We start from the raw sequence: 71,745 nt of genomic DNA on the forward strand, positions 1-71,745 counted from the left end.
TAGGCTGCACCTTGAGTACTGTGTCCAGTTCTGGGCCCCTCAGTTTAGGAAAGATGTTGAGTTGCTGGAAGATGTCCAGAGAAGGGCAACAAAGCTGGGGAGGGGTTTGGAGCACAAGCCCTATGAGGAGAGGCTGAGGGAGCTGGGGTTGCTTAGCCTGGAGAAGAGGAGGCTCAGGAAAGACCTTCTTCCTCTCTACAACTAACTGAAGGGAGGTTGTAGACAGGTGGGGGCTGGTCTCTTCTCCCAGGCAACCTGTGACAGAACAAGAGGACACAGTCTCAAGCTGTGCCAGGGGAGGTTTAGGCTGGATGTTAGGAAGAAATTCTTCATAGAGTGATTGCCTATTGGAACGTGCTTCCCAGGGAGGTGGTGGAGTCACCATCATTGGAGGTGTTTAGGAGGAGACTTGATAGGGTGCTTGGTTGCATGGTTTAGTTGATTAGATAGTGTTGGATAATGGGTTGGATGTGATGATCTTGAAGGTCTCTTCCAACTTGGTTTGGTCTATCCTAATCCTATCCTATCCTATCCTATCCTATCCTATCCTATCCTATCCTATCCTATCTTATCCTATCCTATCCTATTCCTTCTCTTCTCTTCTCTTCTCTTCTCTTCTCTTCTCTTCTCTTCTCTTCTCTTCTCTTCTCTTCTCTTCTCTTCTCTTCTCTTCTCTTCTCTTCTCTTCTCTTCTCTTCTCTTCTCTTCTCTTCTCTTCTCTTCTCTTCTCTTCTCTTCTCTTCTCTTCTCTTCTCTTCTCTTCTCTTCTCTTTTCTCTTCTCTTCTCTTCCTTCTCTTCTCATCATGCAACTGGGAAGATGAAAGGGTTTGCTGAGTTCAGGCTATAATTTTCATATGTGTGTGTAACACATATTTGGGGTCTGGAGATAGTAATAATCAATTATGTTTATGTACCCATTGAATGAATCTCCAGTTCCTCATAAAGCAAATCCTGTCATATTACAGACCTGCAGTGACTTCTGCATGAATCTGGTACTCTGTGCTGAAAACAATCTTTGCAGCCATTTGCTCCAGCTCTTCCTCGAGGCTCATGTTTAAGGACTTTTAAAAGAAAATAGTTTTGGATTGCCAGAAAATACACACACACACACAAAATGGAGCAGGATCCAATTGCATTTGGCATCCAAGTCCACGTGGCAACACTTCTGAAATGCGCTTACACAGTTATAGCCTGAGGACATGATGTTTGCTCAGGATGGAGGAAACGCTGGAGGAGGAAGAAGCCTCTCAAATGACAAGCTGCCACAGATAATGCAAACATATATACAGACACTGGAATTGTGGGGAGTGCTCTGTGTGCATATTTAGTTTGAAAGTGGTCGTATCAGAAAGATAAATCAATAGTTGGAGGATAGAAATTACTAAGTTACCTTCCCCCCTCTCCCCCTCCCTCCATCTTTTCATATTAATCTGAAGCAAGTCACAGTTTGAAAATAAGAAGCTGTTTGGATTTATGATGTTCTGGAGCCATTAATTACAGCGTGTCCCATCTGGTTTATTTGTCTTAGTTCTTCTCCGTGTTGAAAGACTGACCCTCGTGGACATAAAACAGATTATCTAGCTTCATCTGTCTCACCATGCTCTGCGGCTCCAGTCCTTGCGGTAGGGCACTTCCCCAGACTGCATGACACAGCCAGATGTGAAATGGATACTGGGCTATGAAACAGCACTGATTTCAGATGTCAGCCTTCACACTTCATAAAATAGGGAGCATATTACAGTGTGTGCTAAATTCTAGATCAAATAATACCAAAGGTCTGGGTGGATGCATTGCAGATTTGAATCCTCTGGCAGACTGCATTTGGAAATATCCTCTAAATTTTCTCTGTCCCTGCCCTGAGACTGTGGTAAGTAGCAGAGAGACCAGCTGTCCAGCCTTGTTTTTCTAAGCCATTGACTAAACAGTGAGTTCATGTTCAAGATAACTGTGGGGAACCAGTTCATGAACTTCTTGAACTCTGCTGTCCATAAGTGTGGTGATGGAACTGAAAACCTGCCATTTAATTAATACTGAGTTTTGTAACTAGAAATGAGCATTGGACCAACTGTTTTTTGGTTTGTTGTTGTTGTTTTTGTTTCATTAAAAGATGTCTGGAAAGCAAAACTAAAAAAACATTGCTAAACTGGCTAAGCTGTTGGGTTTTTTGCCAGGGAAAGACATTGGTTTGTAAAACAGGGAGCTAAAACCATCACCTACACAGGACAAGAACTTGCAGTGCATGCAGCTCCAGTGCCAGAGCGTTGGCATGGAGTGGAGTTCTCTCTGTTCTCCTTTCCAGATTCATTTCCCAATTTGCAAAATGATTAACTTGCAGGTCTTTCCACTAGTGGTGTCTGGTTTACTGCAAGAGTCTGAAACTTCCCATTTTCTTTGTGGGATTCAGTTCTGTGCCAGTTACAGGCAGAACAGAGATTAGTTGCTGAGGGAAGAAAGCTGCATAGAGCTTAAAGTTGCAATCTCATCGTTGCAGTTGCAGCCCCTAACCCTCTCCATCTGGGTTGAAAACAATGCCTGCATGTTGAGCCTTTGTCTAATACAAAGTCATAGAATCACAGAATCATAGAATCAATAAGGTTGGAAAAGACCTCAAAGATCATCAAGTCCAATCTGATCTAGTGTGGGGTGTCCCTGCCCATGGCAGGGGGGGTTGGAACTAGATGATCCTTGTGGTCCCTTCCAACCCTGAATGATACTATGATACTATGATACTATGATAATCTGTCACCCAACACCTCATGACTACTAGACGATGCACCAAGTGCCATGTCCAATCCCCTCTTAAACGCCTCCAGGGATGCAGACTCCACCACCTCCCTGGGCAGCACATTCCAATGGTTAACAACTCTCCCTGTGAAGAACTTTCTTCTCACCTCCAGCCTAAACTTCCCCTGGCACAACTTGAGACTGTGTCCTCTTGTTCTGGTGCTGGTTGCCTGGGAGAAGAGACCAACCCCCACCTGGCTACAACCTCCCTTCTGGTAGTTGTAGACAGCAATAAAGTCTCCCCTGAACCTCCTCGTTTCCAGGCTAAACAATCTCAACTCCCTCAGCCGCTCCTCATAGGGCTGTGCTCGAGGCCTCTCCCCAGCCTCGTTGCCCTTCACTGGACATGTTCAAGAGTCTCAATGTCCTTCTTAAATTGAGGGGCCCAGAACTGGACACAGTACTCAAAGTCTTTCTTATTACACTTTTAAAAATGGCATGACATAGTCTTACTGTATAGATCCATACACTCTGTTCCCCTAAACTAGAAATCACATAATCCCACTGTGCTTCAAGGTACATGCTCCTTGCACAAGCAGAGAAGCATCTTTCCCTTGGTATTAGAATGTATTTGACATCCATAATCAGAAGTCAACATAGAAGAAAGGCTGGAAAAGACCTTCTGAGATGGACCCTTGTTACTGCAGGACTTAGAAGACTTCTCCCCCTGTACACCACACTGGTTAGGCCACATCCAAGTGCTGGGTTCTGCACATTGGCCACAACAACCCCATGCAGTGCTACAGGCGGGAGTCAGAGTGACTGGAGAGCAGCCAGGCAAAGAGGGACCTGGGGGTACTGGTTGATGGTAGGATGCACATGACCCTGCAGTGTGCCCAGGTGGCCAGGAGGGCCAGTGGCATCTTGGCCTGCATTAAGAACAGTGTGGCCAGCAGGAGCAGGGAGGTCATTCTGCCCCTGTACACTGCACTGGTTAGGCCACACCTCGAGTACTGTGTCCAGTTCTGGGCCCCTCAGTTTAGGAAGGAGGTTGACTTGCTGGAACGAGTCCAGGGAAGGGCAACAAAGTTGGTGAGGGGGTTGGAACACAAGCCCTATGAAGAGAGACTGAGGGAGCTGGGGCTGCTTAGCCTGGAGAGGAGGAGACTCAGGGGTGTCCTTATTGCTCTCTACAACTACCTGAAGGGGGGTTGTAAACAGGCAGAGGTTGGTCTCTTCTCCCAGGCAGCCAGCACCAGAACAAGAGGACACAGTCTCAGGCTGCGCCAGGGGAAGTTCAGGCTGGAGGTGAGGAGGAAGTGTTACACAGAGAGAGTGATTGCCCATTGGAATGGACTGCCCGGGGAGGTGGTGGAGTTGCTGTCACTGGAGGTGTTCAGGAGGAGACTTGACAGGGTGCTTGGTTGCATGGTTTAGTTGATTAGGTGGTGTTGGGTGATAGGTTGGACACGATGATCTTAAAGGTCTCTTCCATCCTGGTCTATTCTATTCTATTCTATTCTATTCTATTCTATTCTATTCTATTCTATTCTATTCTATTCTATTCTATTCTATTCTATTCTATTCTATTCTATTCTATTCTACTGAAGGATAAAAGAAGAGCAATGAAGGTAGTGAAGTGTCATAGACAAAAAGTGTTATGAGGGACAGTTGAAGGAACTGGGCTTCTAAGGAGGCTAAGAGGAGACCTTATCACTCCCCACAACTACCTGAAAGGAGGCTGTAATGAGATGGGCATTGGTCTCTTTTCCCAAGTAACAATTGATAGGGAGACAAGGAATGGCCTGAAGTTGCACCACGGGAGGTTCAGGTTGGGTATGAGGAAAAATGTCTTTAACAAAATGGTTGTCAAACATTGGAACAGGCTTCCCAGGGAAGTGGTGAAGCCACCATCCTTGGAGGTATTTAAACTGTGGTGCCTAGGGACATGGTTTAGTGGTGGACTTGGCAGTGTTAGGTTAAAGGCTGGACTTGATGGTCTTAAGGGCCTTTTCAAACCTAAATGATGCTATGAAAGGCTTTGACTGATTTCCTGTTTAAATCTATTTCTTGGCAGTTTGTATCCATCTGCTTGTCTGTAGACCATTAGTTTAAATAAGCTCCTTTTCCTCTCTAACATACTTAATATATTTATGGCTAGCAATTATACTCCCTCAGCCTTGACTTTGAATGCTTTCCACTCTTTTGATATTCTGGTAGCATTCTCTGTTCTGTTTCTAGTTTGACATTATCTTTCTTAAGTGTGAGTACCAGACTGGGAGAGATTGTGAGATGTCACTGGTGCCTTAACATTGTCCCCTCATGGAAATGGAAGTGGAACAAAATCACTGTATCTGGACTCTCACCCTGCTTCACCAGATTGGTGATAATTGCCTTTGAGTAAATAAAGTAAGTGCATACATTTCAAACTATAGTTAGTAGGAAGTCCTCAACTAACACACACAACTAGCCTTTAGATGAGGCATCAAAGTACTCTATGATACATAATTCAGATCCAGATCTTCAGAAGCAAGGCAGAACAGCAGTGGTCCCTCTATCAGTTCATTCTTTCGCTGTGCTGTTGTAGGATGAAACAGAATAGGGTGTAATCATCTGGAAGTAGTTACTCATGAAGGAACTATCCTATTTCTTCAGGCCTCAAGATAAATGATGCTGAAGGAGTTGGTTTCTACTTCCACTGTCCCTGAAACCACTGCTGATACTGTGCACTCTTGCTGCACTTGTTGGAGGGGTTATACAAGTTTTAGCACTACTGACCTACCAATAACTGATTATTACAAGTAAAAGCTAACAAGTACAAGGGCTGTTCTTTTCTATTGATTTTGCTACAGTGTTAGGTGACCTCATTCTGTAAACTAGGCCTCTGCTTTGCAATGTTGCTGGACAGCTTTCACCATGAATTTCACTTGAACTATTAAGTGACACTGGCTGCAGGATGAAATGAGGTGATAAGGGAGGAAAAAATTAGTGGATGTGTGCTTCAACAGGTAACTCCAGCTATCATGTAGGCTTTGATCATCTACATTGAGGCTCCATTGTTGAGTGTTGTGACACCAAACTTCTTGTGATCCTTGCCAAAGCATTAGAATAGAATAGAATAGAATAGAATAGAATAGAATAGAATAGAATGGAATAGAATGGAATAGAATAGAATAGAATTAACCAGGTTAATTCTAGGTTAGAATTAACCTTTGAGATCGAGTCCAACCTACCATCCAACACTATCTAATCAACTAAACCATGGCACCAAGTGCCTCATCCAGTCTCTTCTTAAACACCTCCAGTGATGGTGACTCCACCACCTCCCTGGGCAGCACATTCCAATGGCCAATCACTCTTTCTGGGAAGAACATCTTCCTAACATCCAGCCTAAACCTCCCCTGGTGCATCTTGAGACTGTGTCCTCTTGTTCTGGTGCTGGTTGCTTGGGAGAAGAGACCAACCCCCATCTGCCTACAACCTCCTTGCAGGTAGTTTTAGAGAGCAATAAGGTCACCCCTGAGTATCCTCTTCTCCAGGCTAAACAACCCCAGCTCCCTCAGCCTCTCCTCAGTGGGCTTGTGCTCCAAACCCCTCACCAACTTTGTTGCCCTTCTCTGGACAGCAACTCAACATCTTTCCTAAACTGATTGGTGAACACTGTCCTGAACTGGGTCTGCAGCCTATGTTCTCAATAGCAGGTATTTGGAAGGAAACTCTTAGGGACCAGTGCAGAGCCCTGAGTTCCCTTGTGTTGCCAGTAAAAAGCAGAGACTGATATTTAGGGTAGGCGTCTGCGAAGAGAGACATCTCAGCCCTGCATCCCTGCTTTCAGGATATACACTCCACATGAGTTTACATTAAATCCCTCTCCAAATCATACTGTCTCCATTTTGCACCAAGCATCCTAGTAAGTTTGAAAAAAACCTAAAATATCAATTTGCCTTCCTTGTAATTATTCTGAGCAATGTGGAATGGCTCTGGCAGGTAGGTTTACGTAAATGCCTTTGCTCCCACGTCAGAAGAGAAGATGATTGTACTACTTTCCAGGGAAGTGGGACATGCTGCTGTGTCTTCCTCTATGGAGGCAGAATTGAATCCAGATGCTCTTGTCCCATGTTTTAACCACTGAAATATGTGGAGAAAAGGGGAAGTCAGAGATGAAGACAGATGTTCCAGATAGATATCATCTCTAAGGCAGACTTTGCTCTTTTATGGGAACACACCCTTACACAGACACACACAGACACAGACAAGTATTCTCCTTCTTCCTGTTCCCTTTCTCTTCCAAATCCCTAAAACTGCCATGCAGACTGGGAGAGCCCATTCTACAGCCACCACACAGATATGTGGTTAGGATTTCTTCTTGGGGATCCTGGAATATGTGTGGGTTTGAATCTCGCTGGCAAAAGAGGAATGCGAAGGCAAGTCTCCCACATCCTGTGGAGTGCTCTAATCCATGACCTAGCAGATGAAACTCTGTGCCTGTGGGAGAGCCCAGCATGTCCTTTCTGTGCCAAGTTCAATCCAGTGCTCTGAGAACACCTACTGACACGACTGGTGCCAGTGAGATGAATGGAAAAAATGTAGTTTATTAAATTTGATGGGATTAAACGAGACCACTGTCAAAACTTAGATGGGAAGAGAAGAGGCACTGCCTTTTCTCTTCCAGAAGGAGATTCTCTTTCCTCCTCCCAGATGCCCTGGGAATGTCATGTCACTTTTGTAAGATAGAGATTTGTCTGCATCAAGTGGATAGTTAATTTATCTCAATCTGTTTGCTTTCAGATATTGTTTTGTACTGAGTACTAACAATGGCAGTCATATTGAGGGATGCTAGTTTTTAAGAAGCTGCTTCTCTGTTGTGCTAAGCTCTGTTGTGTTTCAGTCTTGCTCTCTTTCTACAGGTCTCCATCCAGTACTTCGTGTTTCCAGGTCTTCCTTGTTCAGCATCCTCTCTAAGCAATCTTTGCTACATGGTCTGGTACTCTCTGTCCCCTCTTGTGAGCCACAAGCACTACTGGCTATGTCTGACAGCTTCTGACTCATTTGCTGTTGTAATTGCTGCTGTGTTCTATCTTTTCTTTTTGTGTCATAACTCCTTGTCCTTGCCCCATCCAACACTCAGTTCTCACTAAGGCTCCATCACATGTCCACACACCAGCAGAAGCTTCAGGCATCATCAGGCACAGTCTTAAAGAAAAAAAAAATACCACAGTTGGCTTAGGGCAGCACTGGGGAATCTAATTGCATGCTTGCCCTGTTCTTCTATTTTTTTTCCTGGGCATAGACTATTGGCCACTGCTACTTCTGAAATCAGAGCCTCATTCTCTTGTCTTAGTTGGGCTTACTCACTATTGATTTTGTGGCTATCAGTTTCTTCGGCAGCAAGAGAGCCTGGATATTGAATGAGCATGCAACTGTTTGCTCCCTGTCACTGAGGACAGTGAATTGCAGGTGCTAGGGCTTGATCCTGGCCTTGGGTACCTTATTTTGCCTGAACCACTTTTCCAGTCAGCTGAAGAGTCTCAGACCCAGAAATTCCAGCGTGGTGGCTGGAGCTCCAGACTCCACTTAATTAACAAAGCCATCCCTGTGAAGGACAGACCCCAGGGAACTGCAATCTGGTTTCCAAAGAGCAGGGCTTGGGCTAGCCACATTGCTTTCCACAGCTGGACATGGCTACTTCTATTCTGCAGCAGCTGCCACCCACACAGGCAAATGTGAGCTAAATGGATCTCTGTCTGACTCGGTACTGCTCTTCTTATTTTCCTGTGTGAGAAAACTCTCCTTCAGCACAAATGCTATCAACAAATAATTTGTTTTCAGCTGTATGTATGTTAAGTAAATCTGATTATTGAAACCAGCAACAGGTCCTTCCTTGGCAATCCCACCATTTCTAAGCAGTGTTGAAAGCAGCAGCTTGGAAGATGGCCAAGGTAAAGTTATACAACTACTAACTGCACTGTAAATGGGAGTCTTAAATTTTAGGCAGACAGTCTTAATAAAAGCTTAGGGCTGCATGCATTTCATCATAGAGTCATGAAAAAAGAAAGGCCACTTAGTCCCTTTGCAGAGGGACCTTGACAGGCTGGACAGATGAGCGCAGTCCAGGGGCATGAGATTTAATACATCTAAGTGCTGGGTTCTACACATCAGCCACAACAACCCCATGCAGTGCTACAGGCTGGGGTCAGAGTGGCTGGAGAGCGGCCAGGCAGAGAGGGACCTGGGAGTACTGGTTGATAGTAGGCTGAACATGAGCCAGCAGTGTGCCCAGGTGGCCAAGAAGGCCAATGGCATCCTGGCCGGCATCAGGAACAGTGTGGCCAGCAGGAGCAGGGAGGTCATTCTGCCCCTGTACACTGCACTTGTTAGGTCACACCTTGAGTCCTGTGTCCAGTTGTGGGCCCCTCAATTTAGGAAAGATGTTGAGTTGCTGGAATGTGTCCAGAGAAGGGCAACGAAGCTGGGGAGGGGTTTGGAGCACAAGCCCTATGAGGAGAGGCTGAGGGAAATGGGGTTGCTTAGCCTGGAGAAGAGGAGGCTCAGGGGAGACCTTCTTGCTGTCTCCAACTCCCTGAAGGAAGGGAGGTTGTAGCCAGGTGGGGGTTGGTCTCTTCTCCCAGGCAACCAGCACCAGAACAAGAGGACAAAGTCTCAAGCTGTGCCAGGGGAGGTTTGGGCTGGACGTTAGAAGTTTTTGACAGAAAGAGTGCTTGGCCATTGGAATGTGCTGCCCAGGGAGGTGGTGGAGTCACCATCACTGGAAGTGTTTAGGAAGAGATTGGATGAGACACTTGCTGCCATGGTTTAGTTGATTAGATGGTGTTGGGTGATAGGTTGGACTTGATGATCTCAAAGGTCTTTTCCAACTTGGTTAATTCAATTCAACTCCTATTCTATGCTATGCTATGCTATGCTATGCTATGCTATTCTAAACAGAAAACATTGAACTAATTTTGACAACACCATTTAGTGAAAAAAATGAATTTTTGTCACGCTTTAATAAATGTATTGCATTCCATCTTGGTTTTTTTCTCTCTTTGGAAAAAAAAATTGAAACACTTTGAATCTATATTTTGACCAGAGTGACTTTATCCACTATCAAACCCTTCTGACCAAAGTGCTACACGGCCTGTGCTCCTGGGATGGATTGTATTCACTGGGATGGACTCCCATCTGCCTTTGGACTCCCATCTGTCTTTAAACTCCATCTCATGAGGTATCACAGAAGTCTCACAGCCCTGCATGTCACCTGTAACTCAGTCTAGCTGAGGATACTTTGGCACTATAAAGAGAGGTGCTGTGACAGTCAAGTGATGCTAAAGGAATCTTTTCTATTCAGAAATGTCACAGCATATCTGGCTCAAAGAACTATCCAGAAAGTTTCTCTTCTGCAAAAGAGGCCTTGAGATGACAAATCCCAACATATAAATCCCGTATGTTGCAGAAATAAATCGTGCAGACATAGATAAGGTGACTTTGAGCCTCCCAAGAGGAAAAATCTGATCCCAAATCTGCTAAAGTCCTGGAAAACATATTCAACAATTTCTTAGAGCTTTATAAAAGGCTGTGTGCACCATAACCACTGACAAGCAGTGTGGGGTGTTTTTTGCTTTACGAAATGTGAACAGACATAGAATCATACTATCAGTCAGGGTTGGAAGGGACCACAAGAATCATCCAGTTTCAAACCCCCTGCCATGGGCAGGGACACCTCACACTAGATCAGGCTGGCCAGAGCCTCATTCAGCCTGGGCTTAAACACCACCAGGGATGGAGCCTCAACTACCTCCCTGGATGGGGCCTCAACCACCTCCCTGGACAACTCATTCCAGGGCTTCACCACTCCCACGGTGAAGAACTTCTTCCTCACGTCCAGCCTGAATCTCCCCACCTCCAGCTTCATTCCATTCCCCCTAGTCCTATCACTCCCTGAGATCCTGAGAAGTCCCTCCCCAGCCTTTTTGTAGACCCCCTTCAGATACTGGAAAGCCACAATGAGGTCGCCTGGGAGCCTTCTCTTCTGCAGACTGAACAGCCCAAACTCTTTCAGTCTGTCACCTCGGAGCCAACATGAACTGTTCTCCTGTCACCCAGCATTTTCCCCAGCACTTTGTGGCTGTTCTAAAATGCAAATCAAAATAAAATAAAATAATAATTTCAAGTATTTTTTTGCTGAACAGGGAAAAAAAAAATCTGTTTCCAGTACCTTAAGAGTCTTTAGGTAATAATAAAAGACTTAAATATACTAATTATTTCTGTCGAGCATTGAAAATTGGCCTCATTGTTTTGACCTTTGTCATACCCCCTAGACTACAGCAGTTCACTGGGAAATTTGAATGATATTTTAATACATTTTTCCACTGTTTTCAGATAGAGTAATGATTTCCTGGTACACCAACTGCTGTTTCAAAGCCTTTTCCAGAATACTCTTTTAAATAAGTTTTCAGTGAGGCATTCTTGGTTCTTTGCCTTATTTTGCCAGCCTTCCTTTTGCACTTACACATTTACTTATATTAATCACTGTGTAGCATGCAGAGAAGTGAAAAAAAAATAGACAAAAAAAAGGTTAAGTCCATTTCATGACTATTTTGGAGACTGTAGAATTTCATTTCCTCCTAAAATGCATGGAAAACACCTCTCTGCCTATTTTCACTACTTCCGGTACAGGATTCGCTTTCCATCCCCTACAGAGTAATTTCTGTTCTGTTCCTTAAAAGCCTTTCCCTCCAAAACATCCTCAAAACTGACACATAGAATCATTGAATCAACAAGGTAGGAAAAGACCTCAAGGATCTTCAAGTCCAAACTGCCACCCAACACCTCAAGACTAACTAAAGCATGACACCAAGTGCCCTTTTTGAACACATCCAGGGATGGTGACTCCACCACCTCCCTGGGCAGCACATTCCAATGGCTAGCAACTCTCTCTGTGAAGAACTTTCTCCTCACCTCCAGTCTAAGCTTCCCCTGGTGCAGTATGAGACTGTGTCCTCTTGTTCTGGTGCTGGCTGCCTGGGAGAAGAGACCAACGCCCTCCTGGCTACAACCTCCCTTCAGGTAGTTCTAGAGAGAAAGAAGGTCTCCCCTGTGCCTCCTCTTCTGCAGGCTAAACAATCCCAGCCCCCTCAGCCTCTCCTCATTGGGCTTGTGCTTGAGGCCTCTCCCCAGCTTTGTTGCCCTTCTCTGGACACATTCAAGTGTCTCAATGTCCTTCTTAAATTGAGGGAGCCAGAACTGGACACAGGACTCAAGGTGTGGCCTAACCAGTGCTGAGTCCAGGGACAGAATGACTTCCCTGCTCTTGCTGGCCACATTATTCTTGATGCATGCCAGGATGCCATTGGCCTTCTTGGCCACCTGGGCACACTGTTGGCTCACATTCAGCTGGCTGTCCATCAGTACTCCTACATCTCCGTTAAACCTTTGTGTTAAGTCCAAACCAACCTCTTACTGATGAAACAGTTTTGTCAACAATATTCCAACAAAAAGGAATTGCAGAGTGGTTAGTTATGAACACACCTCCACAGAATATAATCTTGTTGCTGCAAGAACATAGCACTTGTTTGACCATGCTTGTTATAAATAGCAATGCAGTTGGATGGATGCACTTAGTGCTTCACTGAAAACATTTCAGATGCACAATCTCTCTTGAGTTAATAAATGCTGCCTCATTATAGTGTAGGTCAGGAGAAGAACTTAACTGATTCTCCCTATTTTGGAGATCAAACTGAAATAATGATAATGAAAAAAGGATTTTTGACCTGCAGGCTTGCTTGCCTTTGACATTTTCACATTTGTCAAGACTTTCAACTTTGTAATGAGAACCTACTTTCGACACAGCCTTTTATGTAAACACCGTGTTTCCTGTTTTGCTTCAAAGCCAAATGATGAAAAAAATCTTAGACTCATGCAGCCTTGTCACAACAGGTAGTGCATTCTGGGCCCCTCAGTTTAGGGAAGATGTTGACTTGCTGGAATGTGTCCAGAGAAGGGCAAAAAAAGCTGGGGAGGGGTTTGGAGCACAAGCCCTATGAGGAGAGGCTGAGGGAGCTGGGGTTGCTTAGCCTGGAGAAGAGGAGGCTCAGGGGAGACCTTCTTGCTGTCTACAACTACCTGCAAGGAGGTTGTAGCCAGGTGGGGGTTGGTCTCTTCTCCCAGGCAACCAGCACCAGAACAAGAGGACACAGTCTCAAGCTGCACCAGGGGAGGTTTAGGCTGGATGTTAGAAAGATGTTCTTCATAGAAAGAGTCCCTGCCATCCCTGGAGGTGTATAAGACCAGGCTGGATGAGGCTCTGGCCAGCCTGATCTAGTGTGAGGTGTCCCTGCCCATGGCAGGGGGGTTGAAACTACATGATCCTTGTGGTCTCTTCCAACCCTGACTGATTTTATGATACTCTGATACTATAAGAGTGCTTGGCCATTGGAATGTGCTGCCCAGGGAGGTGGTGGAGTTGCCATCACTGGAGGTGTTTAGGAAGAGCCTGGATGAGGCACTTGGTGCCATGGTTTAGTTGATTAGATGGTGTTGAAAGACAGGTTGGACTTGATGATCTCAAAGGTATTTTCCAATCTGGTTAATTCTATTCTATTCTATTCTATTCTATTCTATTCTATTCTATTCTATTCTATTCTATTCTATTCTATTCTATTCTATTCTATTCTATTCTATTCTATTCTATTCTATTCTATTCTATTCCATTCCATTCCATTCCATTCCATTCCATTCCCTTCCCTTCTATTCATGATCATCACCTACCATGCAAGTATTTTGTAGACAATAGCAAAGAGCCATATTCTGCTTAGGGGCCAAGAGTTTGCCTTACAGAGCCAAGGCCTTGCTCATAGAAACTGTCACCTATGACATTAGTCCTCACAAAATCCAAAAAAGGCTGCATTTTTCAGGAAGAGAATATCTTTTTAGGCCAAAAGATAAAATTGTTTAAAGCAGAGATCATATAAAGAAGATTCATTTCCAGGTAGATGAAGTACTCCTTGGGGCCACATGTCAAAAGAATATGAAGGCAATTGTAGTTTGTTGCTGTGCATTGCACTTGACTGTTTTAATCAGCCAGGCATTTGAGAGAAAAGTGTTTGTTATTTTGGCAGCAGAGGATGATCCTCACAGAATCATCCAGGTTGGAAAAGACCTTTTAGATCATTGAGTCTAACCATAAAACTAGCATTGCTCATGACTACTAAACCATGGCTTCAAGTTGCCATGGCCAATCCTTTTTTAAACACCTCCAGTGACAGGGACACCACCACCTCCCTGGGCAGCACATTCTAGTGGCACATCACTTGTCCTGTGAAGAACTTTCTCCTCACCTCAAGCCTAAGCCTCCCCTGTCACAGCTTGAGACGGTGTCCTCTTGTTCTGGTGCTGGTTGCCTGGGAGAAGAGACCAACCCCCACCTGCCTACAACCTCCCTTCCTTCAGGGAGTTGTAGACAGCAAGAAGGTCTCCCCTGAGCCTCCTCCCCTCCAGGCTAAGCAACCCCAGCTCACTCAGCCTCTCCTCACAGGGCTGTGCTCCAAACCCCTCCCCAGCTTTGTTGCCCTTCTCTGGACACATTTCAGCAGCGCAACATCTTTCCTAAACTGAGGGGCTCAGAAGTGGACAGAGGACTCAAGGTGTGGTCTAACCAGTGCTGAGTAGAAGGGCACAATGACTTCCCTGCTCCTGCTGGCCACACTACTCCTGATGAAGTCCAGGATGCCATTGGCCTTCTTGGCCACCTGGGCACACTGCTGGCTACCTAAGTAGGTAGCACATGGTGGTTGCTTGGTTTCACAGACAGAGTTCCTTAAGAGCAGTGAATGCATCATGCAATGTCTATGATATTTCAGGATGGATGCAGGTGTAGGATATGTGGATTTTGATGGTTCTCATGTAGAGGGCACTGATCATGAGGATTGTAGGAAGAGTTGGATCTGATTTTCTCAAGGTATCTGGTCCTAGGTGCATGTTGGTATGCAGGAAATTTGCTTTCAGTGATGAAGAGGATGATGATGACTGTTGTTTGAAGGGAAGGAGGGGTATTTCTAGGAAAAATAATTTCAAGGTATGCTTTTCTTCCAACATAAGCTGCAATTCACTAACATTTTCCAGTGTACATTTCTTGCACATTGTGGTATGTGATACCCAGCAGGGTATTTTCCCTCTGTGTTGTAGTAAGTTTGGACAAGGTTTAGGTGGCTTCTTCAAATATGCAGTTCCAGGGGAGTGTCATTTTTTGGATGAATGTCATCTGTAGCTTTGTGAGGGTGTGCCACGAATGTTCTCCTCAGAGCAAATGAGGTGACGACTGTGGGCTGGTTGTATATCAGTTTTGCTAGTGTGTTTTGGACAGCTGATGGTTTGTGGAAGGAGGTGTGCTGGTCTGTGGATTTTCTGCATATGGTAGTTTGAAGGTTGCTATTTTTCATGTTGACCTTGGTGTCTAGAAAGTTGATGCTGATGTAAGTTTTCCAGAGATAGTTTGTTGGACAATTCTGGTTGCTGAATTTGTGGTAGAAATCAATGAGGGAATGTCATCTATGTATCCTAGTGTATCCTAGGAACCCATGCTGGTTTGGGTGGAAGATGAGTCATTTTCTTGTGGTGACCCCTGAAGAACCTGATATCCTGGTGTTTGGATACAAGTACCTGAGTGCATCTGTGATTTGATGAGCAGGAAATTGTGGTGGATGAAGATGAAGCAGATGGGCTTGAAATATATAGAAGATACAGATGACATAGGTATAGATGATATAGATATAGATGATAAAGATACAGATACATATATAGATACAGATATAGTAGATCTAGATATAATAATAATAATAATAATAATAATAATAATAATAATAATAATAATAATAATAATAATAATAGACAACCAGTTTGGAAGAGACCTTCAAGATCATCATGTACAATCCATCATCCAATCCAGCCCACCTAAACAACTAAACCATGGCACCAAGCACCCCATCAAGTCTCCTCCTGAACACCTCCAGTGATGGTGACTCCACCACCTCCCCGGGCAGCACATTCCAATGGGCAATCACTCTCTCTGTATAGAACTTCATCCTAACATCCAACCTAAACCTCCCCTGGTGCAGCCTGAGACTGTGTCCTCTTGCTCTGGTGCTGGCTGCCTGAGAGAAGAGACCATCATCTGCCTGTCTACAACCTCCCTTCAGGTAGTTGTAGAGAGCAATAACGTCACCCCTGAGTCTCCTCCTCTCCAGGCTAAGCAACCCCAGCTCCCTCAGTCTCCTCAGAGGGCTTGTGTTCCAAACCCCTCAACAACTTTGTTGCCCTTATCTGGACTTGTTCCAGCAAGTCAACCTCCTTCCTAAACTGAGGGGCCCAGAACTGGACACAGGACTTGAGGTGTGGCCTAACCAGTGCAGTGTACAGGGGCAGAATGACCTCCCTGCTCCTGCTGGCCACACTGTTCTTGATGCAGGCCAGGATGCCATTGGCCCTCTTGGCTGCCTGGGCACACTGCAGGCTCATGTTCAGCCTACCATCGACCAGCACATAGATAAACCTTTATTAGAATAAACCAAACCAGATTGGAAAAGACCTTCAAGATCATCGTGTCCAACCCATCAACCAATCCAACCCACCCAAACAGCTAACCCATGGCACCAAGCACCCCATCAAGTCTCCTTCTGAACACCTTCAATGACGGCGACTCCACCACCTCCCCGGGCAACCCATTCCATAGCGCAATCACTCTTTCTGTATAGATACAGATACAGATAAAGATGCACAGGTATAGATGATATAGATATAAATGATAGAGCTACAGATATATATAGATTGATACAGATAGATATACAGGTATAGATGATATAGATATGTTGGTTTGAAGGCTAGCATCATTTGTGCAGATCAGGCATAACGCTGCCCTGATGTGACACAGTGATGATAATATGAAATATGGTGCCAGTAAGAGAGTAGTTTATGAAGCATTGATCCTGAAGGTATCATGTTTATTCCTGGGAAAAGCTGCTTTTGTGTTCAAAGACAGTGCCTGCAGATTTTCCTAGCTCTTCAGTGAAAGTCTCCTTGAGTTTCCTTCAGAATCTAGCAGAGCACACTGAAGTTTCAAGGTGGCAAAAAAAGAGTTTAAACAATTTTTCCTTCTTCACTTGGAAGAGCTCCAAGGTGAAAAGAGCAGAGGTCTTCCTTGTCTTTTCCTATGTCTTTCTTGACATATGAAAACATAGGCTGGATGTTAGGATGTTCTTCATAGGATGAGTGATTGACCACTGGAATGTGCTGCCCAGGGAGGTGGTGGAGTCACCATCACTGGAGGTGTTTAGGAAAAGACTGGATGGGGTGCTTGGTGTCATGGATTAGTTGATTAGATAGTGTTGGGTGATAGGTTGAACTCGATGATCTCAAAGGTCTCTTCCAACCTGGTTAATTCTATTCTATTCTATTCTATTCTATTCTATTCTATTCTATTCTATTCTATTCTATTCTATTCTATTCTATTCTATTCTATTCTATTCTATTCCAATTCCATTCCATTCCATTCCATGCTATGCTATGCTATGCTATGCTATTCTAATTCTATTCTATCAAAAAACTTCTGCCAGCATCACTGATATTATCTTGGCTGATCCTTCACATTCATATAACTATTTAGATCCTTAAAAGAAACAGTTGTATCTTAAAAAATAAAATAAAATAAATAAAATTCACTGCTATTCCTCCTCTGAAAAAAAGTTGTTGCAGACCAATGTAAAATTAATTTAGATGTTGGGGCTGTTCAGTCTGGAGAAGGCTCCAAGGTGACCTAATTGTGGCCTTTCAGTATCTGAAGGGGGCCTACAGGAAGGCTGGGGAGGGACTTCTCAGGATCTCAGGGAGTGATAGGACTAGGGGGAATGGAATGAAGCTGGAGGTGGGGAGATTCAGACTGGATGTAAGGAGGAAGTTCTTCATCATGAGAGTGGTGAAGCCCTGGAATGGGTTGTCCAGAGAGGTGGCTGGGGCGCCGTCCCTGGAGGTGTTTAAGCCCAGGCTGGCTGAGGCTCTGGCCAGCCTGATCTAGTGTGGGGTGTCCCTGCCCATGGCAGGGGGGTTGGAACTAGATGATCCTTGTGGTCCCTTCCAACCCTGAATGATACTATGATACTATGTGTCCAGCTCATTATACTGCGAGGTTATTTTCACAGCTATTTCACAGGGGATGGTGGCTAATTTGCCTTCATTCTGTTTGCAGGAAAGGTGAGACATACTGGAAGAACCAATCCTTCCAATTCTCCCCAGACCACAATGCTACCAATGTTTCTGAGCATAAATGTGAGCATTTTGAAAGAAGAGATGTGGCAACCATTCAAGGTTAGGGTATTGCTCCACGACTTCCTGGTGTGGTGGGTGATGTTTGGGAAGTAGGTGCTCTCACCATGGTTTCTCAGACATCTCACATTGTTGGTTTATTGCACTATTTGGGTCCAGTAGGAAATGATACCATCTTATTTTGATAGTAAGTTGTTGCATGGTTGTTAGGTGTGTTCCAGATGCTTTCCTTTAATTTGTTGGAGCATGTAATCATGTTTGATTCAGTTAACCTCTTCGGGAGGTAGTTTTTCAGTGTCTTAGCTTAGGCAGACCTAAAAAAAGGATATTCTGTCATGTATCAAAAGTGAAAAATTAGAATGTTTGTCTACAGTCTAAATGACCTACACGGATCTTTGTCATCCTCCCATGTTCCTCAAAGCCGGAGCCAAACTCCAACTCACTTGGTTCGATATTTGGATCATTTCCCCACTGAATTTCACAGGACTGCAGACTTAACATACCTGCACTGTCTTTGCAACAAGCACTATCATAGGATTTAGGAGAATGCTTTCAACAAGTGGGCAGCTGGGCTTATAAGATGGATCTACTGAAGGACAATCCAAAAGTGTAGATAAACTGATGAGCAGAGGTAGGAAAGACTACATGGAGGCAGAATATACTATAAATAAGCAAACTCTATGTGACCAAGTGTATAAAGGGGAAATTTGACCTAAACAGGACTTCCAGAGGACCATGATAAAGAATGCTTACAAGCTCTGTAGCAGACCAGCTGTTTGAGGGGAGATAGACAGGCTGGAGAGTTGGACAGAGGTGAATCTCATGAAGATCAACAAGGACAGGTGTAGACTGGTTAGTAGCTGGAGAGCTGCCAAACAGAGAGGGACCTGGAGGTGCTGATTGACAGTCACCTAAACATGAGATGGCAGTGTGCCCAGGTGGCGAAGAAGGCCAATGGCATCCTGGCCGGCATTAGGAATAGTGTGGCCAGCAGGAGCAGGGAAGTCATTGTGTCCCTGGACTCAGCATTGGTTAGGCCACACCTTGAGTCCTGTGTCCAGTTCTGGGCCCCTCAGTTTAAGAAGGACTTCAAGACACTTGAATGTGTCCAGAGAAGGGCAACAAGGCTGGGGAGAGGCCTTGAGTACAAGCCCTATGAGGAGAGGCTGAGGGAGCTGGGATGGTTTAGCCTGAAGAAGAGGAGGCTCAGGGGTGACCTCATTGCCCTCTACAACTACCTGAAAGGTGATTGTAGCCAGGAAGGGGTTGGTCTCTTTCTAGCAACCAGCACCAGAACAAGGGGACACAGTCTGAAGCTGCACCAGGGGAAGTTTAGGCTGGAGGTGAGGAGAAAGTTCTTCACCGAGAGTCATTCGTCATTGGAATGTGCTGCCCAGGGAGGTGGTGGAGTCATCGTCCCTGGAGGTGTTCAAAAGGGGATTGGATGTGGCACTTGATGCCATGGTATAGTCATGAGGTCTGTGGTGATAGGTTGGACTCAATGATCTTTGAGGTCTCTTCCAACCTTGGTGATACTGTGATACTGTGACTCATGCACCTGGGGAGGAATAATTCCATACATCAGTACAGGTTAGGGGTTGATCTGCTGGAAAGCAGATTTGTGGAGAAGGACCAGGGAATGCTGGTGGACAACAAGTTGCCCATGAGCTAGCAATGTGCCCTGGAGGCCAAGAGCGTCCACGGTATTCTGGGATGCATTAAGAAGAGTGTGGCCAGCAGTTTGAAGGAGATTATCCTATCCCTCTCCTCTGCCCTGGCGAGACCTCACCTGGAGTATTGTGTCCAGTTCTGAGTTCCCCAGTTCAAGCAGAACAGGGAACTACTGGAGAGAGTCCAGGGGAGGGTCACAAGGATGATTAGGGAACTGGAGAATCTCTCTTAGGAAAGGCTGAACGACCTGGGTGTCTTTAGCCTAGAAAAGAGAAGACTGAGAGGGGGTCTTATCAATGCATATAAATACCTAAAGGGTAGCGGTCATAAGGATGGGGCTGGGGTCTTCCCAGTGGTGGCCAGTGATAGGACAAGGGGCAATGGGTACAAGCTGGAACACAGGAGGTTTCACTTGAACTTAAGGAGAAACTTCTTTACTCTAAGAGTGACAGAGCACTGGAACAGGCTGCCCAGAAAGGATGTGTAGTTTCCTCTGGCAACTTTCAAAACCCAGCCAGACGTGTTTCTGTGCAACCTGATCTAGGCATACCTGTGCTGGCAGTGGGGATGGACTAGATGATTTCCAGAGGTCCCTGACAACCCCTACCCCATTCTACAGGGAAGTTCTGATCTGGTTTCAGTGGCAGCCAGCTGCCAGCACAGCTTTCTGCCATTTGTTTACCCAAGTCCTTTAAAAAGACTCTGAACTGTGTTGCCCGCTTTTGACAGATCAGGTCAACACCGTTTGTACTCATTTCAGCCTGGTCCGAGTGAGGAGTTAAAGACAGGGAGTGGTTGACTTGCCTTTGGTCCTCCGAGGACCTGGACCAACCAAAGCAGCCAGGGAAGGCCCACCTGGGTGCACACTGCTTCCAGGTACCCCGGGATTTGGGGGAAAAGGACCCTCCAGATGCGACCACACCTGCTAGGGCCGTCCGATGTGTTACCAGCCTGAGAAGGGGCAAAGATGAGGAGGGGACACGGGCAGGGCGGCCGGCAGGAGCCAGGGCTCCCTGTACTTTGCTCACTCATGGTGGAGGGGAGGCGAGAAGGTTCCCTCTGCGAGGAGCAGCAGCGCTAACCGCGATCGCTGGGCAACCGGCCCGGTAGCGGAGGTCGGCGCTCCGGGGGCAGGAGCGGGGGCAGGAGCAAGGGCATGGACAGGGGCAGGGGCGGGCCCGAGACGACCCTCCCGTCGCGGTCCAGCGGGGGCCGGTCTCTGCTCGGGGAGGGCAGGCGAAGAGGGGGCGGTGGTGATGTGCGTGTGGTGGCGGGGACGGGGCGGCAGAGGCACGCCGCCTGGGGCTGATTGGCCGCCCAGTTTATAAGAGGTGCCCGGCCGGGGCAGCGGGGTTGTTTGCCGAGGTTGGTGAGCTCCGCGGAGCCGCGGGCCGCCTGTGGAGCCGTCTGAGCGGAGCGGTGCGGAGCTGCCCGCGGCGCGATGCGGCGCGCCAGCCGAGACTACACCAAGTACTTGCGCGGCTCGGAGGAGCTGGGCAGCGGCGCCGCCCACGAGAGCGCCCCGCCGCCGCCGCCACCGCCGCCGCTGCCGGTACACCCGCACCCGCCGCCCGCCTCCCGCTCCCTCCTCGTCGCCCTCGTCCTCCTGGGATTGGGGCAGGTGGTCTGCAGCGTCGCCCTCTTCCTCTACTTCCGAGCTCAGGTAAGCGGCTCCTCTGCTGACCGCCCGGAGGCGACGGCGAGGTGAGCAGGTAGCCGCTGTGCCCTCACGCTTTGCGACCGCTCTGTAAGGGAGCGGCTGGGCAGGGCAGCAGCGGCTGCCTCGCACCTTTCTGATGGGAAGAAGGGCCTCCCGTCGCTGGGACTGGGTCGATTAAACAAACACCACCCAAAAAACCCCAACCAACCAAACCCCAAACAAGTCAGAGAACACCGTTCTGTGGCTCTGAAGTTGGCCCAACTTTGAGAGGGATTGGGCTGAATGACTCCTAGTACGCTGCCTGACCTGTGCTGTCCCTTGGTCGCTGGAGCTGCTAAGCCTGACGTGGGCTGAGTAATACTTCGGTCTGGGGGTGTATTTTGGGGTTTGTCAGCGAGGTCGGACATGCGAAGTCCCTGACTCAAAAAGCATCTTTTGTGATCCTTCACCTGACGTCTTGCAGGGCTTTGGTTTTTAATGGCCAGCTTTCAGTTATTCACTAGAGAAGGAGTAGACATAGGTGAGGTCTTTGGCTGCCCTAGGTACTTCATCGGTGGGAGAAATGTCTCTAAGGAAAAACGGCCACCACAGAACACCACTTGGAATCGTTTGTCCTTCAGACTGCATAAGGGCACGGTGCAGCAGCATCTGTGTGCGAGCAGGCATCGGACAGAGGTGTCTGCTCTGGCTCAGAAGCTCATTTCAGAGAGCCTGTGCCCTTTGCCAGCCAGGCCTCAAGCCTGCCAGAGGATGCTTCAGAAGAGGCAGCAGTGCACACAGAAAGGAGCACAGAGAGGTACTGCTGTGGGGGAGATAAGGTGGCTAGCGGTTAGGCTTTCAGAGAGAAGAGGAGCCTGCTTCTTGGAAACGACTTGCCTTGCTGGCTGGATCCACTTACTGCTGCGTCTCTTACCCTGCATGGCTTCTCAGAGGAAGTGGGGGGCTGCTGGCTGGTTGTTTCTCGAGGCTAGGTGTTAACTTTCTGCTTGCTTTTTTTCACTGGATGCCAATTCTGCTAATGCTTGTCTCCCTGCCTTCATGGAAGTGGTACTTCTGTTGCATGTACTTTTCGTTTGAAGTTGCTGGCGAGTGGAAACCGGTTGCTTTCGCTTTACTTTCTGGGTAGATGCCCTTGATTTTGATGTAGCAGCCTGGATTTCTTAACAAAGTGCACTCTGAAAACAGGTGTTGCACAAATGTACACCCCCTTAGACAGATGAATGACTACCAAGTACACAGGATGATTTATTATGCAGACCACTTTGTATTCTCTTACCGACGATGGTTTTGTGCTTGCCATTTTTACAACAATAAAATGGAAGAGCAGTACAGCACTTAGTTCATCATATCCCATGTGCTTCAGAAGAGTGACACTTCATTTCTGGGACTCACTGTAAAGTAGCTTAAAGCTTGTTGTTTGCTTGACAGTGAAATAAATTAATGCCTACTTTGGCATGTGGCAGAAAACAAATGCTTTTCGCTCCAGATCTGCATGAACGTGAAATGACATCTTTGTCACAACATGGCTCATATAAATGCACAACTATACTACAGACCCACTGCATGAAAAACAACTAATCAAAGTATGCTTTTGGAAAACTATTCTGCCATTCTCTTTATCTTCCACTTCCCCCTATTAGGGACCCTTTCCGATAGATTAATGTCAGTGCTTCACACAGGGCTAAAAAGGGCTAAAATAGGCTAAAAAGAGCATTCATGCCATAATGGCTATTTTTCTTCTGCTTCCTTCATTTAAAAAAGTGCTTAGTCTGTGTGTAATTCTGTATTTGGCAGCTGAATTCTCTTGCCAGTGTCTTGCTCCTGTAGTAATGCTGTTGGATGGAGTCCTTTGCAAACTTGAGCTTCTGAAACATGAAAGAGATGATGTAGCTAGGTGTGGACTTGACTGAAGTCATTGCCTGAAAGGTTGCTAGTGGAGAAAGCATCACATTTGCCATCACTGAACAGAACAGTTCACACAATAATAAGTATACTGCTGAAGAAAGTACATAATTCAAAATAACAATAAGATATGGTAATCCCTGTTTATTCACCAATTTCTTCTTGGTGAATAAGATAGGTGGAAAAATATAGTGAGTCCTGTGGAAGTCCTGTGGAAGAACAAGAGGACACAGTCTCATGCTGTGCCGGGGAGGTTTAGGTTGGATGTTAGGAAGAAGTTCTATACAGAGAGAGTGATTGCCCATTGGAATGGGCTGCCTGGGGAGGTGGTGGAGTCACCATCATTGGAGGTGTTCAGGAGGAGACTTGATAGGGTGCTTGGTGCCATGGGTTAGTTGTTTAGGTGATGTTGGATTGGTTGATGGGTTGGACATGATGATCTTGAAGGTCTCTTCCAACCTGGTTTATTCTATTTCTTTTCTATTTCTAATGTCTTGCACTTTATTTATATGGAACATGATCTGACCTTGCTTTTGAAGAGATATGTTTGTATTAAGCTATCCCAGTTTGTACTTTCCAGTAAAAAATTCCATCTGTCCAAATTGGATCAAAAGAATTGAAATGTTTGCTTGGAGAATTGTGAATTAGCAAGATTTGACTGTATAGGCTGGTCCTCAGAAAATGTAAAAGCTCTTTAAAACTCTGCCTAAGAGGCTGAGTAAACTCTGACTCAGTTTTACCATACACATTTTATGTGTATTTGCATAAAATCATTTGGGTTGGATCATGACACAGTATGAGCTGAGACAATAGTTGAGGTTTTGGTTTTCCCTTAGCTTTGTTTATGTTGTGGCTTGAGCATTTGGAATTTCACAAGACATAACTGACACTAGATTTTCATGGGTAAACACACGCTCGCGGCCAAGAGCTAACGGAGTGCAACGCAAGTGGGACAATGAGCTGGAGCATCTAAAAAGAAAGAGAATTGAATTATACCAACATTCTCATGTTCTAAAATATACAGACATTAAGATGCTCTGGCTTTTCTTTTTTGAGCCTTGTGAAATGTGCTGAACTCAAGAAATTAAACACTAACAAAACGCCTTTCAGGCTTCGTTTAAAGTTTCCTGAGCGTTTCAGCGCGGTGGCTAACGGAAAACAGCTTGAAAGGGGCCAGTAGCACTTTCCTGAAAGCCTGGAAGAAACCCTTGGTGGTTAAGGAAAGTCATGGAATCCAGAGTGATATTTGATAATGTGAAAATTGGTTGGAGTTTGAAAATGAGTCTGAGCGTAAACATGAAACATTTATTGTAAGGAGTTAAGTACAGAATGTGATACCGCAACATTGCATAACTGAGGCAGTGTTTAATATGCAAAGGTGGATGGAATGGATTGTCTCTTTTAAAACCAAACTGAATATTCTTAACATCAGAAAACTGTCTCTTCATTCTGTACATTTATTTGGTCTCAGCCACAGTGCTGGAGTTCATTTTGGCTGCCCTGAGTTGGGTAAGCAGAGTCTCAGGCACAGATGGAGCTAGAGTGATGACTGATGCAGAAAATCAAGGGGCACTGAAAGGTTTTATCGGATTCCAGGGTCTGACACAATGGATGTACACACAGCAGTAACACAGGAAATATAATCCAGAGACTCCTCTGTTCAAATAGGTTAATTTCTCTACAGTATTTAGCTTGCTTGTTATAAAACTTTCTCCAATATTTTTAGTTGCATCTAGCTGTTTCTTCCTGGTATTAAATCTTTATGACTTCATTCTGAAGGGCTCTGCGCCTTGCAAGTTAGCAAGCTGCTTCCTGTTGACCATTCTGGTATTTTATCTGACTCTTCAGAGGTTCTTCTCGAAAAATATCCTTGAAAGTTTTTCTGTGCATCACTTTCTGGCCACGGTTTTGGTCTCGGTGTTTGGTAATAGCAGTTCAGCACAGGATGTTTATAAAGATACAAGATGCAGGGTTTCTGAGAATGGCTTTTCAGACAAGAGAGCTGATTTCCATGGTTCAATGTGGTGAAGATTGGGTATTCTTTGAAAAAGGTAGGGGCAGTCAGGTAGGTTAGTGAGTCCCAGCATCAGAGCTTTACCTTATCAAACAATCTCTAGAGACTTGCAGTTTTTCAGAATGGGCTGCAGAGCTTTAAGTTGCTGAAGTTATCAGCTGCAGTTTCCATTAAGCCTTTGATCTTTTAACTGTAGGTGCAGAGATGCTGGGTTTCTGTCTTAAGCCTTCAGCAGATAAACTCTAATCCAAATAAGTGCTTCTCTACAATCTGTGGTTACTGCTCTGGCTCAGGGTTGTGTGACAGCTTTGACTGATTGCTGATGGGTGATAGCTGCAAGTTTATGCTATGTGTGATTTGTCATGCTGGATGCTTTACAAATTTCATGAGCTTTGTGTTGTGAAACCTGGTTTTCTTTTCTAGTTTTCAGATGATGTGGCTCTGAGCAACCTGATCCAGTGTGAGGTGTCCCTGCCCATGGCAGGGGTTTTGGAGCTAGGTGATCTTGAGGTCCCTTCCAAACCTAACAATTCTATGATCCTATGAGTTTAAATAAATCCAAAATGGGGATAACAGTCTCTCACTCTAGCAGAGTTAATGATAAAAATGAGTTTCTATTAGCAGTTATTTGCTGTAGCTTTCTGTCTTCTCTAGTGTGTGTGGAAGGGAGAAGATGTAGATATCCACATCCTTTTGAAGGCCCTCATTTACTCAGGTCTCTAATAATCCCAACATGAGAGACTACATCTGGAATAATGGGCCCTATTTTGGGTCCTTCAGTACCACATGCATATCAGCAAACTGGAGAGAGTCCATCAGAAGACAGCTGTGATGGCTAGGGTCCCTTGTGTATTGGAAATGGAGAACTGGATTCATTGGATCAGACTAAGGTGAGGGAAGGTAATCACTGGTTTTAGTTAACAAAAGATGTAGCCAGGCTTTCCAGAAACACACAGCAAAAAGAGGTGCAGTAATAAACTGCAACAAGGAGAACTGTAGCTGGACATTAAACCTACTGTTTTTACACAGTAAAAGTGGTTAAATCATAGAATAGCTTGCCTGGAGAGGTTGAAAGTCTCCATCAGTGCAGATTCCACAAAGTTTATCTAGACAAGGCCATGACCAACTTGCCCTAAGTTACAAGCTGTTCTTCAAGCATGGGGGAGGACCAGAGACCTTTATGTATACCTTCTAACCTTGGTCATTCTGTATTAGCTGTCTTCTAGCAGCTGTTGGTAAATGTTTTGTGCTTCACTTTTTTTCCTTTCAGTTTACAGTTGATTTTCTGAGTTCCAGATACTAGTGGAACATGCTGGAAGAGATGCTATTCAGGTGCAGTTGTACAGCTGGTTCTGCCTTGATGATCTTTTATTTCTGTGCCTTACCCTGTACTGCCTCTGATGCTCATCTGATACCTGGAGTTGGTTTCAGGGTGCTAACCTTTCAGAAAGTAAGACCAGAAAAAATTTGTCTCAGGCTATTGAGGAGACTGAGAGCCAGGAATGGAATTGTGTGGTGAAGATGAGTGAACTGGGGTGCTGGTTTAGATCAGCTTAAACAGCTAATAGATCTGCACTGCACTAGGTGACTTGAGAAGTCTTTAGTGCTTTATTCTTAGAGCTGCTATACAGTTTTTCTTTTGGATTCATCTGTGTCAGGCCACCCCAGGAAGATGTTAACTGCCTCCAATTCTGTCCCTCTACTCAGAGCTGTGGCATCTTCTGATCTTCAGGTGAATCTTTTCTCACCTGTTTTGTTCCAAACCTGCAGGGAGAACTGAGAGAGTTAAAACAGTTCACATGAACTGACACTGGTATGAATGAATTGGGGAAACAGCTCTCATTTGGAGACTTCAGCAGAAGTATGGTGATGGAAGAGGCAGCATTTGGTGTCGCCATCTGTGCAAGGAATGTTTCTCTACAGTATGTGCCTATTGGATGGCTGCCTGGCTGGTGTAGGCTTAGATTCACCTCTATAATCCTAACCTTATGCTTTTTAAAGTTAATTTGGTTCTCTTATGCTGTTAGGTAATCAGACTTATGTTTTGTGTGAACAAATGAGGTAATGTGTTTGTTCACTCTGGCTGCTTTCTATTCTGCAAAACTTCCTTTGGATGTTCTGTTTTGTTCAGTGGTGTGTTAAAGGAAACTGAACATTGGTAAGGCACTGTCCACAACACCTTAGCATTCCCTTGTTGTCATTACAAGTATCTTCTGTAGTTCTCAGATAAAGTTATTTTTCCATCTTATGCAGAACAATAGAAGTAAATGTTCTTTATAAGACCAGATGATAGAGTTTGAAAACTTGGACAAGGTTTTGAGTGCACAAACCCTTCTTGAAAGCCTGAAGTAAAAGCAGAATAAATACAGATTGAGAACAAATGCTGAGAGTCTTGGGCCATCTCTGGAAGACAATGGTTAATATCTCTTGAGTGTTAAGTACATGGATAGAATAGAATAGAATAAACCAGCTTGGAAGAGACCTTCAAGATCATCGCATCCAACCCATCAACCAATCCAACCCACCTAAACAACTAACCCATGGCACCAAGCACCCCATCAAGTCTCCTCCTGAACACCTCCAGTGATGGTGACTCCACCACCTCCCCGGGCAGCACATTCCAATGGGCAATCACTCTCTCTGTATAGAACTTCTTCCTAACATCCAGCCTAAACCTCCCCTGGCGCAGCCTGAGACTGTGTCCTCTTGCTCTGGTGCTGGATGCCTGGGAGAAGAGTCCAACCTCTGCCTGTCTACAACCTCCCTTCAGGTAGTTGTAGACAGCAAGAAGGTCACCCCTGAGTCTCCTCTTCTCTAGGTTAAGCAGCCCCAGCTCCCTCAGCCTCTCCTCATAGGGCTTGTGTTCCAAACCCCTCCCCAACTTTGTTGACCTTCTCTGGACACCTTCCAGCAAGTCAACCTCCTTCCTAAACTGAGGGGCCCAGAACTGGACACAGGACTCGAGGTGTGGCCTAACCAGTGCAGTGTACAGGGGCAGAATGACCTCCCTGCTCCTGCTGGCCACACTGTTCCTGATGCAGGCCAGGATGCCATTGGCCCTCTTGGCTGCCTGGGCACACTGCAGGCTCATGTTCAGCCTACCATCAACCAGCACCCCCAGGTCCCTCTCTGCCTGGCCGCTCTCCAGCCACTCTGACCCCAGTCTGTAGCACTGCATGTGGTTGCTGTGGCCAATGTGCAGAACCTGGCACTTGGATGTATTCAGTCTCCTGCCCTTGGACTCTGCCCATCTGTCCAGCCTGTCGAAGTCCCTCTGCAGAGCCTCTCTACCCTCCAGCAGATCGACTCCTGCCCCCAGCTTGGTGTTGTCAGCAAATTTACTGATGATGGACTCAATGAATGGCGTTTGGGCAGAGAGGAAGAAACAGTATAAAATTATACTTATGCAGTTAAACTCTGCTAAAACATGCTCCTAGTCTTTGGACTATCCTTCCAATTTAACTGGCATAATTAAGGAGTATTCTAAACTTGCTGTTTAAAAGTATACTTAATTCAATCATGAAGCTTTATTGCCAAAAATATCTTGCATGTACTGTAAATTTGTCAGGCTTTGTCCCATGAAGGAGGTCTTTTGTGGTACAGTTTATTTCATTTTTTGGGTCTTTCTGAATTTGTGCTGTCTTACTTGGTGACTGCTTCATCCAGCCGTGCCTCTTGCTCACAAAATAGTTTCAGTGACAACTGGCTCCTCTTCTTCTGGTTATCCTCTTGGAAAAGGTGTGCTAGATGCTGTACATACTTTCCCCAAATTCCTCTACTTGTCATTTGTGTGTCATCTTGCAAACTCTAGTTTTTAGAGATAGAATAGGATAGGATAGAATGGAATGGAATGGAATGGAATGGAATGGAATGGAATAGAATAGAATAGAATAGAATAGAATAGAATAGAATAGAATAGAATAGAATAGAATAGACCAGGTTGGAAGAGACCTTCAAGATCATCGTGTCCAACCTATCATCCAACACCACCTAATCAACTAAACCATGGCACCAAGCACCCCATCAAGTCTCCTCCTGAACACCTCCAGTGATGGTGACTCCACCACCTCCTCGGACAGCCCATTCCAATGGGCAATCACTCTTTCTGTGTAAAACTTCCTCCTAAGCTCCAGCCTAAATCTCCCTTGGTGCAGCCTGAGACTGTGTCCTCTTGTTCTGGTGCTGGCTGCCTGGGAGAAGAGACCAACCCCCACCTGCCTACAACCCCTCTTCAGGTAGTTGTAGAGAGCAATAAGGTCACCCCTGAGTCTCCTCTTCTCCAGGCTAAGCAACCCCAGCTCCCTCAGTCTCTCCTCACAGGGCTGTGTTCCAAACCCCTCACCAACTTCGTTGCCCTTCTCTGGACACGCTCCAGCAACTCAACATCCTTCCTAAACTGAGGGGCCCAGAACTGGACACAGTACTCAAGGTGTGGCCTAACCAGTGCAGTGTAGAGGGGCAGAATGACCTCCCTGTTCCTGCTGGCCACACTGTTCCTGATGCAGGCCAGGTTGCCTCCTGGCTGCCTGGGCACACTGCTGGCTCATGTTCAGCCTACCATTGACCAGTACCCCCAGGTCCCTCTCTGCCTGGCCACCCTCCAGCCACTCTGACCCCAGCCTGTAGCACTGCATGGGGTTGTTGTGGCCGATGTGCAGAACCCGGCACTTGGATGCGTTCAACCTCATGCCCTTGGATTCTGCCCATCTTTTAGGACAGCTATGCATTGTTACCTGCTAAAATAATTGTGATGTTGCACTGAGTAGTAAAAAAAATTGAATTGAAGATTATTGATTTTACTGTAATAGTGGAATTTATCTTTAACTCTTGGAAGTCACACACCTAACCCTGAACTAATGAACTAGACAGCTCCAGAGGATAATTTGTTTTCCTGTCACACATGCTTGTTGGATGAAATCAGCCTTGATGTGGAGAAGTTTTTCCCTCTTCATTGTTTACAATGAAAGTTTAGATACTACATTTGTCCAGATGCCAAACTTCTAAATGGTTGAAAATTATCTATCCCTGACTAAAATGCTCATAATGTCTGTTGGGCAGACACTTCAAGCTGTGGTTGTGTTTATGTTTTTTGTTTCCAGATGGACCCTACTAGAATTTCCAAAGAACATGCACACTGTGTCAGAACACTTTTTGGACATCAAGAAAATCCAGATTTGCATGATGCATCCTTTGAAAGTCAAGAAGTGAAGTTAATGCCAGAATCGTGTAGAAGCATGAAACAAGCTCTCCAAAGAGCTGTGCAGAAGGTAGGTTGCAGACAGGACGTGTGTTCCTTTATTTTGAGCTCCTGTTGAACTTAACAACCTTTTTTTCCAACACCTGTATCCAGAGGTGAGTTCTATAAAGTACTTTCTGGTGTCAGAATAATGCCTGAAGTTGCATCCAAGATCATACTCTGTTTGCTCATGAACCTAGCAGTGGTTAACTGATTCTGTATTCAAAACACATTTACTATGCTTGCAGTGGGCTGATTTGCCATTCTGACACTAAGGCAGGCTGGAATGGTAGTCATATATCCTAATACTTGTATAGGATTGCCAACACTTTGGATGTCCATAAAAATGGACAGTTCTACTTTATTTTTTGTTTGTCCAAAGCAATCTTCCTGTTTCCAACAAGATTCTCCCAAGTCAAGATCATCAACAAGGAATATATTGCCTGAAAGGAGGAGTAGATAACATTTGATCATGTTTCTTCAGCCCAAAATGGGGGATAGTATTGCCTATATCTTTTCTTTGCTCTTTGTCTTCTTAACAGAACAGAGCTGGCAGAAGAGCTACTTTGCCACAGGACAGTAACTGGGCAGTCTTTGCCCAGCAATTGAGAATGACAGCTTGTTCCTGAAGTAGTCAGCTAAAGTCAGTCCTAATGAAGAAACCTAGGCAAGCTGGATATGTCACAATCACTTCTTTCTGCAGTTCCTGCCTTTGATCTTTTTGTGTGTTCATTATAGTGTTTAGTGCTAATTATGGGCTATTTAACAGCTGAATGTCTGCTGTGGTATTTGGTTTTCTTGGCTTACCAGACCCCTTAAAATTCCACATCATAGTATCATAGTATCAGTCAGGGTTGGAAGGGACCACAAGGATCATCTAGTTCCAACCCCCCTGCCATGGGCAGGGACACCCCACACTAGATCAGGCTGGCCAGAGCCTCATCCAGCCTGCTCTTAAACACCTCCAGGGACGGGGCCTCAACCACCTCCCTGGACAACCCATTCCAGGGCTTCACCACTCTCACGGGGAAGAACTTCCTCCTCACCTCCAGCCTGAATCTCCCCACCTCCAGCTTCATTCCATTCCCCCTAGTCCTATCACTCCCTGAGATCCTGAGAAGTCCCTCGCCAGCCTTCCTGTAGGCCCCCTTCAGATACTTCACAATCTGTCCCTGTTTCATAGAGAATGCTACATTAGATTTGAGCTGAAATCACATACACTTTGTAGAGTGAATTGCACTTGAGTTAATTATAGAGTACTTTAATTGTGCTCATGTAGTGTTTGCTTTTAACAGAGCACCCTGAATGGCAGATCTTTTTTGGGGAAAAAAGAGAAACCTGGGAGTTCTTCTTTTGTTTTTTGTTTGTTTTTTTTTACTAGCCACCTCCTTAAAAAATTTAAAGGGGGGGGGGGAAGGGGGTGGGGGTTAGCTGTAGGATTAGTTCTTTCCTCCAATATTTTATAGAAGCTCACACTGTACCTTCTTCTGTTCTGTGCACTGGTACTAGGCTGCTTGTTCATGTAGCTCCTATCACAGAGTAAGGAGCATGTTGCAGTAAGTGAGTGGGAAGCCATGTATTCTGGTCATTCAGTGCTGGTTACCCAACAAAGGCCTTGGCTTTAGCTGAGGCTGCATATCCTGCCATTCTGGATGGAGTTTCAATGCTGCAGTGGCCGTGGCCAGGATAAGTAGTGAGTAGGGATAACTTCCTTGGCTGATGAACGTTGGTTTGAGAACAATAAAGTTTCCCTTGCCAAAGTAATTAGGTCCTGAATTTCCTCTGAATGCAGGAGGGTGTATTAAGCAGCTGCATGGGTTTTCTGGACTCTTTGCTGCCATTTGTTGGTAGTGCAAAGCAAAATATAGATAGAGAAATGCTTGCCTGGGGCTAAACTTGTGCCTTTTGGCATGCAAGAGAAGTGACAGAAACAGTCTTCAGGCAAAAATTTACTTTACCATGTTATGCCTTTTGTTGACACTGCTGCAATCAAAGGCAGAGATGGAGCTGAATCTGACTTCCAGGTGTGCTAACTTTGTGGGAGAAGGCAGTGAATGTGACAGAAGGTTTCCTGTTGTCTGTGCTTTATTTGCCTCCCTGGAAGAGAATCTAACCTGTGTTGTGTCTTAAGAACCAGTCCTGATTTGATTTGGCAGCATGCTAAGTGACTGAAATGGAACACTTTAAAGCACTGCTTAGATTCTTGTGATTTTTCAGTATTTTGCATCTTGCAATTCAAGCTGCTGAGGAAATGAAAATAGACAGCTTGCTTTTGCTGAGATTAGTAGTCTGGTTACAGCTTGTAGTTTACTGCACTCTTCTCATCTGTTTTCTGTGCACACCTCTAAACCTAGTGTTTAAATCTAAAGCAGAGATTGACATTGAAAATGAAAGTGCTCTTATGAAACCCAGTGCAGGAGAGCTGTAAGGTCAGGTCTAGAAACATCTGTCTCCTGAAAAAAAACCCATAAATTAGATTAAAAATCAGGATCTAGTGGTGAATTCCTTATCATATTCCAGGATAAAAGTACTGTTTAGAGAAAGCTCAGGAGAAAGCACTGTACTCTGCACTGGTTAGGCCATACCTTCAGTCCTGTGTCCAGTTCTGGGTGCCTCAGTTTAAGAAGGACATCAAGACACTTGAATGTGTCCAGAGAAGGGCAACGAGGCTGGGGAGAGGCCTTGAGCACAAGCTCAGTGAGGAGAGGCTGAGGGAGCTGGGGTTGTTTAGCCTGGAGAAGAGGAGGCTCAGGGGAGACCTCATTGCTGTCTCCAACTACCTGAAGGGAGGTTGTACCCAGGAGGGAGCTGGTCTCTTCTCCCAGGCAACCAATGACAGAACAAGAGGACACAGTCTCAAGTTGCACCAGGGGAAGTTTAGGCTCGAGGTGAGGAGAAAGTTCTTCACTGAGAGAATTGTTAGCCTTTGGAATGTGCTGCCCAGGGAGGTGGTGGAGTCACCATCCCTGGAGGGGTTCCATAGAGGATTGGATGTGGCACTTGATGCCATGGTTTATTCATGAGGTCTGTGGTGACAGGTTGGACTTGATCATCTTTGAGGTCTCTTCTAGCCTCGGTGATACTGTGTCCCTGCCCATGGCAGGGGGTTGGAACTAGATGATCCTTGAGGTCACTTTCAACCCTAACAATTTTGTGCAAGCACATTTTCAGTGTTGCATGTGAACTTTCAGGCAGACAAATAATACACTTTCCTAGACTGCCTTTGTGCTTGATTTTTCTTTTTCACATGTAACCCCGTGAACCTTTTGGCAGTCCAGATGCGCTAACCACAGTTCTTGTGAAGTCTGTCATGAGCCTGAAGTAGAAAAGACTGCAAACATATCTTGGGTCACTCATAAGTAACTTTTCTTGGCAATATTCCCAGCTGCTAGCAGCTTGAGGAGTTCAGGCATAAACTAGTCTCCCATATGGCAACAGAGTACTTTGCTAGACCTCCAGGGCAGCACTTACAGAGATATCTATATACTTAGCAGACATTTAAAGTGCATGTAGTTAATGGACAAACTCAAAGTTTCTCAAGGGATTGCTGGAAGTTTTTAAAATTTCACAGTTTCCATCCTACAGCCTTACATGACTTTTTAATCTCTGCAGGCAGTGCACTACTCGTTTGGAGTGCTGATCTGCAAGCTATCTTCTTATGAATGTACTCTCTATTTTACTCAGTATCATAGTATCAGTCAGGATTGGAAGGGACCACAAGGATCATCTAGTTCAAACCCCCCTGCTGTGGGCAGGGACACCCCACACTACATCAGGCTGGCCAGAGCCTCTTCCAGCCTGCTCTTAAACACCTCCAGGGACAGGGCCTCAACCACCTCCCTGAACAACCCATTCCAAGCCTTCACCACACTCATGGTGAAGAACCTCCTCCTTGCATCCAGCCTGAATCTCCCCACCTTCAGCTTAATTCCATTCCCCCTAGTCCTATCACTACCTGAGATCCTGAGCAGTCCCTCCCCAGCCTTCCTGTAGGCCCCCTTCAGATACTGGAAGGCCACAATCAGGTCACCTTGGAGCTTTCTCTTTTCCATACTGAACAGCCCCAACTCCTTCAGTCTGTCCTTTTAGGAGAGGTGCTCCAGCCCTCTGTTCATCCTCGTGGCCCTTCTCTGGACACGTTCCAGCATGTCCATATCCACTTCCTCCCTGATTAACATTCTTCAAATTGCTGAGTTTCCAGCCAGATAGCTACTTCTTCCTCATATTAGATGGACTTAATGCACTTGGGTAGTAGAGAAAACAACTGCATAAAGAAGCTTTAGGATCACAGGCTGTTGAGAGCTTCTTTTCTGATTGGCCTCAAAAGACTACTCAGAGCTGTTCAAAGTTACTGACTGAGTTACTGTAAAAGTCCAAGGAGAAGAAAACAGTTCACAGATGTCACAAGCTCAAATGTAGCCTTATATCCCCAGCATTGGATGTAACTGGATAGCAAAAATGGGTTTTATTTTGATAGCTGAGATGCTCAGGGCTAAAACCACAGCCTGCTGTTGATGAGGAAAGAGGAGTTTCCAACTTTCCAGCACTTAAGACATGATTTTTGCTTTTAAACTGTAAAATTTTGCAGCTTCCCAGTTGCCCCTTAAGTGTTTTGGAGGAAGGAAACCACACTTTTCATTTCTGTGACTGAGTGCTTTCTCTGCTGTTTAAACAGCAACTGTAGGAAGGAGGTTGGAATATGGGAAGCAAGACGGCGGGGTTGACTTAGTGGGCAGTGGGCAAGTAATGCAAAGGTGTACAAGTGCAGCTCATAAAGCTAAGAGTGGTGTGATTTTTCTGTGCATTTTCTCTAGAAATAGCTCAACAGCTTGGTAGCCCATGTGGTTCTGTGGGTGGCAGTCTTAAAAGAGGTCACTGATAATATTTTGTCAGCGGTACTCATGCCAACACAGCGGTGTCTTAGTGACAGAGTCTGTTACTGCTTTCTTCATGGTGTAGTGTATGTTGTGATTAAGTAAGAGATACTTAAAGGTGTTCATGTGCTAAAGAGTGTAGCTGATACTTTAAAGATTTGGAAAATCCTAGCTTTTACTTCCCTGCAGTAGGGATTCCAGGACATTGTTCTAATCCCACTAAGAAGCAATGTTTAGACATCTGGATTATCTTCAAACACCACTGGAAAATGTGGTTCTTGAGTCCTTCAGAGTCAGAAGCAAGTATGTACTAAAATGGTTTTCTAAGGTATCACAGTATCACAGTATCACTTAGGTTGGAAAGGACCTCGAGGATCATTGAGTCCAACCTATCAACACAGACTCCATGACTAGACCATGGCACCAAGTGCCACGTCCAATCTCCCCTTGAATGCCTCCAGGGTCGATGACTCAACCACCTCCCTGGGCAACCCGTTCCAATGACGAATGACTCGCTCGGTGAAGAACTTCCTCCTCACCTCGAGTCTAAACCTCCCCTGGCGCAGCTTGAGACTGTGTCCTCTTGTTCTGGTGCTGGTTGCCTGGGAGAAGAGACCAACCCCTTCCTGGCTACAACCACCCTTCAGGGAGTTGTAGAGGGCAATGAGGTCACCCCTGAGCCTCCTCTTCTCCAGGCTAAACAATCCCAACTCCCTCAGCCTCTCCTCATAGGGCTTGTGTTCAAGGCCTCTCCCCAGCCTTGTTGCCCTTCTCTGGACACGCTCAAGTGTTTCGATGTCCTTCTTAAAACTGAGGGGCCCAGAACTGGACACAGGACTCAAGGTGCGGTCTAACCAAAGCAGAGTACAGGGGCACTATGACCTCCCTGCTCCTGCTGGCCACACTATTCCTAATGCAGGCCAGGATGCTATTGGCCCTCCTGGCCACCTGGGCACACTGCTGGCTCATATTCAGGTGGCTGTCGATCAGCACCCCCAGGTCCCTCTCTGTTTGGGAGCTCTCCAGCCACTCTGACCCCAGCCTGTAGCTCTGCATGGGATTGCCGTAGCCAAAGTGCAGCACTCGGCACTTGGACTTGTTGAATGCCATCCCATTGGACTCTGCCCATCTGTCCAGTCGGTCGAGATCCCTCTGCAGAGCCAGAGGGTAGGGTGTGTATCAGCACCTTGGAACTGTAGAATCATGAAGTAAAGAATGAAGATAAGTGTTCAACCATTTATTCTTCAGGAGGAACCCACAGCTCCATCTCTGTTATCTAGGGACTATGTTGTGTATTTCAGCTTCTTTTTGGAAGCATGGGTAACAGAACAAAAAGGAATACCAAATTCTTGTAGAGCTGGTAAGAATCAAGAACTTAGCTCTAGTACAGTGTTTGGAGAACTCAGCTGATGGAGGATTTCTGGTTTCTGGCCCTAGGCTAGCCACTATTAATTGAATGATGTGCATACAGAAGAGTTAATGAACATGCAGCACTCTTCAGTGTGTTGGTGTTGGGCTCGGTGTTGGGCTCAGTGTTGTAATGATGCTTGCATTCCTAATGTCATAGCAGCATAGCTTCAAGAGGAATAGAGGAGAGTGCTCCTCTCAGAGAGAGATGCTCCTAGGAAACAAGAAAGTAGGCTCAAGACCATCCAGGACAAGGAGAGTTGTGGACTGAAGTCTTCTTGGTTGCTGTTCTGCTTACCAGGTGGGGATGTTGCAGATGAACAGCACCACCAACAGTTAGAAAGAAAGCAGCTCAGGCTGCATTTCTTGGGACCACAACCTTTCTGCATGAAAGATGAGCTGAGTCAGGCTGCTAGATCTCAGAAGGTGCCATACCCAGCTGCTCAAGCCAGAGCATCTTTGGAAATGTGCAGAAGCAGAACTCTCTACTCCTAAGAAAACTCTAGGTTAAGAGGAGGATAGCAACTAGCTAGTTCAGGGACTTCAAGGGCTGTGCAGTTGCTAGCCATGGGATTCTTTTTGTTAGTAGCAATTTAGATAACAGGAGATTAAAATGTACATATGTCTTTTTGGATCTGCCCAGAAGGCTCTCCAAGCAAGGACATTATCACATCTCCCTGAAAGACAGGATTCAAAAGTAGACCTCACATCTGAGAATTTTCCATGAAGAAAGCAAAGGAGTCACCTCTTGCTGTGGAAAGGATTGGGAGTAAGCGTGGTGCAGGAATCTGAGCGTGGTCCTTCTCCCAGTCTCTTTTACCCTGTGTTCTGTTCTTCTCAGAAGCTTTTGCCACTCTTTGCTGTACCTAGTACTGACAAATTTTTGTTGTCTTTCTACTTCTGGTGAAGTTAAAGAGCTCAAGTGTGGCTGGAAGCTGTTGGTGTGCATCTCCTGGAACTGAGCTTCATTTTCACGCTCCTAGAATTGACATTGAAGTGGAAAGATCAGAGAGGGGAAGTGAATGCAAATGGGGGAGGTGGACATGAGCTTTGTTTCATTTGAAGTTGCAATTCTGCTTTCCTTATCATCTCTACAGCAGAAAGCATCTTAATGATTGTTATCTACAAAATCAGCATATCTCTGCTGAAGTAGGATGCTTTGATACTCATCACGCAACTCCTGGTGTATGAAAAGCCGAGGCTTTTCGTGTTGGTTTAACATTTAAACACCTACTGAAAGGGGAAAGTGAGAGTAATAAATGCAGTGGCTAAGATGTGACAGCAAAATTACAGGTGTGTTTTCAAAGCAGTGTTTCAAATTCTAAAACACTGCAGTGATTGAGAGCAGAGTGGAACATTGCTGATCTGGCCAAATCTGAGGTTCGCTGCACATCCGTGGTGCTGAAGCAGATGAACAGCAGTATGTGGGACGCAGAGATAAAACAAAGGACCACTCTTAGGTTTGAGAGATGAGATGTGCTTTTCTATCTTCAGCAAATTGTTTCATTTTGCCAAATATTTTCTTGATAGCTCCATGGTATGAGGTGTTCTGAACAGCAGGGAGAATATGGCTCCTGGTTTTCAGAAAACAGAGGTGAAGAAAGTCATGGGGAATCACAGGGCAGATGAGGACTGAAGCTTACAAATAGAATAGGATAGGATAGAATAGAATAGGATAGGATAGAATAGAATAGAATAGAATAGAATAGAATAGAATAGAATAGAATAGAATAGACCAGACCAGGTTGGAAGAGACCTTCAAGATCATCAAGTCCAACCTATCATCCAACACCATATAAGCAACTAAACCATGCAACCAAGCACCCTATCAAGTCTCCTCCTGAACACCTCCAGTGATGGCGATTCCACCACCTCCCTGGGCAGCCCATTCCAATGGGCAATCACTCTCTCTGTGTAAAACTACCTCCTGACCTCCAGCCTAAACCTCCCCTGGCACAGCCTGAGACTGTGTCCTCTTGTTCTGGTGCTGGATGCTAGGGAGAAGAGACCAACCTCTGCCTGTCTACAACCCCCCCTTCAGGTAGTTGTAGACAGCAATAAGGTCACCCCTAAATCTCCTCTTCTCCAGGCTAAGCAGCCCCAGCTCCCTCAGCCTCTCCTCATAGGGCTTGTGTTCCAAGCCCTTCACCAACTTTGTTGCCCTTCTCTGGACACCTTCCAGCAAGTCAACATCCTTCCTAAACTAAGAGTTCGAGAACTGGACACAGTACTCAAGGTGTGGCCTAACCAGTGCAGTGTACAGGGGCAGAATGACCTCCCTGCTACTGGCCACACTGTTTCTGATCCAGGCCAGGATGCCATTGGCCCTCCTGGCCACCTGGGCACACTGCAGGCTCAAGACTCAGTCCAGGCTTGTAAGAAGAGTAGGCTGATGAGATGTTTGAAAACTGCTGTCTGTATCTTTTCTGAAGAGGAAAATAGACCTGGATTATTAAAAGCAAGGCTTTTTGTGGTGCCTGATGTCTGCTACTTGTGCTGTTCTTAGTTTTGAATAACAGAGGTTTCATTCATGTTGAAACTAACTTATGGTTTTGAAGAACGAAGGCTTCCAAACAGATATCCTATGCATTTGGCCCAGAAGATGATGCTGAATCCTTCAGTTCCTGCATGCCTTGTTAGAAGAGAGTCTTGGTTGTAAAGGCTTGTGGTCTTGCAACCTTCCCTGTTAGTGATCAAGTGTGAAGGGTGGAGGTTTTAATTTACCTAATTATTTGATTCATCACAAATGAAATTGAGAGCTTACCTCTCCTTAGTTGTTAGTGTGGTTCCATATTAGTCCCTATGCAGAACTGCCTCTTTTGTTACCTTTTGACCCCATGCAATTAAATCAGTTCACGAATTCTATTTTTCGAAGTGATCACAGAATCACAGAATCACCAAGGTTGGAAGAGACCTCAAAGATCATCGAGGCCAACCTGTCACCACAGACCTCATGACTAGACCATGGCACCAAGTGCCACATCCAATCCCCTCTTGAACACCTCCATGGATGGTGACTCCACCACCTCCCTGGGCAGCACATTCCAATGGCGAGCAACTCTCTCAGTGAAGAACTTTCTCCTCACCTCGAGCCTAAACTTCCCCTGGTGCAGCTTGAGACTCTGTCCTCTTGTTCTGGTTGCTTGAGAGAAGAGACCAACCTCTGCCTGTCTACAACCTCCCTTCACGTAGTTGTAGAGAGCAATAAGGTCACCCCTGAGCCTCCTCTTCTCCAGGCTAAACAATCCTAGCTCCCTCAGCATCTCCTCGTAGAGCTTGTGCTCAAGGCCTCTCCCCAGCCTTGTTGCCTTTCTCGGGACACCTTCCAGCAACTCAACATCTCTCCTAAACTGAGGGGCCCAGAACTGGACACAGGACTGAAGGTGTGGCCTAACCAGTGCTGAGTTCAGGGCCAGAATGACTTCCCGGCTCCTGCTGGCCACACTATTCTTGATGCAAGTCAGGATGTCATTGGCCTTCTTGGCCACTTGGGCACACTGCTGGCTCATGTTTAGGCAGCTGCTTAGGTGATGCATTCTTAGCAGTCATTGTGCTGTTTCACTGGGAGAAATATTCCAGTAAGTAGGAAAGGTTGTAAGTGTCCTGTCATCACTCCTTTGATGAACAGTGTAGCAATCCTACACATTATTTCTATCCACTTGTGTCAGAAGGACTGGACAGACGATTTTGGCAGCTAAACTGTGTGAGGAGAGGCTGAGGGAGCTGGGGCTGCTTAGCCTGGAGAAGAGGAGACTCAGGGGTGACCTTATCACTCTCTACAACTACCTGAAGGGAGGTTGTAGAGAGGCTGATGATGGTCTCTTCTCCCAGGCACCCAGTACCAGAACAAGAGGACACAGTCTCAGGCTGCGCCAGGAGAGGTTCAGGTTGGATGTTAGGAAGAAGTTCTATACAGAAAGAGTGATTGCGCTATGGAATGGGTTGCCCGGGGAGGTGGTGGAGTTGCCGTCATTGAAGGTGTTCAGGAGGAGACTTGATGGGGTGCTTGGTGCCATGGGTTAGCTGTTTGGGTGGGTTGGATTGGTTGGACACGATGATCTTGAAGGTCTCTTCCAACCTGGTTTGGTTTATTCTATTCTAATAAAGGTTTATTCTATTCATATTGTGCATCATGCAAGCAGGAGAATATGTATCGCAGCCATCTGAATATAGTGTAGGTAGAACAGTCCCCACATACACACACAGAGAATGTTGAGACTGTGCAGACTCCCTGCAATACACAGGATGACAAAACCAAGACCACATCAAATCAGTGCTGCTTTTTCTCATTTCAGGAAGTCCAGCGTGTCATAGGAAGAGCACCACCAAGACCAGAAAAAGGTAAGTGCTGCTTTATGAGTCAGAAATGTTTTAGTCCTGCTAAACTTGTCTTTCTGAGGTAATGCAATTGTTTTCTCTGTAGCTGCAATGGAGGCACTGGGAATGGATCTGTACAAGAGAAGTAAACCTGAGAAGCAGCCGTTTGCCCATCTGATTATTGATGATAAGAATATTCCATCTGGTAAGTTCCCTTTGAACTGAATGCTTCCAGTGCTGCTATAAATGTATTAAACAATGAGGTATATGGAAACAGTTAAGCAATTCCAGCAACAGCCTGGGATTTCAGAAATGGCTTTGGATAAAGAGAATGAATTAGAATCCTTAAAGGATTTCAGAGGCAGCAGAGGGTAATGTTAACAGGAGGATAGCTCCCCTTTGCTTCCGGTATCTGATGTAACATCAGTCTGCATTGAATGCACCCTCAGCAAGTTTGCTGATGACACCAAGCTGTGTGGTGCAGCAGACACGCTGGAGGGAAGGGAGGCCATCCAGAGGGACCTTGACAGGCTGGAGAGGTGGGCACAAGCCAACCTCATGAGGTTCAACAAGAGCAAGTGCAGGGTCCTGCGTCTGGGTGGAGGCAATCCCAGGCACAAATCCAGGCTGGGCAGTGAGTGGCTGGAAAGCAGCCCTGAGGAGAGAGACTTGGGGGTGCTGGTGGACAAAAAGCTCAACATGAGCTCTCAGCATGCACTTGCAGCCCAGAAAGCCAATCAGATCCTGGGCTGCATCAAGAGAAGTGTGGCCAGCAGGGCAAGGGAGATGATCCTCCCCCTCTACTCAGCTCTGGTGAGACCCCACCTGGAGTACTGCCTCTAGTTCTGGAGCCCCTATTCCAAGAGGGATGTGGAGGTGCTGGAAGGTGTCCAGAGAAGAGCCACAAGGATGATCAGAGGGCTGGAGCACCTCTCCTATGAGGACAGACTGAAGGAGTTGGGGCTGTTCAGTCTGGAGAGGAGAAGGCTCTGAGGTGACCTAATTGTGGCCTTCCAGTATCTGAAGGGGGCCTACAGGAAGGCTGGGGAGGGACTTCTCAGGATCTCAGGTAGTGACAGGACTAGGGGGAATGGAATGAAGCTGGAGGTGGGGAGATTCAGGCTGGATGTGAGGAGGAAGTTCTTCCGCATGAGAGTGGTGAAGCCCTGGAATGGGTTGTCCAGGGAGGTGGTTGGGGCCCCGTCCCTGGAGGTGTTTAAGCCCAGGCTGGATGAGGCTGTGGCCAGACAGAGGTATCCCTGTGGTGTCCCTGCCCATGGCAGGGGGGTTGGAACTAGATGATCCTCGTGGTCCCTTCCAACCCTGACTGATACTATGATACTATGTTATGTGCTGAATGGCCTCCATTTTAAATGACCAATTTTCATGATCAGGATCTGGGGGCTTGGCCTGCCTCTTTGTGCTATTTTCAGGTGAGGAATGAAGATATGGATTGAATGCTTTCCTCTGAAGTTTCTTATTTTCTTTGGCTAGTAGGGCCCAGCTGGATTTCTTATCTTGCACTAGACATCAGCTATAGGTGCACATACACACAGGTGTATACATGCACACATACAAGGATATACCAGTACAAAGATTGGCCAGCATCCTGATCTTGCAGGTTGGAAGATGTGTTCCTTCCATTGAGTCTTAAGACTTTTTTTCCCCCTTTTCTGTTGTCAGATGAAATGTCCTGTTCCCTGTTGTAAAATTCAAGAATGCCTTATGTCTGCCTATTCAACCTTTCTGAGCAACACTCCTTTTGTGTGCTGAAGTGTAGTTGGGTCTGTATGCATTTGTATTGAGAGTGGGTCTGGAAACTGAGACTCTTCAGTGAATGCACAACACACATGAATGTTAGGTGCCTGCATGCATGTTAGGTGCCCAACACTGTAAAAACTTGCTATAAGGAATCATAGAATCAACCAGGTAGGAAAAGACCTCAGAGATCATCAAGTCTAACCTATTACCTAATACCTCCTGACAACCAAACCATGGCTTCAAGTGCCACATCCAATGCTTTCCTGAACACCTTCAGGGTTAGTGACTCCACCACCTCCCTGGGCAGCATATTCCAATGGCCAATTACTCTTTCTGTGAAGAACTTTCTCCTCACCATTTCCCCTGGCACAGCTTGAGACTGTGTCCTCTTGTTCTGGTGCTGGAAGAAGAGACCAACCCCCACCTGTCTACAACCTCCTTTCAGGTAGTTGTAGAGAGTAAGACGGTCTCCCCTGAGCCTCCTCTTCTCCAGGCTAAACAATCCCAGCTCCCTCAGCCTCTCCTCACAGGGCTGTGCTCAAGGCCTCTCCCCAGCCTTGTTGCCCTTCTCTGGACAAGTTCAAGTATCTCAATGTCCTTCTTACATTGAGGGGCCCAGAACTGGACACAGCACTCAAAGGAAGCACATCATTCATTTAGAGATGTTGAAGACCTAGAACTGTGGTTCCATTGTCATCAGTGTAGCTTGCCTGCTAGTTCCCTGCCCTCTGTGGCTACATTGCACTCTCATAGCATAGGGCTGTATTTATAGTGTTTCCTATGAGGAGAGGCTGAGGGAGCTGGGGTTGCTTAGCCTGGAGAAGAGGAGGCTCAGGGGAGACCTTCTTGCTTTCTACAACTACATTAAGGGAGGTTGTAGCCAGGTGGGGGTTGGTCTCTTCTCCCGGGAGGGCAGCACCAGAACAAGAGGACACAGTCTCAAACTGCACCAGGGGAGGTTTAGGCAGGATGTTAGGAAGAAATTCTTCACAGAAAGAGTGATTGTCCATTGGAATGTGCTGCCCAGGGAGGTGGTGGAGTCACCATCACAGGAGGTGACTGGATCAGTCACTTAGTGCCATGGTTTAGTTGATTAGATAGTGTTGGGTGATAGGTTGGACTTGATGATCTTGAAGGTCTTTTCCAACCTGGTTAATTCTATTCTATTCTATTCTATTCTATTCTATTCTATTCTATTCTATTCTATTCTATTCTATTCTATTCTATTCTATTCTATTCTATTCTATTCACATATGTTGACAAAAGTTTTGTCATATTCCATTCATTATGATGTTGCAGGGGTGGTACAGACTTTTTCACATGAAGGCTCCCAGGGCTTTTCTGACTTTCAGACATTTTAAAGCTTCACAAAGCTTCTCTGCATCCACCTAGCATCTTTGAGTAGCAGGAAGATCAAAAATCATAGCATTGTGTGCTGAGCAACAGGGTTTCAGCCCAGTGTGTTGACTTGGAGGCAGTGTGTTTCTGAGCTATTGAGCAGTGGAAAAAATGATCCTGTGGCTTTCACTGGGTTCTCTGGTAAGAGCATGGCATTCTTTTATCTTGCCAGTGCTCTTGTTTTCTCCCCAGAGTTGTCTTTGGGATGGCTTTGGGAGTATCCTTGCTAGTACAATGTGAAGGAACAAGACATGAATCTGCCTTAGAACACTCTCCAGAGGAAAAGATGCATTCTTACAATTTTAAGAGATCTTAGCACTGTTCCTTTTCTTGCCCTAGGGCACTGTCAGCTGAGATTTGTCTCTTTATGCTCTACACAGCAATCATTATTGGTGTGGTAGAAGTAAAACCAGAGTTTATTCTGAAGGTATGAGAGTTTCTCAAGATGGGAGGGGTCATTGATCACCACTGTTGTCTTCCTTTGAAGATACATGCATTCTGCAGTGCTGGACTCCTTAATTAAGCTATGTGCATTGCTTTTCTGGTTTATATAACCAAACCAAAGGAGAATGCTGTGCTGAGGCCTGAAATCTGAGATTCCAGCAGCCTGCATAGTAATACCTTGGTCTTCCTCTATTTAAAGATAAAGCACTTCTGTATAGAAGGAGTTAGCTTCTTGAGGTCCAGGGTTCTTTGTCCCTTCAAGTGCATTGACATTGCCAAGATCCAGAGATGAGAGCTTAAGCTGCAGTCAAAACTTCTACAATCTTTCTTGTTGGCTGAGATGTCTCCTCACAAGCATCCTGGCCTGTATCAGGAACAGTGTGGCCAGCAGGAGCAGGGAAGTCATTCTCCCCCTATACACAGCAGTGGTTAGGCCACACCTTGAGTCCTGTGTCCAGTTCCGGGCCCCTCAGTTTAGGAAAGATGTTGAGTTGCTGGAATGTGTCCTGAGAAGGGCAACAAAGCTGGGGAGGGGTTTGGAACACAGCCCTGTGAGGAGAGGCTGAGGGAGCTGGGATTGCTTAGCCTGGAGAAGAGGAGGCTCAGGGGAGACCTTATTACTGTCTACAACTACCTGAAGGGAGGTTGTAGCCAGGTGGGGGTTGGTCTCTTCTCCCAGGCAACCAGCACTAGAACAAGAGGACACAGTCTCAAGCTGAGACAGGAGAGGTTTAGACTGGATATTAGGATGGAGTTCTTCACAGGATGAGTGACTGGCCATTAGCATGGGCTGCCCTGGGAGGCTGTGGAGTCACCATCACTGGAGGTGTTTAGGAAGAGACTGGATGAGGCACTTGGTGCCAAGGTTTAGTTGATCAGATGGTGTTGGGTGATAGGTTGGTCTTGATGATCTTAAAGGTCTTTTCCAACCTGGTTAATTCCTTTCTATTCTATTTCAGTCAGATTTTGGCTTTTGAGGTAGGTCAGTAGTGCAAGGTGCACTATCAGTAAACCTGTCTCTAGCATTTTGCCTTTGTAAGGATTGAATTAGTTCACTAATCATAGAGACAGATAATGCCTACCTACAGAAATGCAGCATGTCAGTGTCACACTCTGAAACCCACCTTTTCCTGGGGGAGTTTGTTTGCTGTCTCCCTGGGTGTTGCTGTAAACTGTATTTCAATCAGGGCTAGCAGGTGATAATTTTTGCTGTTCTGCATCACTGGATTAACCTTCTAGAGAGTGATGCAGCACATCTGTGGGTGATGGCAAGGGAGGCATTGCTCTTTCTTGCTCTCTTCACTTGTTTGTGTTTTTTTCTAGTAGCACAGGCTGCAGGAACTCTCATAAATACACTGCCTGTGACAGCACTCTGCTTTGTTTCTCCTTGGATCAGATCAAGCCCTTACCAACCTGACGAGCTGGACATATTTCTTCCTCATCTGGCACACATGGCTTCTGCCTCTTTTGGAACAGGGTTGCCAGGATTTTAATCATGAGCACAGCTTCTGTGGTCCTTGTGGGTATTGCAGCAGTAAAGGGCTGCATCCTTATGGATAGCTGGAACCCTGAACCTACTGGTTGTGAAGCACTTTAGTAGCAAGTTCACTGGTATGAGGTAGTACTAACTTGACTGGGTGGCTGAGAGATTAATGACAGGCATAAAGAAGGAAGAATTTGCCTGAGGGTCACCAGTAGATTTTTTTTTCTCCCACCCTGTTTCCTCTGCCTGTAAATGGCAATTTCTGTTTTCTTTCCCTGATTTCAAACCCCACATGTCTGAAAGCCTTCTAAATCGTTTTATGCCATGCATGAGCATGGACAGATCTGTTCTTAGTATTTTAAGGTTCTCTCCTGTCATCACTCTGACCCAGAATAAACAATGTCAAGAAAGGAAAAACTCAGACTTCCATCACTGTCAAACAGAGGTTTATTTTAAGCTGTTTGCCACTGAACACCTTGCATTGAGCACTGTCTGGGAGAGAACATTTTCTGTATACCTGGTTCACAATTACATCAAACCCCAAATGAACTTTTGCAACTGGGGGGGTGGGGGGGAAGTGCTTGGAAAGGGGAAAATAACCCTTCCCAGATCTTGGTGTCCCCACCCATCATTTGGCTGCAGAAGCTGTAGTGGTTTGGCTTGCTGTGTGTATTTTTTAGGTTGGCTGCCTTAGGTTCAAGCTGGATGCTTGCTGGTTGGTTTTTACCAGAGCTCACAGTAAATGCTACCTAGGTTTTAAAAGAAAACAGTGAATTTTGGTTTATAAATTGATTACAGAAATTAGTCACCATTGAAGGGAGAAAATCACAAACAGAAATAAATATAAATCTTTAATGTATCATTTGGGATGTGAATTGATACCTTCAGCTGTCTAAGGAAACACTGCAGTCTTCGGAGCTATTTACAGCCCCAGGTTTGGCTTAGCTGCCCTCTGCCTCCAAAACAGTTTTTCAGAGCAAACAGTGCTTTGGTCCATCCCTCGGGCTTTATTTATACCTGGAAGTTACTGGGATGCAAATTATCAGTGCAGGGCTACTTTCTCCTCTGTTCTTCTAGGTTCAGTTCAGTAGGTTCAGTATCACTAAGGTTGGAAGAGACCTCAAAGATCATCAAGTCCAACTCCCATCGTTTTCCCTCTTGTTAATTCATTTTATTGAAACTCATTTGTGTTGGTCTTAGCTCACGCTCACAAATAGCCAAGATTTTACTTAAAATTTGTCCCAGGTTACCAGGGATGTGTTTTAACTTGACTTCTGAAAAAAAAATGCTTTTTACCATGTCTGGAAGATTATCTTCCTCATCTCTCTGACCTCTTCCTCCTCTGTCAACATGACCTAGCTTGTGCTGTTTTCCTCATGGCTCCACAGTAAATTTGTGCTGTCCTGCTGGCTGTGGCCTGCCACTTCTGAACCTGGGGGTGCTGGTTGATGGTAGGCTGAACATGAGCCTGCAGTGTGCCCAGGCAGCCAGAAAGGCCAATGGCATCCTGGCCTGTATCAGGAACAGTGTGGCCAGCAGGAGCAGAGAGGTCATTCTACCCCTGTACGCTGCACTGGTTAGGCCACACCTTGAGTCCTGTGTCCAGTTCTGGGCCCCTCAGTTTAGGAAGGATGTTGACTTGCTGGAAGGTGTCCAGAGAAGGGCAAGAAAGCTGGGGAGGGGTTTGGAACACAAGCCCTATGAGGAGAGGCTGAGGGAGCTGGGGTTGCTTAGCCTGGAGAAGAGGAGATTCAGGGGTGAGCTTCTTGCTCTCTACAACTACCTGAAGGGAGGCTGTAGACAGGCAGAGGTTGGTCTCTTCTCCCAGGCAACCAGCACCAGAACAAGAAGACACAGTCTCAGGCTGCACCAGGGGAGGTTTAGGTCAGAGGTTAGGAGGAGGTTCTACACAGAGAGAGTGATTGCCCATTGGAATGGGCTGCCCGAGGAGGTGGTGGAGTCACTGTCCCTGGAAGTGTTCAGGAGGAGACTTGATAGGGTGCTTGGTTGCATGGTTTAGTTGATGAAGTGGTGTTGGATGATAGGGTGGACACGATGATCTTGAAGGTCTCTTCCAACCTGGTCTGGTCTATTCTATTCTATTCTATTCTATTCTATTCTATTCTATTCTATTCTATTCTATTCTATTCTATTCTATTCTATCCTATTCTTTAGTCTATCTCTCTGACCTCTTCCTCCTCTGTCAACGTGACCTACCTTGTGCTGTTTTTCTCATGGTTCCACAGTGCTGTGCTGTGCTGCTGGCTGTGGCCTGCCACTTCTGAACCTCTGAGCTGTGGCAAAATGTCTATCTGCCTTGATTAATACAATCATACCATTACCATTTAGGTTGGAAAGGACCTAAAGAAGTTATCTAGGCTAATCCTATGCTCAAATCATGTAGGATCATGTTCCATCATCTCTTGGCCTGTCCCTCCATTGGAATGTGCTGCCCAGGGAGGTGGTGGAGTTACCATCACTGGAGGTATTTAGGAAGAGACTGGATGGGGTGATTGGTGCCATGGTTTAGTTGATTAGATGGTGTTGGATGATAGGTTGGACTTGATGATCTTTGGGGTCTATTCCAACCTGTTTTATTCTATTCTATACTGTGATACTGTAAGTCTTGGTCTATTCTTACTCTATTCTTACTCTATTCTTACTCTATTCTATTCTATTCTCCCTCTGACCATGGATGAATCCTCTCAACACCAACATTTTGAACAATCTTCACCGGAAGTCGTCGTTCAGCATCTCGATTACAAGTGACTGTGTCACCTATTTTCTCTCCTCCCCCTTCTTCAGCAGGGAATGATGCATTCCCACTAAGGATTTCTTCAGAACTGCTATTTGATTAAGACTGACAGCTAGCAACTTTGCTTGTCAGGTAAATCAGATCTGCCTAGCAACTACCCAGTGTGTCACCAGTCAGTCACAGCATGCCAGCATGCCTTTCTGTTCTTGTCACACATAGACATTCTTGTTCTATATCTCTGATGTGCCTCTCCTCTGATCAAAGCAGTGATTTCTTGCCCATTCTCCTCATCCTCAAGGTAGCCCAACCTTCTTTGGGGCAATGCTTCTGGCCGACTTAACACTGTACACAAGAATTTCTACAACTTCCTCAGCTATCCCCAGTGCTTCAGAGGTGCAGCCTGGCACCTCTTTCTCGGCATCTCTTGCAGGTGAATAATTCCAGGCTAAGAGACTTGAGATCTTAGTTCTGCTTCCAATTAGTTTGTGGCTTTCAGTGGTTCTGTGGAGGCGCTGCACAGAAGACGGCTTCTCTGTATGATCTTGCTTGTTTAATTTCTACCTGGCTGCACTGAAGCCATGGGGGAGCAACTATTTATGATCTGACTTTGACAACCTGTGCTTTGCTCAAATCCTTGTGGAAGAATGTCAGAAGCTTTGTGATCCAGACTGCCATTAAAGCATTCATCCCACATGCAAAAGTTTCTTGCCCTTGGCAGTTGGGGAAGACTCATAGCTCTGAAATTCCCCTGCTGCTACTTTGCCTCACTTCTTTCGGCACAAACAAATCCAAGAGACATCATTTTAACTAACCAAATACACCTGGGAGCTTTCCCCCAGCATGCTGGTGAGCATCAGTGATCTGTGCTTGGAGGAGAGGGCATTGAGGCCCTGATGTGTGCCTCACAAAGTTTGGTGGGAATAGGTTGCTTTGGTTTGATGCTGTGAGAATAATGTACTGAATATTTCAAGAAGCCATTTAGAATGGAATGGAATGGAATGGAATGGAATGGAATGGAATGGAATGGAATGGAATGGAATGGAATGGAATGGAATAGACCAGACCAGGTTGGAAAAGACGCTCTAGATCATCAAGTCCAACCTAGCACCCAACACCATCTAATCAACTAAACCATGGCACCAAGCACCACATCCAGCCTCTTCCTAAACACCTCCAGTGATGGTGACTCTACCACCTCCCAGGGCAGCACATTCCAATGGCCAATCTCTCTCTCTGTGAAGAACTTCTTCCTAACATCCAGCCTAAACTTCCCCTAGTACAGCTTGAGACTGTGTCCTCTTGTTCTGGTGCTGGTTGCCTGGGAGAAGAGACCAACCCCCACCTGTCTACAACCTCCCTTCAGTCAGTTGTAGAGAGCAAGAAGGTCTCTCCTGAGCCTCCTCTTCTCCAGGCTAAGCAACCCCAGCTCCCTCAGCCTCTCCTCACAGGGCTGTGCTCCAAACCCCTCCGCAGCTTTGTTTCCCTTCTCTGGACACATTCCAATACTCACAGTATCACAGTATCGCCAAGGTTGGAAGAGACCTCAGAGATCATCAAGTCCAAACTACCACCGAAGAGCTCATGAACAGACTATGGCACCGAGTGCCACATCCATTCCCCTCTTGAACACATCCAGGGATGGTGACTCCCAGCTCACTCAGCCTCTCCTCACAGGGCTTGTGCTCTAGGCCTCTCCCCAGCCTTGTTGCCCTTCTCTGGACACGCTCAAGTGTCTCAATGTCCTTAAACTGAGGGGCCCAGAACTGGACACAGGACTCAAGGTTTGGCCTAACCAGTGCAGAGTACAGGGGCACAAGGACTTCCCTGCTCCTGCTGGCCACAATGTTCTTGATGCAGGCCAGGATGCCATTTCTTGGCCACCTGGGCACGCTGCTGGCTCATGTTTAGGCGGCTGTCAATCAGTACCCCCAGATACGGCAAATACAGCACTAAGTGATGAATAAAAGGAGATTTCTTGTGAATTTTTGCCATAATTATCTAATATTTGCTTTAGGCTATATAACTGAAGTTGCTATTGATTCAAAAACCTGGAGGTTGCTTTCTCAATGTTGGGGTTTGTTAAATGTGCATAAATAATTAATTATTCTTTTCCCCTCCCCTTTTCAGGTACTCGGAAAGTGAACCTCACGTCCTGGCATCATGACAAAGGCCAGGCAAACCTATCGAATATGACATTCAATGATGGAAAGCTGATTGTTAATCAAGATGGTTTTTACTACCTTTATGCCAACATTTGCTTTAGGCACCATGAGACTTCAGGAAACCTGACCAAAAGAGGGCTGCAGCTGATGGTGTATATGATCAAGACAAACCTTAAAATGAGGCGCTCTGATGTGTTGATGAAGGGAGGGAGCACCAAATACTGGTCAGGGAATTCAGAATTCCATTTTTATTCTGTAAATGTGGGAGGGTTTTTTAAGCTGAAGTCTGGTGAAATGATAAGCATCCAGGTCTCAAACCCACTGCTACTGGATTCTTCCCAAGAAGCAACTTACTTCGGGGCTTTTAAAGTTAGGGATTTAGACTGAATCTTTCCTTAGAGTGCGGAAGATTGTTGGAGGTTTTTAGTGGTCCAGAAACAACTTGAAGACAGAACTGAAAGTCTTTTGCAACCCAATTGCCTCTTTATAAGCCATATATCTCTCAAGACACTTTTTTCTCTGTGCTGATTCCAGTGGGAGTCCCACAACTGCACAGAAGGGCAAAATGACATCATTCTTCTGATCCCGTCCTACGGCAGTTTTACTTCATATGTCTCCAGTGGCTTCAGTATAGTCATTAAAGACTTTTACATTAGTATGGTTAAAATCATTGCCAAAAATCCAGAGTGCCTTAAAGTGTTACATCATGCCAGAACCTGCAAAAGCATTTCTTATATTATTGAACTTCTGCTTCCAAGTTCTGCCCTGGCTTTTTAACCTGTGCTATGCTTACCAGTTTTGGCACAAACGTAGTGCAGGACAGAACTTGGCTCCCAATTTGCATTCAGGGCTCAATTTTGCTTGGGGCTGAGCATTCTGACACTGAATATGGCAAAGATTATGAAAGTATGACTAATCCCATTGCATTTGATGTGGCTTTTCACGTGCTGAGCTAAGACTGTTCTTGCTTTGCTAGATTAGGGTTGGAGAGCTCAGGCCTCAGCAGAAATCACAGTATCACAGTATCAGTCAGGGTTGGAAGGGACCACAAGGATCATCTAGTTCCAACCCCCCTGCCATGGGCAGGGACACCCCACACTAGATCAGGCTGGCCACAGCCTCATCCAGCCTGGTCTTAAACACGTCCAGGGACGGGGCCTCAACCACCGCCCTGGACAACCCATTCCTACGGCAATCCCATGCAGAGCTACAGGCTGGGGTCGGAGTGGCTGGAGAGCTCCCAAACAGAGAGGGACCTGGGGGTGCTGATCGACAGCCACATGAATATGAGCCAACAGTGTGCCCAGGTGGCCAGGAGGGCCAATGGCATCCTGGCCTGCATTAGGAATAGTGTGGCCAGCAGGAGCAGGGAGGTCATTGTGCCCCTGGACTCTGCACTGGTTAGGCCACACCTTGAGTACTGTGTCCAGTTCTGGGCCCCTCAGTTTAAGAAGGACATCAAAACACTTGAACGTGTCCAGAGAAGGGCAACAAGGCTGGGGAGAGGCCTTGAACACAAGCCCTATGAGGAGAGGCTGAGGGAGCTGGGATTGTTTAGCTTGGAGAAGAGGAGGCTCAGGGGTGACTTCATTGCTGTCTACAACTACCTGAAAGGTGGTTGTAGCCAGGAAGGGGTTGGCCTCTTCTGCCAGGCAACCAGCACCAGAACAAGAGGACACAGTCTTAAGCTGCGCCAGGGGAGGTTTAGACTCAAGGTGAGGAGGAAGTTCTTCACCGAGTGAGTCATTCGTCATTGGAACGGGTTGCCCAGGGAGGTGGTTGAGTCATCAACCCTGGAGGCGTTCCAGAGGAGATTGGATGTGGCACTTGGTGCCATGGTCTAGTCATGGGGTCTGTGTTGATAGGTTGGACTCGATGATCCGCGAGGTCCTTTCCAATCTAAGTGATACTGTGATTCCAGGGCTTCACCACTCTCATGGTGAAGAACTTCCTCAGTTGCAGAACACCTGGGCAATTCAGCTCGAGTTTTCACCTGAGTGAAAGGGTTATTGCAGCAGGAAGGAATGATCATCTGGCCTTTGCAGTTCTCAGAGGTTAATTGCAGGTCATTTTGTATTATTGTTGGGACTGTTCATTGCCAATATAGACTGCCCAAAATCACAGCGTGCCTTAAAAGTATCACATCATGCCAGAACCTGCAAAGACATTTTTTTTTTGTAGACAAAAAAACAAAGTATGTATTTTTATATTCTGTGATATCTAAAGTTATATTTCAGGTGTAATGTTTTGTGTAAAAAAAAAAAAGAAACAAACCAAAAAAAAAAAAACCAAGATAAAAAAGAAAAAAAAAGAGGAGAGAAAAAAAAAGGTAAATTATATTGTCCTATAGTATTTGATACAGAATATTTAAAACCCTTTGCTGGTTTGTATATATTTAATGTTTGAAACTGTTCTTACTGTACAGACATGTTGAACTGGTGCACTTTTTAATCCCAATGGGAAAAATTGCAGCTAAAAAGAGATTGTTTGCAGTTAGCAAATGTAATATATATATATATATATATATATATATCTTTGTTCTTTTTAACTTAATAGATTTCTGTTAAAAGTTGTCTGTGTTACAAGGGGAGGGGAGGGGGAAATCACACCAATGTCACCAATAATGACACCAGAATGCTGGTCACTGGGTGCCTTTCATATCTAGAGGGTAGTTGACATTGCAAAGCTGACATTACTCAAGGGAAAGAAAGAGAGGAAGGGAATGAATCTGCAACAAGCCACAGAAAGGGGGCTGTTCCAGTTATTAGGGGTATTTATAGTTACTGAACAGGCATGTTTTCCTGCAACAAAATCTGCAAGGTGTAAATTCTGCGATGGAGTGACGTCCTTTTTTAGCCTAGTTTCCTGACAAAGTGAAGCTTGTCTCCTTGCACTGCCTGTCCTCGTCTCCCCTTCCAGCTTTTAAAACTCTGCACGCTCCTGCCAGACCTGGCAGATGAATGGCAGCGTTAAGAGATGCTCTTAGAGGTTTTATGGGAACTGACAGCTGAGAACAGCTCAGCTGCTACACATTATTTGTCAGTGGCTGGCCACTGCTCGCGTTAGCCAACACACGGATATGGGGAGGCTCCTAGCTAGCTGCAACGTGTGTTGTTGCTTGTAGAGTTGCTTGAACAAAAGAGGTGGGTAGGTGGAATCTGAGGGTGGATCTGAGGACAGAGCTGTAAATACTGCAGGTGATGTTTAGAGCACATCTGGGCAGGGAATAGCAACTTGATGGGGGAGGGTTGAGGGAGGTTTTAGGATCGTTTGTGCGCTCTAGGATGATGTGGGGGAAAAAAACACGCTCTTTCCTCTGCTAGAAACTGCAAAAGGGAAAAGACTCAAGTGTGTGTAGGAATTGAGGCTTCAATACAAATCCTCAAGCCTTTTATTTTAATGTAAGGAACTGAGTTGGGTTCAAGCAATTATTTTATACTGTATAATAAACATTTCTTTTTAATGTTAATATTGTTTTCTTACAAAATACATTTCTAAGAAAAAACCAAATCCCCACTTTGTAATTTCTTCATTTTCCTGTGTGCCCAGGTGTTCCTTGTGCAGCTTTGATCATCTTGCTCAGATTTCAGAACATGCAGGCTGGGTACAGCACAATTCACTCTAGAAAGCTGAGGCACAAAGTGACTACTTTGAGACAACTGCAGTGAATTTTGTTGAGTTTTGATTTGGTTCCAAACATGCATCCACCACTTTCCAGTAGGGTTGTGTTGTCACTGAAAATGTATCAGGAAAAGAGGACCTTCCATTAATATTCAACACCAAACAGCTCTCAGTTCAAAACTAGAAATGACTGAAGAATCTTGAGGCTTTTAAAGAACAACAAAATCATTGTAAAGCTACAGGTCACACTCAATCATGGAATCATAGAACCAACAAGGTTGGAAAAGACCTCAAAGACCATCAAGTCCAACCTGTCACCCAAGACCTTTTTCCACTATGGAGATGTCCAGTGGCAGGCTGGGAGAACCATGTCTATTCCATGTCTGTTCTGGGGCTTAAGTCACCTTCTTGTTGGCTGAGATGTCTCCTCACAAGCATCCTGGCCTGTATCAGGGATAGGGTGGCCAGTAGCAGGGAAGTCATTGTGCCCCTGTACTCAGCACTGGTTAGGCCACACCTTGAGTCCTGTGTCCAGTTCTGGGCCCCTCAGTTTAGGAAAGATGTTGAGTTGCTGGAATGTGTCCAGAGAAGGGCAACAAAGCTGGGGAGGGGTTTGGGGCACAAGCCTTGTGAGAAGAGGCTGAGGGAGCTAGGGTTGCTTATCCTGGAGAAGAGGAGGCTCAGGGGAGACCTTCTTGCTGAAGGGAGGTTGTAGGCTGGTGGGGGTTCGTCTCTTCTCCCAGGCAACCAGCACCAGAACAAGAGGACATAGTCTCAAGCTGCACCAGGGGAGGTTTAGGCAGGATGTTAGGAAGAAGTTCTTCACAGGAAGAGTGATTGGCCATTGGACTGTGCTGCCCAGGGAGGTGGTGGAGTCGCCATCACTGGGGGTGTTTAAGAAGAGACTGGATGAGGCACTTGGTGCCATGGTTTAGTTGATTAGATGGTATTGCGTGATAGGTTGGACTCAATGATCTCGAACGTGTTTTCCAGCCTGGTTAATTCTATTCTATTCTATCCAAAATTCTATCAGAGCAGCCACACATTGAAAAGCATCAACACTGTCATTTGAGGTAGCACTGGGCACGTATGCCAAGATGATAAAGCAAAACAACCTGCGCTAGCACTGACCATCCTAAACCCAAGTGTTCCACCAGAAGCATCTGTTCTTTTCTGTCTGCTTCCTTTCTTTGATTGCTTCATCAGGACAGAATTAATGAGAAGTGTAGAGTAATCAGTTAATGAAGAGAGTTACCTTGAGAAGGTGGTAATGCTTTCTTGGGTAAGAAGGCTACATATGACTCTTATTTTATAATCTTCAAAAGACAGTTCTGGGCTGTGGACAGATGGTGGTTATTTGCTGGAACTTGAAGCTTAAAAAAGCCAACAAAAACCCAAACCTTACTTGGAAACAGTTTATTTGGAATTCAGTGTATTTGCATGGCTGTAAGCATCTGTATATTCTTACTCTGTTCTTGCTAAAACAGTGAATTTTCATACGTGGGGTTATGATTGCATATTTTGGCACCTGGCTACTCCTCCCCCCCTGCCTTCCCAGGCTCTTTCCAGCCAGTGAGTGTTTCTTTTTCTGTCTGTCCCACTTCCTTTTCTCTGGCTCTTTCCAGCTGCCAGTGTCTTCTGCTCACCCCACTCTTGCTGACTTACAGCTCTTTTTGCCAGTGGTAGCTACAGCCTTGGGTCAGACCTACACACTCTTCCCCTTATTTAGCCTACTTTCAGGTGGCCTGGCTGTGTCTTTGCATGGAAAGCAAGAAGAGTTAAGCTTGTAAAAAATTGTTTGAGTCATTGATGCAAGAACTAAACTGGGTAGGAACAAAGGAAAATAGTAAGGGAATAAGGATATCAGCAGACTGGACACATAAAGCAGTCCTTAGTGCCCTTTGATTTGATGCACCAGCTTTGGAGGGCTCCAAACATCTCTCTCGTGCTTATACTTTTGCTGTTACAAGCAGAGTCCCCAGCAAAGCTTCACAAACAGGAACTTAAGCAGCATTTTGCTATGGTGATTTGAGAAAACTCACACCTAAAGCAGCCAATGTTCTTGTACATATTTCTGGTTCTTTCTTCCTCTCTGTATTGATGCTTTGTCCAGGGTTCCCTGGTTTCCTGATTTGGGATTACAACATGTGTACTTTGCCAACTGTTGTGGTTTATTTTCAACTCTCTGGGGCCTGACCCTGTAGACTCCATGCCTTTGTCTAATGTTACCATGTGGGAGTAGCTCCAAAGCAAAGCTTGGGTATGAAAAGATGAGAAACCCATTTCAGCTTGAATCATAGAATCAATAAGGTTGGAAAAGGCCTCAAAGATCATCAAGTCCAACCTGTCACCCAGCACTTCATGACTAACTAAACCAGGGCTTCAAGTGTCACGTCCAATCCCCTCTTGAACACCTCCAGGGACAGAGACTCCACCACCTCCCTGGGCAGCACATTCCAATGGCAAATCACTCTTTCTGGGAAGAACTTTCTCCTCACCTTGAGCCTAAACCTCCCCTGTTGCAGCTTGAGACTGTGTCCTCTTGTTCTGGTTCTGGTTGCCTGGGAGATGAGACCAACCCCTCCTCGGGTACATCCTCCCTTCAGGTAGTTGTAGAGAGCAAGAAGGTCACCCCTGTACCTTCTCTTCTCCAGGCTAAGCAACCCCAGCTCCCTCAGCCTCTCACAGGGCTTGAGCTCAAGACCTCTCCCGAGCCTCGTTGCCCTTCTCTGGACACGTTCAAGTGTCTCAGTGTCCTTCTTAAATCGAGGGGCCCGGAACTGAACACAGGACTCAGGGTGTGGTCTAACCAGTGCTGAGTCCAGGGGCAGAATGACCTCCCTGCTCCTGCTGGCCACACTATTTCTGATGCAGGCCAGGATGCCACTGGCCTTCTTGGCCACCTGGGAGATTATTTAGAAGAGATTTCATGAATTTCTAGGCAACTTTGGATGTTTTCTTTGTGTTTTTTGTTTTGTTTTGTTTCTGTTTTAATTTCCTGCCCCCTTTTTATTCTTTTCTTTTTAGCCTGAAGTTTGAATGCACCAAAGTTTCTCTCTGGGTTTCCAAGAAAATATTTGTGCTGGTGTAAAGGTGTGGTGGCAGGTATCTTTAATTTACTACTATGTGTTTACAATCCATTTCATGAAGCTTAGGGAGAGCCTAATTTCCTGCCATCGTTCAGTGCTCGAGCCTTGTGGTCTCTGCCGCCTGCCCCCTTGCATGAGACAGTTTGCTTTTCTCCAGACCACACATCACCAAACTCCAACCAATTTATGTTGGGCTATTACAGAAGACAAGCAGGAACTCCAATTGTTTTCAGCTCCTTACATGCTGCAGGTCATGAAATGATAGATCCATTTTCCCAACCTTCAGGTTCCTTATTCATTCACTGTGTCAGAGAGCCCTAGTTCTTCTTTTAGCACAGAATGACAGAGTCCTTCTTTGACTGCCAAGCTCACATTTTAGGTGTTATCATGTCTTCATAAACATGATGTAGCTGCTGCCTCATCCTGTCACTTTCAGCCTAAACTTCCCCTGGCACAGCTTGAGACTGTGTCCCCTTGTTCTGGTGCTGGTTGCTTGGGAGAAGAGACCAATCCCTTCCTGGCTACAACTACCTTTCAGGTAGTTGTAGAGGGCAAGAAGGTCACCCCTGAGCCTCCTCTTCTCCAGGCTAAACAATCCCAGCTCCCTCAGCCTCTCCTCATAGGGCTTGTGATCAAGGCCTCTCCTCAGCCTTGTTGCCCTTCTCTGGACACGCTCAAGTGTCTCAATGTCCTTCTTCAACTGAGGGGCCCAGAACTGGACACAGTACTCAAGGTGTGGCCTAACCAATGCAGAGTCCAGGGGCACAATGACTTCCCTACTCCTGCTGGCCACACTATTCCTAATGCAGGCCAGGATGCCATCGGCCTTCTTGGCCACCTGGGCACACTGCTGGCTCATGTTTAGGCGGCTGTCAATCAGCAGTCCACCTGTGGGTAAGACTGCCTGGTGGGCAGTTTTGGGATCTCAGGTTCTGTGATGGGTTATACCCATCCTGAAAACAGGGGGCAGGTGGGAAGTCTTGTGAGAGCATTTCCCTCCCTGGAGGGGGTTTTCTCACTGGGAAACTGAGTTAGTCTGCTCCAATCCCCCTCTCTGTCCAGCAAGCCTACAAAAAGGAAGACACAGCAGCCATTAGCTCTCTTTTTGGTTCCTGCCTTGTCTGGAAGAGAGTTACTGCTGCTGGTTTCCTGCTTTTTCTGCCACGTGGTCAGGCCTGTTCCTGTTCCTGCTACATCCACACCTGGTGGACTGGTTTTGTATACATTTCACATCCTCCCCCTCATCCATCCTTGTTCCTTATGCCTTCTGAACCCTTCCTGTTATTGTTTTACATATATATATTGTTTAAAGAAAAATTTTACCTCTCTACTTCCAAATTGACTCCAAATTATTTCTTGGTGGATTTGTCCACCTTCCCTTTTTTTTCCCTCTCTCTGTTGGGAAAGAGGAGGGGGAAACAGGGGTGGGATTCTCAGTCTTGACCCCATCTGAGCTCTTAAATCCCAGTTAAGGCTCAAACTACCTCAAGTCCACAGAGGGAAGATTCACAAACAGGATCTCCTTCGTTTGTACTCTTCCCAGTAGATCATTGATTTTTGAGTGCTAAAATATGACCACATGGAAGGTAACTGTTTAGGAAGTTCAGATACTTCCTTGTACACAATGTTTTTACCCCTTCCCCCACCAGTCTGAAGGATTTTAACCCACTCTTTGCTATTAATTTTCCTTACTATGTCACAAGAATCCACTAGCGACTAGAATCACAACTCTCCTTGGACACATAAAATCAGTTCACTGCAGATGTTTGCTGTGAATGCATAGAGTGGAGAACTGGTTAGGCCACACCTTGAGGACGGTGTCCAGTTCTGGGCCCCTCAGTTTAAGAAGGATATTGAGACACTTGAACATGTCCAGAGAAGGGCAACAAAGCTGGGGAGGGGTTTGGAGCACAAGCCCTATGAGGAGAGGCTGAGGGAGCTGGGGCTGCTTAGCCTGGAGAAGAGGAGGCTCAGGGGAGACCTTCTTGCTGTATACAACTACCTGAAGGGAGGTTGTGGACAGGCAGAGGTTGGTCTCTTCTCCCAGGCAACCAGCACCAGAATAAGAGGACACAGTCTCAGGCTACACCAGGGGAAGTTTAGGCTCGAGGTGAGGAGAAAGTTCTTCAGTGAGAGAGCTGTTAGGCATTGGAATGTGCTGCCCAGGGAGGTGGTGGAGTCACCATCCCTGAAGGTGTTCAAGAGGGGATTGGCCATGGCATTTATTATTCTATTCTATTATTCTATTCTATTCCATTTGGTGCCATGGTCTAGTAGTCATGAGATGTTGGGTGACAGGTTGGACTCGATGATCTTTGAGGTCTTTTCCAACCTTGTTGATTCAATGATTCTATGAAGACTCCACTGTTAGTCCATACTTCATTGCTGACCTGGTACGGGTTCATGAGCCTTCTCTGACCCCAGAGTGGGTTCTCTGCCTTGCTGACAGCCCACACAACTGATGTACAGCAAATGGTGTCACATGCACACACTTATTTGGCCCTCTGAGCACTGGTAACTGATGACTCTGCTTTATTTGGCAACCATGTGCAGATATTCTACTCCTTTCTTTTTTTTTGGATCAGCATGTCCTGAATATAATTCTTTCTGCATTACACAGAAGTCTAACCAGCTTCTTGGCTACCTACAACATTTTGCAATGTGTCTGTCACTAAATATTTTCTCTGCAGTACAGTATTACATGCAGTAGCACAGCTTAAACAAAACAAGATCCATCTGGTTTAATGTTTTATCACTCATCATGGCTCCAGATCTTTGTTCTGGAAAAACAACTGCAGTTCTGGAAATGGATGGCTATGTTATTTCTGTCCAGCTGACTGGAAGGGGGCTGGAGTTACAAGGCAGTGAGTGGCATACAGCCCTGCAGTTTACGCCAGCCTCCCTCTGAAGCAGAAGATCCTAAGAAGTTGCAACCCACTAAGTTGTGCTTGTGTTGTATGAAGCTGAGCATATGTGCTGCACTCCCCGGAGCTTGGCAGAGAGGGCTCCTCCAAGCAGGTCAAAACAGAGCTAGCAGGAATGCTAAAATAAACCCACATCTTTGATCTGGCACTGCTGATACAGAGCAGTAAATCAGAGAATGATCTGGTAGCACACACCATTTAAAACTTGTTTACTATTTCCTGAAAGCAGCTGTTGATTTTACTACCTGTAGTCAACTCTAAGTGTAGAGCTGAATTGATGCTTGCCAGTGTATTGTTGAATTACTACTTAAGTGAACCTGCATTTTCTCTCAAAACTAATAGTCTTATTAATACAACTGTTTAGAAGGAGTAGAAGGAGACTTGTTGGGGTGCTTGGTGCCATGAGTTAGTTGATTAGATGGTGTTGGATGAAGGTCTCTTACAACCTGGTCTATTCGATTCATCCTATCCTATCCTATCCTATCCTATCCTATCCTATCCTATCCTATCCTATCCTATCCTATCCTATCCTATCCTATCCTATCCTACCCTATCCTATTTAGTTTTATTCAGCACTCATTAGCCATTTCAACAGGCTAAAAAGCGGTATTGTAAAGCAGTATCAAGCTTGGAAGATGACAGTCCAGCGTTCTGCTCCATGTGTCTTAGCAGCACTTTGTTCTACAATTTCTTCTTTACTATCTGACTTTTTGTTTTAATTTTTTTTCTGAAAATTATGTTTAAAAAACGTGCCCAGGTGACCAAGAAGGCCAATGCCACCCCGGCCAGTATCAGGAATAGTGTGGCCAGCAGGAGCAGGGAAGTCATTGTGCCCCTGGACTCAGCACTGGTTAGGCCACACCTTGAGTCTTGTGTCCAGTTCTGGGGCACTCATTTCAGGAGAGATGTTGGCTTGCTGGAAGGTGTCCAGAGAAGGGCAGCAAAGCTGGGGAGGGGTTTGGAACACAAGCCCTATGAGGAGAGGCTGAGGGAGCTGGTGTTGCTTAGCCTGGAGAAGAGGAGGCTCAGGGGAGACCTTCTTGCTGTCTACAACTACTTTAAGGGAGATTGTAGCCAGGTGGGAGTTGGTCTCTTCTCTCAGGCAACCAGCACCAGAACAAGAGGACACAGTCTCAAGCTGAGACAGGAGAGGTTTAGGCTGGATGTTAGGAAGAAATTCTTCATAGATAAAGTGATTGACCATTGGAATGTGCTGCCCAGGGAGGTGGTGGAGTCATCATCACTGGAGGTGTTTAGGAAGAGGCTGGATGTGGTGCTTGGTTGCATGGTTTAGTTGATTAGATGGTGTTGAGTGATAGATTGGACTTGATGATCTCTGAGGTCTTTTTCTATTCTATTCTATTCTATTCTATTCTATTCTATTCTATTCTACTCTACTCTACTCTACTCTACTCTACTCTACTCTACTCTACTCTACTCTTTATTTATTCATTATTCTATGCTAATTTTTTATTTATTTTACCCAAATGACAACCCAAATGGAAATGCTTTCGTGGTTTATCCTGAAAGCAGCCAAACAAATTCCCTCAAGTTTGCTCTGATTCTCTGGTATATGCCATCTGCACACTTGCAGAATTTTGCTGATGTTTGGGATTGTGAAACAAAGCAGCTCACATAAAATAAAACCAAAAGATAATTGAGACCTCCATTGGCCCAGCTGTGCTGTGTGAGACTTGCTGAATGTGAAAAATGCCATGAATTGCTGGTTACATTTCTTTCAGCTGTATTAATCTTGATTAATGTCATACTGGTAAGAAAGGCCTTAGCCTTTCACTTTGAAATCAATGGACGTTTCCCTGCTGACATCAATGAGATTAGTGTTATAAACAGTTTTGTCTAAGTGTCTTTTGAAGCCTATGCTTTTTTAGGAGGTGGCTATATTAGTATATCATAGTATCATAGCATCATAGTATCAGTCAGGGTTGGAAGGGACCACAAGGATCATCTAGGTCCAACCCCCCTGCCATGGGCAGGGACACCCCACACTAGATCAGCCTGGCCACAGCCTCATCCAGCCTGCTCTTAAACACCTCCAGGGACGGGGCCTCAACCACCTCCCTGGACAACCCATTCCAGGGCTTCACCACTCTCGTGGGGAAGAACCTCCTGCTCACCTCCAGCCTGAATCTCCCCACCTCCAGCTTCATTCCATTCCCCCTAGTCCTACCACTACCTGAGATCTGTATGCTGTGTATTAGTACACCAGTGTATGCTGCTATTTGTCACTGTGCAATATAAACCGATGTAAAGCATAGACAACAATTCAAGGAATGTTTCTAGAATAGAATAGAATAGAATAGAATAGACCAGACCAGACTAGACCAGACCAGGTTGGAAGAGACCTTCAAGATCATTGAGTCCAACCTATCATCCAACACCATCTAATCAACTAAACCATGGCACTAAGCACCCTATCAATTCTCCTCCTAAACACCTCCAACGATGGTGACTTCACCACCTCCCCGGACAGCACATTCCAAAGGCCAATCACTCTTTCTGTGAAGAATTTATTCCTAACATGCAGTCTAAACCTCTCCTGGTGCAGCCTGAGACTGTGACCTCTTGTTCTGATGCGGGTTGCCTGGAAGAAGAGACCAACTCGCACCTGGCTACAGCTTCCCTTCATGGAGTTGTAGACAGCAAGGTGGTCTCCTCTGAGCCTCTTCCTCTCCAGGCTAAGCAACCCCAGCTCCCTCAGCCTCTCCTCCTAGGGCTTGTGCTCCAAATTCCTCAGCTTTGTTGCCCTTCTCTGGACACATTCCAGCAACTCAACATCTTTCCCAAACTGGACACAGTACTCAAGGTGTGGCCTGGCCACTGCTGAGTCCAGAGTCAGAGTGACCTCCCTGCTCCTGCTGGCCACACTATTTCTGATGCAGGCCAGGATGCCATTGGCCTTCTTGGCCACCTGGACACACTGCAGGCTCATGTTCAGCCAGCTATCAACCATTACCCCCAGGTTCCTTTCTGCCTGGCTGCTCTCCAGCCACTCTGACCCCAGCCTGTAACATTTCATGGGGTTGTTGTGGCCAATATCCACTAATTGTATCTATTTCAAATAGAGTTTGAATATGACACATATACTGAGAATAACATAGTCCTGGCTATAATGTTTCCTTTCTGGTGACATTTCCTAGCCTCCTATCAATTGTGAAATCTGCTATGAGTGAAGATTGTAACTTGTTTTGGCATTTCTATGACTTTTGTTAAAAGGTTGATACTGAATGACACTGTCAGCATCAACAACAAATTAATAGGTGATGGAAGTACTGTTTATACTCACCGAATGTACAGAATGGTCAATCTTTTTGGTATCCCAGATAGGTACAGGCCAGGCACAGGAACAAGGGCTCGAGCTGCAGCAGGGGAGGTTTAGGCTGGATGTTAGGAAGAAGTTCTTCATAGAAAGAATGATTGGCCATTGGAATGGGCATTGGAATTGGACATTGGAATGGAGGTGGTGGAGTCACCATCACTGGAGGTATTTAGGAAGAGACTGGATGATGCACTTGGTGCCATGGTTTAGTTGATTAAATGGTGTTGGGTGATAGGTTGGACTTGATGATCTCAAAGGTCTTTTCCAACTTGGTTAATTCTATTCTGTTCTATAGTTGCTTCATCCTAACTCTGGGTTCCATAATCAAGTGAGGGAGAAGAGATGTGACACAGCTGACTTGCAGAGACTTTTATATTGCCACATGCTTGTGCAATTTGTGTAAAAATATGACCCAAGCATAAATTCTGCCTTGGTGGTAGAGAAGCTTTTTTTTTGGCTTTATTTTTGTTGGTCTTCCCAGGTATTGATGATAACCATGAAAACTGAGAGGCAAACAGAAGGAGGCTCCAGTCAGCATCCTCCGTCCTCTGCTTGTGAGCCAAATGCCCAGGAGCACAGATGGCCTTTATGACCAGTATGGGCTGGAGACACATTCAATGAAAAGTAATTTAAGTTCTTACAGAAAAAAAGAAAAAGAGAAAAAAAAGTATATGAATGTGGGTTTGCTCCCAACACGAGACAGTCTGAATCAACAATGGGAACGGGCCGGTGACCAAAGAGTCTGCTGGAGCAAGTTCCTGCTGCCAGGGCAGGATCTCCTCTCCCTCTTGGCCATTAGAGGGAGGAAAAAATAACAGACTATAAGAGCCACTAAAATAAGGACCAACACCAAGAATGTACCATGGGTTTAATACCAGCTCCTCCTCTCGAAGTAATTATAGCTGATGCTGCCCAACGGTTACCGATGAACTGTCTTTCATCGTGGTCTTTTGTTTGGAGTCAGTAGTTTGGGTTGAACATCAAGACCAGCACACACCAGTCGGCTTCTCACGGAGGGTAAAATGGGACTGAAGGTGACAGTGAGAATAGTTTCATAGTTTCATTCAGGGTTGGAATGGACCACAAGGATCATCTAGTTCCAACCCCCCTGCCATGGGCAGGGACACCTCACACTAGATCAGGCTGGCCAGAGCCTCATCCAGCCTGCTCTTAAACACCCCCAGGGACGGGGCCTCGACCACCTCCCTGGACAACCCATTCCAGGGCTTCACCACTCTCATGGTGAAGAACCTCCTCCTCACATCTAGCCTGAATCTCCCCACCTCCAGCTTCATTCCATTCCCCCTAGTCCTATCACTACCTGACATCCTGAGAAGTCCTTCCCCAGCCTTCCTGTAGGCCTCCTTCAGATACTGGAAGGCCACAATTAGGTCACCTGGGAGCCTTCTCTTCTCCAGACTGAACAGCCCCAACTCCTTCAGTCTGTCCTCATAGGAGAGGTGCTCTAGCCCTCTGCTCATCCTTGTGGCCCTTCTCTGGACACCTCCCAGCACCTCCATATCCCTCTTGTAATAGGGGCTCCAGAACTGGACACAGTACTCCAGGTGGGGTCTCACCAGGGCTGAGTAGAGGGGGAGGATCATGCTGCTTCAGCTAGGAAAACAGAAGCCAAGCTTGGGCTAGAGCAAAGCCCTTCCTATGTGCTTGTTTCACATTATATAACCTTTCCCCAGAAGTTCACCACAGCACCAATTTTAAAGTGAGAAAAGGCCAGGCTAAATGAAAGAGCAGTGTTTCTCACATTATCAACTCCTGTGTACTCGGAAATGAGGTACTTGCTAAAAATGTATCAGTAAACTCAGAAATTTCCTGTGAATTTTGTGATGTGACCTAGATTTAGGTGGTGCAAATGAGCCTGGCAATATGGTGTTTACCTCATCCATTCCCATAAAGGTGCAAAGAAGATGACAGACAACCATCACCATAACTCCTGTTTGTAGGGCAATTATTTTTTGTTAAGAGGAAAATTAACTCAGCATATATACTATACTATACTATACTATACTATACTATAATATAATAATGATATAAGTATAAATAATTATATAAATATATATTATAAGATAAGATAAGATAAGATAAGATAAGATAAGATAAGATAAGATAAGATAAGATAAGATAAATGATAGAATAGGATAGGATAGGATAGGATAGGATAGGATAGGATAGGATAGGATAGGATAGGATAGGATAGGATAGAATAGAATAGAATTGAATTGAATTGAATTGAATTAACCAGGTTGGAAAAGACCTTTGAGATCATCGAGTCCAACCTGTCACCCAACACCATCTAATCAACTAAACCATGGCACCAAGCCCCCCATCCAGTCTCCTCTTAAACACTTCCAGTGATGGTGACTCCACCACCTCCCTTGCAGCCCATGCCAATGGCCAATCACTCTTTCTATGAAGAATTTCTTCCTAACATCCAGCCTAAACCTCCCCTGGTGCAGCCTGAGACTGTATCCTCTTGTTCTGGTGCTGGTTCAAGAGGGGATTGGATGTGGCACTCGGCGCCATGGTTTAGTCGTGAGGTCTGTGGTGATAGGTTGGACTTGATGATCTTTGAGGTCTCTTCCAACCTTGGTGATTCTGTAATTCTGTGGTTGCCTGGGAGAAGAGACCAACCCTGACCTGGCTACAACCTCCTTTCAGGTAGTTGTAGACAGCAAGAAGGTCTCCTCTGAGCCTCCTCTTCTCCAGGCTAATCAACCTCATCTGTCTCAGCCTCTCCTCATAGGGCTTGTGCTCCAAACCCCTCACCAGCCTCTAAAAGCTTAAGTTCTGCATCACTCCCAGATTTCAGTGCTACAAGTTTTGGTGTTTCTTCTGCTATGGAAGTGAGCTTTCCACATAGTGGATCCTCCATTTCAATTTCAGCAGCAGTTCCTTCGTTAATCAATACAAATTTTTCTCTCTAATATTATTCCTCTTGTTCATCTATTTGGATGTGATGATGAGCACTGCTCTCTATTATCTTCAGTGTTTAAGGTGGAACCCTATTTGATGCAGTGAAACGTTTGGAAAAGTAGTAGGAGACATCTCTGCAAATGGCAGTTAGCAGTTAGGACACACTCATTAAGGTTTTGATACCTTTGCTAGAACTCTAATGTGCTGTGCTAGAAACAAAGTATTTAAGAGGGAAAACTGCTTCCAGAAAACCTGACAGACCATTTCTATGTAGAAGGCCCTACCACCACTATGTGTCTTTGCTTTGAATAGAATAGAATAAATGAGTTTGGAAGAGACCTTCAAGATCATTGCATCCAACCTATCATCCAACACCACCTAATCAATTAAACCAAGGCGCCCTATTGAGTCTCCTCCTGAACACCTCCAATGATGGTGACTCCACCACCTCCCCAGGCAGCCCATTCCAATGGGCAGTCACTCTCTCTGTGTAGAATGTCTTCCTAACATCCAGTCTGAACCTCCCCTGGCACAGCTTGAGACTGTGTCCTCTTGTTCTGGTGCTGGTTACCTGGGAGAAGAGACCAGCACCTGCCTGTTTACAACCTACCTTCAGGTAGTTGTAGAGAGCATTAAGGTCTCCCTTGAGCCTCATCTTTTCCAGGTTAAGCAACCCCAGCTCCCTCAGCCTCTCCTCATAGGGCTTGTGCTCCAAACCCCTCCCCAGCCTTGTTGCCCTTCTTTGGACTCGTTCAAGTGTTTCAATGTCTTCTTAAATTGAGGAGCCCAGAACTGGACACAGTACTCAAGGTGTGGCCTAGTTTTTCTGATTCTGATTTTGAACTCCCCCTATCTGGAACATCTCCTGCCTAACCAAGGCAGAGGTGTAGAGAGAAAACATACTGATGCTTTCTGCCCAAGAGGAAGGAAGCCCACTGCTGTACCTGGAGAACATCAAAGCCATGAATCAATGTCATGAATCAAAGCCATGTGTCCAGTTCTGGGGCCCTCAGTTTAGGAGAGATGTGAGCTGATGGAAGGTGGCCAGAGAAGGGCAACAAAGCTGTGGAGGGTTTTGGAACACAAGCCCTATGAGGAGAGGCTGAGGGAGCTGGGGTTGCTTAGCCTGGAGAAGAGGAGGCTCAGGGGAGACCTTACTGTTGTCTACAACTCCCTGAATGGAGGTTGTAGCCAGGTGGGGGCTGGTCTCTTCTCCTAGGAAGCCACCAACAGAACAAGCTGCACTAGGGGAGGTTTAGGTTGGATGTTTGGAAGTAAGCCTTCATAGAAAGAGTGATTTGCCATTGGATGGGCTGCCCAGGGAGGTGGTGGAGTCACCATCACTGGAGGTATTTTGGAAGAAACTGGATGGGGTGCTTGGTGCCATGGTTTAGTTGATTAGATGGTTTTGGGTGATAGGTTGGACTTGATGATCTCAAAGATCTCTTCCAACCTGGTTGATTCTATTCTATTCTATTATTCTATTCTATTATTCTATTCTATTATTCTATTCTATTATTCTATTCTATTCTATTCTATTCTATTCTATTCTATTCTATTCTATTCTATTCTATTCTATTCTATTCTATTCCATTCCATTCCATTCCATTCCATTCCATTCCATTCCAAGCACTGGGTAACCCCACCCACTTCAGTCTGAAGTGATTTTTGACTGTGATCTTCAGATAACTGTCCTTTCCAGGGATTTACAGAAGAGCCCTGTTTTCATCATGAGAGCGCGGCAGAAAAGTATTTCTGAGGCTCTGAATCCAAGAGATCAAGTACCTTTACATTTTATCTGTTGTATTTTTTTTTTTGGCCTTCTAAAAGCCCTCAGTACTATTAGCTTTCCAGGAGGCAGATAAAAAGGGGCAATGGTTCGAGATGATGGCCCAGCTCACTTTTCATGAAGAGACTTCCAAATTTACAATACCGAGCTGAGCCCAGTGAGTGCAGTGCTACCTGCAAAAGTAGGTCACATCTTCAAGCTGTGACTTAAACTAGGTCATACTTTCTGACTAGTGCTGAGGGGGAGTGAGAGTTTCAAAAAGCCTGTAAATTACCATTTCCTGGAAAAGGCCCAAGATGATTAAGTGCTATCCAAAAAAAATCAACCAACTCAGCTTGACACATGCAAGGAAGTTCATAAAGTATCACTTTATTTTCCTCTGCTTCATGAATGGAAATGTATTTCAAAGATAATTGGTGGCATAAACATTGATGCTGCCTGTGGTTTAAGCTGCGACTGACTCATTTAAAGTCTTCTTTTTTTCAGCAGGAACACTCAATGCAGACTTTTCTGGGTCCCTTCCTATAAATTGCATGAGGGGGAAGGTTTTCTCTGCCAAGCTTGAAAGTCACTTGGGTTTGCAAGGGTCAGGGAAGAAATTTAGAACATTGCTTTCTAAATTCATCAACATATCCTTTTAACATTAAGAATCCTCAAAAGCCCAGGCAAAGTAGGCAGCTCTTAGAATCACAGAATCATAGAATCAACAAGGTAGGAAAAGACCTCAAAGATCATCAAGTCCAACCTGTCACCCAACACCTCATGACTACTAGACCATGGCACCAAGTGCCACGTCCAATCCCTTCTTGGACACCTCCAGGGACGGTGACTCCACCACCTCCCTGGGCAGCCCATTCCAATGGCTAACAACTCTCTCAGTGAAGAACTTTCTCCTCACCTCCAGCCTAAACCTCCCCTGGTGCAGCTTGAGACTGTGTCCTCTTGTTCTGGTGCCGGTTGCCTGGGACATGTCTTGGAAATTTTGTCTTGGAAATTATGGATCAAAAACTAGAACTAGTCTTCTGACTCACTAATGGGAAAATCAACCTCAGATGCTCACCATGTCTGTGAAATTGACTGACCAAAATGAACTTTTCTGACTACTTGACATCTCTGGTCTGTTTCCTGGAAGCATTGGCTTCTGTGCAAGAAAGGGCTGGTATCTGCAGGTTCTTCTTAACATTCTCATTAGGTCCTAGCAAAAATTCACCGGGACATTGTTTAGGATCATAAATAATACAGCTGGCCGAAAGTATCTGATTACAGAATAACAACAGCAATGAATAACCCTGGCTGAGATTTTTAAAGGCGAACTCAAGGGCCTAGATAATACTCTTACTCTGAGCTGAGAACTGGCTCTGAAAAACCCAGACTAAGCTTTTTCCCTCTAAATTTTCCTGTCTGCTATGCGGAAACTGAAGCATCCAGACTAATGTTGTAAGGGAAGATGAGCAATGCTGACATGGCTGTTTGGGCTACCTTTCCTTCTGCTACAAGCTTGTGGGAGTAGATCTTTCAACTCAAAATCCTCTCTGGCTTACACAGCAATGTGTTTTGCCTTCACTCAGGGTCTTGGGGAAGCCTTGCGGCTACAAGGCTTGAGAAAGCACGGCAGGGACTTTTGCTGCTTTCGTTTTCTCTCCCCATGCTGACTGTCTGCTTACTCATATCCTGCTCCTTGTGACATGTCTGCCTCCCCAACTGCTTCACCTTTGCTCGGCTCAAGTCTTCCTCTCCTCCTTACCCTGTCCCTCTCCCTCACTCTTTCTTAGTTTGCCTGTCCTAGAGCGACCCCTTTCCCGCCTTGCAGACTAGACTAGACTAGACTAGACTAGATTAGATTAGACTAGACTAGACTTGAATTGAATTGAATTGAATTGAATTGAGCAGGTTGGAAAAGACCTTCGAAATCATCAAGTCCAACCTATCGCCCAACACCATCTAATCAACTAAACCATGGTCCAAGTGCCCCATCAAGTCTCCTCCTAAACACCTCCAGGTGTGGTGACTCCACTACCTACATGGGCAGCACATTCCAATGGTCAATCACTCTTTCTGTGAAGAGCTTATTCCTAACATCGAGTCTAAACCTCTCCTGGCACAGCTTGAGACTGTGTCCTCTTGTTCTGGTGCTGGTTGCCTAGGAGAAGAGACCAACCCCCACCTGGCTACAGCCTCCCTTCAGGTAGTTGGTGACAGCAAGAAGGTCACCCCTGAGCCTCCTCTTCTCCAGGCTAAGCAACCCCAGCTCCCTCAGCCTTTCCTCATAGGGCTTGTGCTCCAAACCCCTCCCCAGCTATGATGCCCTTCTCTGGACACCTTCCAGCAACTCAACATCTTTCCTAAACTGAGGGGCCCAGAACTGAACACAGTACTGAAGGTATGGCCTAACCAGTGCTAACCAGTCTTCTCCCTCATCATTAGCGAGCTCTCTTCAGTGTTCAACAAAGAAAGTATGCTTTATTCCTTCATTTCTCATGATTAGGGGGATAGAATACATAGAATAAACCAGGTTGGAAGAGACCTTCAAGATCATCGCATCCAACCCATCAACCAATCCAACCCACCTAAACAACTAACCCATGGCACCAAGCACCCCATCAAGTCTCCTCCTGAACACCTCCAATAATGGTGACTTCATCACCTCCCCAGGCAGTCCATTCCAATGGGCAATCACTCTCTCTGTATAGAACTTCTTCCTAACATCCAACCTAAACCTCCCCTGGCGCAGCCTGAGACTGTGTCCTCATATTAACCCCAGTCCTGCAGTGACTGTTGCTGGGAAGTCCCTCCTGATGTTTTGTTTCCAAAAGCTAAATAGCTCCAGGATCCCAGCAGACTCCTATTTTCTATCAATCTCCACTTTGTCCCAAACCACAGAACGTTCCCCAAACATGATGTGTCACGAAAGGCTCAGATTTAAGAACCTTCTT

The 71,745-nt window shown here is 45.7% G+C and overlaps 1 protein-coding gene across 1 annotated transcript; it reads left to right on the forward strand.

Moving 5' to 3' along the window:
• Positions 1 to 21,083: 21,083 nt before the first annotated feature.
• TNFSF11 (TNF superfamily member 11) lies at positions 21,084 to 51,776 on the forward strand. Its single transcript, XM_068166487.1, has 5 exons — positions 21,084 to 21,371; positions 30,384 to 30,551; positions 41,097 to 41,142; positions 41,225 to 41,323; positions 51,087 to 51,776. Exons 1-5 carry the CDS (start codon positions 21,150 to 21,152, stop codon positions 51,506 to 51,508), a joined length of 957 nt encoding a protein of 318 aa, XP_068022588.1. The 5' UTR covers positions 21,084 to 21,149; the 3' UTR covers positions 51,509 to 51,776.
• The last annotated feature ends 19,969 nt before the right edge of the window (positions 51,777 to 71,745 follow it).

The sequence above is a fragment of the Melanerpes formicivorus genome, unplaced genomic scaffold (genome assembly GCF_026170545.1).
Source record: "Melanerpes formicivorus ecotype bairdi unplaced genomic scaffold, bMelFor1.0.p_v2 SCAF_101, whole genome shotgun sequence".
Taxonomy (NCBI): domain Eukaryota; kingdom Metazoa; phylum Chordata; class Aves; order Piciformes; family Picidae; genus Melanerpes; species Melanerpes formicivorus.

Excerpts from the sequence above, each read along its gene's own strand:
- TNFSF11 (XM_068166487.1), top strand. The coding sequence starts at position 21,150 with ATGCGGCGCGCCAGCCGAGACTACACCAAGTACTTGCGCGGCTCGGAG. Across the intron at positions 21,372-30,383 it reads TCCTCTACTTCCGAGCTCAG|ATGGACCCTACTAGAATTTC; the intron begins GTAAGCGGCTCC and ends TTTTGTTTCCAG. Across the intron at positions 41,143-41,224 it reads ACCACCAAGACCAGAAAAAG|CTGCAATGGAGGCACTGGGA; the intron begins GTAAGTGCTGCT and ends TTTTCTCTGTAG.